Source organism: Crocuta crocuta, unplaced genomic scaffold, assembly GCF_008692635.1.
Source record: "Crocuta crocuta isolate KB4526 unplaced genomic scaffold, BGI_CrCroc_1.0 scaffold374, whole genome shotgun sequence".
Classification (NCBI taxonomy): domain Eukaryota; kingdom Metazoa; phylum Chordata; class Mammalia; order Carnivora; family Hyaenidae; genus Crocuta; species Crocuta crocuta.
The window spans coordinates 2,329,176-2,400,113 of record NW_027532613.1 but is presented as its reverse complement, the minus strand read 5'-3'; the positions used below and the strand labels follow the sequence as shown (position 1 = coordinate 2,400,113).

The 70,938-nt window shown below is 46.0% G+C and overlaps 3 protein-coding genes and 1 non-coding gene across 4 annotated transcripts in view; 1 reads left to right on the top strand and 3 right to left on the bottom strand.

Annotated features, from left to right (window-relative positions):
• The window catches only part of TMPRSS5 (transmembrane serine protease 5), a 19,772-nt gene extending 13,165 nt beyond the window's left edge, over nt 1–6,607 (bottom strand). The window contains exons 1-8 of the mRNA XM_077780510.1: nt 6,529–6,607; nt 3,097–3,365; nt 2,849–2,947; nt 2,248–2,370; nt 1,749–1,884; nt 1,329–1,442; nt 624–667; nt 1–3 (exon numbers count right to left, since the gene is read on the bottom strand). The exon at nt 1–3 is cut by the window's left edge and continues 160 nt beyond it. Of these exons, the coding sequence (XP_077636636.1) occupies nt 1–3; nt 624–667; nt 1,329–1,442; nt 1,749–1,884; nt 2,248–2,370; nt 2,849–2,947; nt 3,097–3,352 (775 nt within the window). The 5' untranslated portion in view covers nt 3,353–3,365; nt 6,529–6,607. The remainder of the gene's footprint in view (nt 4–623; nt 668–1,328; nt 1,443–1,748; nt 1,885–2,247; nt 2,371–2,848; nt 2,948–3,096; nt 3,366–6,528) is intronic.
• A 19,139-nt stretch (nt 6,608–25,746) lies between these two features.
• On the bottom strand, nt 25,747–55,776 carry ZW10 (zw10 kinetochore protein). Its single transcript, XM_077780513.1, has 16 exons — nt 55,589–55,776; nt 53,897–54,031; nt 49,057–49,158; nt 48,784–48,861; nt 48,470–48,629; nt 46,769–46,921; nt 45,888–46,079; nt 38,553–38,716; nt 37,808–37,990; nt 33,507–33,745; nt 32,389–32,460; nt 31,560–31,729; nt 30,583–30,713; nt 29,766–29,897; nt 28,774–28,976; nt 25,747–26,355 (listed from the first exon to the last, which is right to left on the bottom strand). The coding sequence occupies exons 1-16, from the start codon at nt 55,691–55,693 to the stop codon at nt 26,235–26,237; spliced, it is 2,340 nt and encodes a 779-aa protein (XP_077636639.1). The 5' UTR covers nt 55,694–55,776; the 3' UTR covers nt 25,747–26,234.
• Nucleotides 55,777–60,696: 4,920 nt separating this feature from the next.
• On the top strand, nt 60,697–61,383 carry CLDN25 (claudin 25). The gene has a single exon (XM_077780592.1). The coding sequence runs from the start codon at nt 60,697–60,699 to the stop codon at nt 61,381–61,383; it is 687 nt and encodes a 228-aa protein (XP_077636718.1).
• An 8,182-nt stretch (nt 61,384–69,565) lies between these two features.
• Nucleotides 69,566–69,669, bottom strand: LOC144245156 (U6 spliceosomal RNA). The gene has a single exon (XR_013339176.1). It is a non-coding gene; the product is annotated as a U6 spliceosomal RNA (small nuclear RNA).
• Between the last annotated feature and the right edge of the window lie 1,269 nt (nt 69,670–70,938).

Sequence of the window (70,938 nt, the reverse complement as noted above, 5' to 3'; positions counted from 1 at the left end):
ACTCTGCAAACAGGAAAGCACGGGAAGAGAGGCGGGTGTCAGGCTGGTCCTAACTCTCGGGCAGCGCGGCCCAGTGTGGACAGCTCTCATTTGTTACTCCTGACCCTGAGCTGGGGGAGATGGGAAGGCTGTCCCGCAGGAGGGGTCCAAATGTTGCCGTGTGGATGGATGCAGGCGCCAGGAGAGGCGAAGACACACACGGATGACTGGGGGTCACAAGGAGGGGGCTCCGCAGCCTGTCTCCCACGCAGCCCCTGGTTTACCCCCCTTCCCTCGTCTCCTGAGGCTGTTAACTGGTTAAGGGCCCAGGGTGATCCCCCTGCGGGCTCTCCAGAGGACGGCGGGAAGGGGCCTCAGAAGTCAGGACAGGTAGTGCCAGGAAGGGAAGCAAGGAGATCATCTGCCCAGGTCGGTGGCTGGTGGGGGACACGACAGAGGCGTAGACAGGGCTCTATTGGGACAGAACCGTGTCTGCAGGGAGGTGACTGGCAGGCAGAGGGGCAGGCGGGCAAGGAAGCCCACCCCGGAGCCAGCTGAGCCTCTCTGTGCGGCTCGCCACACTCAGGACAGCGGGGAGACCGCCTCCTCCCACAGCCGCCTCCATGGACCCGACGCATGCTCACCAGAGCATCTGAGCGAAACGATCTGGCCAGAAGCACAGCTGTCCCTGCAAAACAGAGGTGGCAGCAAGCAGCTGGGTGTGGAAGCCAGGGGCACTCATCAGGTGGGGACAAAGGAGGACTCTGGAGCAGCCCCTTCTGTTTCCCACCCCCAGGCCCCTCCTCATTCACAGGCCCTCAGGACAGCACTGCTGCCCTGTCCCGTTGCCCCGCCACCACCCACCCTGGGGTACCAGCGTGGCCGTGGTCCTTCAGGGCTGTCCTAGGCAGGGCCCCAAGTTACAGACAAGAAAGTCCATCTGTGCCCATTAAGGGCCCCCGGATGGGCGTGTTTTCGGTGGACGAGTGGATGAGGGAGTGAGCAAAGAACAGGGCGCTTTGCCCCACGCCCCACCTGGGGTTACTCTCTTCTCTATCCCCAGCCCTTTGCTCTCCACTCTCCCCTCCTCCTTCCTAGCAAAATCTCGATTCCTGCTGGACCAATGCCCTCTTCTCTCAGCTGCTCTTCTCCGTCCCCAGCGGCCCAGGGCCTCGCTCCACCCAGTGTTCCAAACCCCCAGCACCCCGGCTCTCCTGGCAGAGGGAATCCCCGCTCATGGGGACTGGGAAATGTTCCTCAGTGTCCTATCTCACACGGCCGACGTCTCCACCACCAGGCTCCCACGCCAGAAAGTAAGGGATCCCACTCAACCTCCTCAGGAGCCCTACCTGGGCTGCCACACCTCATCCAGGAAGCCTCCCAGTCCTGGAGCGAGCTGAGCAAACCCCTGGGAGCTGTTGAGCTGGAAGTCAGACAGGTTCACTCCCTTGTGGTGAGTGAGTCTTGGCAGAAGAGGGAAACAGAACAGGAGATGGCACTTGATCGTGACTGGGATGCGCGGGAGACACAATCCACCCAGCAGCACGGTCACTGAGCAAGACTTTGACAGTGACCTCTTCCAGGATTTATATTTGTTAAAAAGCAGTGTTGCTCAAAGGAGAGAAGCAGGCTGGAGCACCATCATGTCCAGAGGCCAGGAGATGGCCCAAATGACGTCTCACCAGTTCCTGAGCACTTTGATGGGGAATCCAACTCCCCCTTTCCCACCGCCAGCCTGCCCCCCAGGCCCCTAGCCTGGCCCCAGTCACCTGAGATGCCCCAGGCTCTGGCAGATCCGCACCCCCAGGGTAGAGCTCCAGCCCTCGTGACACACCAGGAGCCAGTCCGGCAGTGCCCTCACCTGTACCGCCAGCAGGAAGCCCTCAGGGTTTATTCTGAAAGATACTGAAGGCTCAGCATGAAAGTCACATCCTACCTGTGGAGGGGTGGAAGGGCCGGGTGGCCAGGGGGAGCGGGACCTGGCCATGCAGGGACCCGAAGAGGCCTTAGTGACTCCTGGCGGTGCCCTAGCTAGAGACCAAGACGGTCCCCAGGGTGTGCTGAAGGCTCCAAACCAGAGATCCCCTTTTCGAGGCTGGACCATGTCACTCCCTTCCCACCAGAGGAGGAGACCCGGATGCTGGCTGTGAGTTCATGGCCCTCTATTGCGGGCCTCTTTGCTCCTGGCCGGAAGTGGGGGTTCCAGAGCTGTGAAGGGGCTCTGGGCTGGGGGTAGGGCAGCCTTGCAGCCTTGGGGGTGTGGCCTACCTGTTCTGGGAAGCGAGGGGGGTGGGGCTTCCTCATCGCTGGCCTCTGGGCAGCCCAAAGGCATCTCCTCATCCTGCAGGTTCCTGGGAGCCGGCTGAGAGGCTGCTGGCCACAGATACAGCACTTCAGGGGACAAGGACGGGAGAGGGTCTCAGAGAAGAGGCTAGGAGAAGGGAGGGATTCCCAAGGAGAGAGCCAACGGGCAGAACGAGACCCCTGCAGCAGCGGGAGACAAAAGCGGCTCCTGGGACTCAGCACTACCCAGCCTTAGGCGGGTCCCCACCTAACACCCCGCGGAGAGACACAGCACACTCTCTCTGTCCCTGTCTCTGTCTCTGACTGGGAATGATTTCCAGAAAACGTGTGTCCTGGGTCTTCCCATGTCATCCATCCAAGTACCTTACACTTCTCACTGCAGGACTAAAACATTCTCTATCCCTCGGCTGCAATTCCATCCCTTCTCTCCTGCTGCCAGCTGAGATGAGAAAGACCCTCGTCCTGACTGCCTTTTACACGCCTTGTCTCCTGCAGCAAGGATCCCCCAGATCCTGTTCTCTGGCCCTCCCCAGAGCACCGAAGGGCCCCAGCGCTGACCACTGACCGAGAAGCCACGAGCCGATGCTCATACCAGCCAGCAGTGCCAGGGCGCCCAGCCCCACGCAGCCGCGCCGCCCTGAGCACCAGCGCCCCGCCCAGGAGCCTGTGGGAGAGGGCAGAGGCGTCTGGGTGGCCTGCTCCCGCCTGCCAGCCCCGCCCCACCCTGAGGCACCTCTGGGGGGGGTGTGGCAGCCACTGGCCCCTGCCCACCTCCCCCTGCCCCATCACCACAGAGCCCACCCAGTCTCCAACCTGGGAAACAGCAAAAGCAGTTCTGGGAGGCCACCTCTCGCATTGGGGAGACCGGTTTGGGACCATGAAGGGTCTGGGGGATGTGGACAGCGCATCCACTCCCTGTCCCCACCCTATCACTCCCCTGTAGCCCAGTCTCGCCTACTGGGCTGCCGCTGAGACTCGGGCCTCCGCAGTGGGTCTTCCGCCTCTGCTCTGAAGACCCCAGGTCCTGGACCCTCCTCTCCATACTGAGGCTCCGTGTGGGCTTGGACATCCGGCTTCAGGCTCTGGGGAAATGATGTAGGTGGCTCAGGATCCCCGCGCCAGGGGGAGAAGTCACAGCCTACTCCCAGCACCCCCACCCCCCGATCTCTAACCTTGGCTGTGACCTCACTGCCTTTTTTTCATCTTGGTGACTCTCTGTGTGTTTCCACCGATGGCCCCCAAGCCCCCTGTACTCCCCTGGAGCCCCTAACCCCACCCACCTTATTCTCACGCGGCCAGTAGGCATCAGAGCAGGCATTCAAACCCAGACTGGGCTGAGTCCGAAACCCACACTCCTCACCACCCCCTCCCCCTGCACCCCACAGCCATCAAGGGCATCCCTCCTCAGGCCTCAAGACCCCAGCCTTCTCCGTCCCCTCCAGTGTCAGAGTGGGAGGCGCTCCTGCACAAGGCACCATATCTAGCCCCAGTGGATAGGCCACAGTGGGGGTCCTGGAGGGAATTCTAGCTAAATCCACATGGAACAGTCCTCAACTGCCCCAAAGAATCTGCAGTGGAGTCCTGACTCCAGGTCATGTAAAAACAAAAACAAAAACAAAAACAAAACAAAACAAAAAGCAGAACATGTTTAAGTGACAGAAGAGCAGCAGAGAAGTTCAGTTTTACCCCTGCTGGCATTCAGAAGGAGAGCTTACTTCTTACCGGGGAGATCAAAAAAGGCTTCCCAGAAAAGGCCAGCCTGGGACAGCCCCTCAGAGACACACGGGGCTTAGGGTGACATATATGGGCACTGGGTGTTCCAGGCGACTGAAGAGGCAAAAGCATGGGGGTGGGAAGCACAGAGCAGAGTAAGTTGTATGTGTGCCTGAAGTGCATGTGCCGGGAAGAAGAGGGATGGAAAATAAGACCTTAGGGGAAATACCGGAGCAGCAGCTCAAAGCTGGGTCTGCAGCCTAACACCTCTCCAAACCGCCGTTTTCTCACCTCTAACAGGTAATCTCCCTCCTCTGTATCTCGTCTCCATTCACTCTCCATGTCTGATCAGTCCTCTCAAAATTCGAACGTGAGCAAGTTAACCCCGTATTGAAAGTACCTAATGAGGGGGGCGTGGGTGGCTCAGTTGACTTCAGCGCAGGTCATGATCCCAGGGTCATGGGATCGATCCCTGCTCAGTCATGGGCTCCTCCCTGAGCGTGGAGCCTGCTTAAGATTCTCTCTCTCTCTCTGCCCCTCTTCCCCCACCCTCTGAAATAATAATAATGATAATAATAATAATAATAAAGTACCAAATGAATCTTTGTAGTCTGATAAATCCAAAGTCCTATGGCATGGCTCACAAAATCCCCTGTGGTCGCACCCTTCCGCACCTCTCCATCCCCAGCTGCCAGCATGACTCCCTCCACCGTGGAGTTCAAGGTCAGTCCTCCAGGCCCTCCCATGCTCTCATGCCACAGACACTTTGCACCTGCTGTCCTTTCTCCCACGTAGCTGACTCAGCTAGACGTCACCTCTCTAAGAAGGTTTCTTCAACCCATAAGGCACCTGTTGTGGCCCTATATTGTACTCATTTACTTCTCTCTCTCTCTCTCTCTCTCTCTGTCCTTCCTCACTGGTCTAGGCATTCCAGAGCAGAGCTCAGGGGCTGCCACAAAGTGGGAATTCAGTTAATGCACATTGAGTGAAAAGAAGGAAGGCAGGCAGGGGGCCCACAAAAGATTATATGATTGAACGGGTTTTATAAATCACATAGTTTTTAATGTTTATTTAGTTTTGAGAAAGAGAGAGAGTGTAAGTGGGGGAAGGGCAGAGAGAGAGGGAAACACAGAATCTGAAGCAGGCTCCAGGCTCTGAGCTGTCAGCACAGAGCCTGACACAGGGCTTGAACTCCTGAACTGAGAGATCATGACCTCGAGCCAAAACTGGACGCTTCACCAACTGAGCCACCCAGGCACCCCTAGGTTTTACAAATTATACAGTACAATGCAAATGCTAGGTATAATAGCAATATTGATAAGAAACATGTAAAAACTATGATCCTTTCTTCAAGGAACTTAGGATCTGGTAAAATTGACGACTCCCTAAAAGTTAAAATGACTCCTGTTTCCTCCAAGGACCAGCAGCTTTCCCTGCTAACACCTAGAGCTGTTCCCAGTGATCATAAAAACCTGAAACACTGACTCCAAAACAATGTTGGCTTAGGTGGGGTTTCCATATGTCACATGGAATGTTCTTGTCATGCTCCTCAGTCCTGTTTTTGTGTTCCATTGAACTTCGGGTTCCTGACCCTCTGGCTGGGAGGGAAAAAAGGCCTTAGACAACTCGTCTAGGTCAGTCACTTCTGAATCACCCTGGAAATCATCCCGTTGCACCCATGAGCACCCTTGCCAGTTCAGCTTACGAGGAGGACAGCAGCCCTAACTTCCATATGAAGCAGGACACCACCACGTCCCGTCAGCTACACCGCTTATGGCCCAGGATGTGGAGGGCTGGGCCTCCCACCACCCAGAGGGCTTGCTTCCCCATGAGAAACCTGGGTCTTGCTTTGCCCCTTACCATATACCCTCCTTCTTGTGTCTAGAGATGAGGCTCACAGGGCACCAGCAATGAAAGTGAAGAACCGCAGCCTTCAGAGAGTCAGTCAAGCACCCATAAGAAAGCAGAGAAGTAGCAACGGCATTTAGGGTTTGGGTTTCTTCTCTGGGAATAGGGCGTCTTTGGAGCTGGTGTCCTTCTGAACAAGGAGGCAGGGCTTGGTCTAGGAAGAAGCCCTGGCCAGGCTCTCCTCCTGTCTCAGCACAAGGCAGTGTGGCTTTTAGGTCAGCTTCTAGACGAACCGGCCTCACCCCAGAAGGTGCTCTACCTCCAAACCCACGTGTCTGAGCTCATGGTGGGTAGCCTGGAACCATGGTCTGTAATGGTTCGGGACCCCCTGGTCCTCCTTTAGAGCAGGAGTTCAGCGTTGCAGTGATTTGTTAAGCACTGCCTATGAATGTGCAAAGCACCTGGCTAGGCCTATGGTGGAAAGAGAGAATAAGTCAGTCCCTGGAGAAAAAAATAAGAGGTTAGCCACCCAGGGTCCCCTACATCAGACCTGCCTGCCAGAGGAAGCTCTTGTTACCTGCCTAGAATCCCAAGGGCGGGGCCAGGGAGAGAGAGAGAGAGAGAGAGAGAGAGACGGAGAGAGAGGACAGGTCAGGGGTGGAACAGACGCATGTACAGCCTTACCATTTGGGTCAGTGGCACCGATGCAAAGCCCCAGGGTCTGCTCCTGTTCTGGGACCAGCACTGATTAGCTAGCCCAGCCAGCTTGGTTAGAGGGTGAGGTTTCCCTAGTTCACATAGAGCCCCTCCCTCTATCCTCCCCCTCCACGCACGCACGCGCACACACACACACACACACACCCATGCCCGCGTGCGCACATGCACGTGCCAAACGGACAATAAATCTGCTCAGAAATCATGAATAGACCCCTTGTTGCAGGGAAGGGGGCCAAGGGCTGGGCTGGGCTGGGCAGCCTCAGGCCCTCCCATCTGCTAACTAGAAGCTTGGAAACAGAGGAAAAGGTTATAGGGAGGAGGGGAGGCCAGCTACTGTTGCTTAGCAACCAGGTCCCTTGTGCCCAACAGTGTGCCCCATGCATGCTGGCACATTCCCCCTTCCTGCTGACAGGGCTGCACTGGGAAGACTGATATGAGCATTTGGTGAAATGTTTCTGAGCCCTCTGGATTAGCCTCATCTCTGTGTGGGTTGGCTCCCCCAGCAGTCTGGGGCTGTCACCTTGCTGGCGTTGGGATGATAATGAGGAATCTTTGTCATTTCTCTCCTCAGGGCTACACCTGTCACCCCAGTGCTGAGGAAGGGGGGCCTCCTCACCCAGCTTCCCTGGGGACCAGTTACTACAGGAGGCCTCAGTGCTATCTTGCTTCAAAGCACAGGGTGGCCCAGTTGGGCCCGGGGTGAGCTGAACACACCGGGGAACCCCAGCTCTTCAGAGGCAGAACTGGTTCCCAGGGAAGAAAAGGGCTCGGTGGCTTCCCCTGTCTCAAACGCTTCCCACGGACCCCTCAGATGGAACAGTTGAGAATATGGGCATCATCTAACCCCAGACCTGCCACTTCCCTTACCCAGTCTCACCTGTGAAATGGGGATAATCGTACCCACCTCATAGGACTGACGTTGGAAATGAAGGAGACATTGAATATAACGCTCCTAGCCTGGCATCTAGCATAGAATCTACTCAGTAACTATTAGCTGCTATCATTATTATTATTGTTCCTGTTGAACCTCATGGACACAGCCTTTATTTTTGCTATTTTCCTCTCACTTCCAGAGTGTCAACTCTGAGCTTATGGTAATCACACAGAGTGCCCCCCCACACACGTCTAATACAATGAAGAGACAGAGGTCAGCTATGCATCACAGAAAGAGGAGGAGAGAACTGGTGGCTGCAGCTGAGAATTTCCTGGCTAGGCTCTGAGATCTCCTAAAACAAATAGCGCTCAGCCTACACATATGAACAGTTACTGTGTGTTTGGAACTAGTCTGGGCATGGAGAAGGAATAAGTCATAAACTAGGAAACTGCAGGCTAAGAGAAGACATAGGAACAGATAGAAATAATTGTGATCTGTGAGAAGTGCAATAACAGGGGCATGAACATAGATGTATAGGAAGATAAAGAAATAACGGACTCCTTTGCCCAGATGATGCAGGAAAGGCTTTAGAGTAGAGGAGGCGTTTGAGCTGTACTTTGAGAAATGAGAAGGCAATCACAAAGAAGGGCGTTTCAGGTATGTTACAGGTGATGTCAGTGAAAATGCCAGAGTAAAGTCCTCTGAAAATTCTCTTCTTCACAAAAACAAGGAGAAAACGGAGAAAAAAATGATCAGAATCAACTTTCTCAAAAGTCTGGAAATTAACCAAGGGCTTATAGCAATATGGAAAGTGTTTATTCAAGAAAAATGACATAATCTTGGTAAGAACAGTGAGTTTTATGGCATTTTAATGTTTTATTTACTTTTGAGAGACAGACAGAGCATGAGCAGAGAAGGGGCAGAGAGAGAGGGAGACACAGAATCCAAAGCAGGTTCCAGGCTCTGAGCTGTCAGCAAAGAGCCAGACACGGGGCTTGAATTCAAGAACCATGAGATCATGACCTGAGCCAAGGTGGGACGTTTAAGTGACTGAGCCACCCAGGGGCCCCGCTTTACAGTATTTTAATTTGCTGTAATTCCATCACCTTCTTTCCAGCTCTGAAGTATCCTTAGAAACCAAAGTCCCACAATCACAGGGAAAATCAGCAGCCTGGCAGCCATGGGTGGAAGAGAGTTGGAGCTCCTTCAAAGCCTCATTTCCAGAGAGTTGTCATTATCTGAACTATCTGGAAGATCCCTTTTGCAAGGCCCTCTTATTTTGACTGGACTCTGAGCTTGACCAGGATGAAGAGCTTTTTCCCTAAGGAGGTTTGGTGAAAACAAAGATGACTGTGGGACTTTACGGCTGTCTGAGGTGACAGATAACAGTTGGGGCAAACAATAAGCTAATCAAAACCCTTAAAATAAAAAGCTGGGGAATGAGGTGTCCATAAGGGGCTTTTGAAATATTCCAGAGAATCTAGAAAGCATGCACACGCACAGGAATGTGCACATACCCAGGGCTGTGTACTTATTTGGGAAAGGCTTCAGGAAGGTCCTATGCTCTCTTCTGTGGCCAACCTTGATGCTCTGAAAAAGCAGGAAGCGAAGGCTAAGGCAGAGCTGTAAACTTCCTGATCAAGTGTTGAAGGCCTGTCGCAACATGTCCCTAGAAGCCTCTGGAAAGACTGAGAGGCTTACTGATTCTAGGCACCCAAAGCAAATCTCTGTCTGATCTTTAGCTGACCACCAAGTGACTGAGCAGAGACTTCCATGGCCACGCACGACAAAGAATATACAGACATTACAGAATTCGTTCAGAAAAGTCACTAAACAAACAACATCAACAATAATAAACACTAGGGAACAGGGTGAATGCGATTTCCAGAGCTGATGTATTATATTATTTAAAATCCAGTTTTCAACAACAAATGGTCACACACACACACACACACACACACACACACACACACACACACACACACAAGAAAATATGGCCCATATGCAAGGCAGGAGTGGGGGGAAACAATCAATAAAGGGGTTCTGGTTCAAGATGATGATATACAAGAAGTTTCTGGACTCCCTTCTGTCCACACACACACACCAAACCTCCACCGACACTCAGAGTAACGGAGCTTGCTTCCATTGATACCCACGGAAGGTATGACCACCTTGTTCATCTTATAACTCATGTAAGTTATAATATGGCGACTGTAGTTTATAACACAGCAGTGTACAATTCGATTTTGCTAAGAGTATATAACTTAGGTGTGCTCACCAAAAGTAAGTAAATAAATACGTGAGGTGACAGAGGTGTGAATGAACCGGACGAGAGGAACCCTTTCACAATGCACATAGACACCAAACCATTAAGATGTACACTTTAATTTTACAATCACAGTTCTATCGACCAAAAACTCCATAAAACTGAAAAAACACGAAGAGAGAGGGTTTTAGATTACACCAAGACTGGCCTCTTTCTGGCCGTCGTTCTCTGCTTTGCTCTCTTCTCTTTCTCCTGGCTACTCCTTCGGTCGCAGGGGCGCTATTCTGAGTGCCCTGGCTGTTTCTCTGGTTTGGACAGAGAAATTTGGACCACCACCAGGGAAAGGCAGCAGGGGCCCGCAGTGTAGACTTTAAGGAGACAGTCACTAGCAAGTGTAGTGTCAGTACCTGCGTACCCTAAGAGTGACGCCACCTTAAATTTTGTGCCGTGGGGCGCCCCGTCTGAAACCAACTGAAGCGCGACCCCTCTGCAGGAAGGCCCTGGGAGCTCAATTTTTACCATGGTGGTTCATTTATAGCCTCATCCTCCTCCTGTCCCCGCCCCTCGACTTTCTTCTCCCTGACAACTTCCTGGCTCCCAGGACCATGTCTATGTAAGCCTCGACTTATGAACCTTGAAATTTTGCTTTCTCTCCTCCTTTACTCACTATTCTCAAAAATATCAGCTGGGGTGCCCGGGTGGCTCAGTCAGTTAAGCATCCGACTTCGGCTCAGGTCATGATCTCACGGTTCATGGGTTCAAGCCCCGCATCGGGCTCTGTGCTGACTGGTAGCTCACAGCCTGTAGCCTGCTTTGGATTCTGTGTCTCCCTCTCTCTCTGACCCTCCCTTGCTCATGCTCTCTCTCTCTCTCTCAGAAATTAAAAAAAAAAAAAAAACTTGAAAAAAAATATCAGCTGTCTTTCCGATAGGCCCTGGCACTTTCAGACGGATTAAAAAAAATACTGAAGTTCAAGTTACACAGAATTCTCGGATTATAAATTTTGTTGAAAGAATCTACCACTGAATCTACCATGAATGGGACAGGACACTGGAGGCCATGTAGCCCAGGTCTCCTGACATCTGGTCCAGGGTTTCCCCCACTCCTACCACCCATGCAGACCCCACAAGTCATGTATTCACAGAACACGCAGGCTCAGAGAGTTCTACCTACGGACACAGCTCTGGCCAGCGCCCATGGCGTTCCATCCTGCTCCTGATGTTCTCTTCTGTCTGTCTCTGGGTGACAGCCTCAGCTCTTGTTTGTGGATTTGAGCCTGCCCATGATCTTCCTTCCTGTCTGCCCTACAGATTCTGGATTGCTTAGATGGCCTCCATAACCACTCTCTCTCTTGCAGAGAAAGAAAGTGGAGGTCATGAGAGCATCCGTGGCGGGAGACGCAGGGTCAAGATTCTGAGAAGCTCTGTACATTCCCTTCAGTGTCGTCTCATTCCCTTCTTTAGCTCCTCTGTGCCAAGAATGCCTCTCCCACTCTCTTCCAGCCTCTATCTGCTGCGTGGTCCATGTGTATCTACAATATCCCCAGGTCCCCTCAAACAAGTCCCACCCCTCCCAGCTCGGTCGGCTCATCCCACTGGGGTTAATTCAAGCCACCAGACCCTCTAATGCCATCCCACAGCCTAATGAGGCCCAACCGCATCCCTCATTCCATCCAGCCCTCTGGAGAGTAATTTTCTCAATGAAGGAATTAATGATACCTAAGTCTAATAAAAGAAAGCTTTAGTGAGTGAAAATTGAGAAAATGCGAGATCCAGTTAACTTATTCCAGACCATTACTGCGTATTAATAGGCAGTGAAGAAACCCTGTCTGTTGCCATTTTGCTTGCACTGAACACAAAGAAATGGATAAAAGTGTATTTAGAAGAAAAAGAAGAGCTGTGTGGTCTCAAGTGGTAATCAGCTGCTTGTTCATTAGCATACCGCTTTCTGAGTCCTCACTTCTGCCTTGTCACTCTGACCAAAATCTAAAATAGGGGATGCCTGGGGCGCCTGGGTGGCTCAGTCTGTTAAGCGTCCGACTTCGGCTCAGGTCATGATCTCATGGTTCATGGGTTCGAGCCCCGCGTTGGGCTCTGGGCTGACAGTTCAGAGCCTGGAGCCTGCTTCGGATCTGTGTCTCCTTCTCTCTCTGTCCCTCCCCTGCTTGCCTGCCTGCGCTCTATCTCTCGCTCAAAAATAAATATTTTTAAAAAATAGAAAAAATAAAGTAGGGGACGCCTAAGCAAATGTGGAGGGCGGCGGCCTCAGAAGAGACCTCAAGGGCCTGGAGGAGGCCCCCACCCCTGTCTTCTCCCCAGCGAGACCCCCCTGGCAGGAAGTCTGACTCCTCCTTGGCAAATAGAAATCTTGGATATCTGGGGGTCATCTCTGCCTGCTCTCAACTGTTGACCTTCCACCTAGTCATTCAAACTGGACATCCCTCAGATCCACCTCTTCTTCCGGCAACACAGCCACCACCCTGAGTGACCACCAGCATCCTCCCCAGAGTTACTGTGATGACCTCCTGTCTCCAGTCTCGTCCGTTCTAATCAGCCTGTACCTTCCCTCCTTCGAGCAAATCCAGATGCTCAACCATTGATATGAAAGGATAAAATCAGTGCAAATGGACCCTCCTCTTTTCTACCCTGCTGCCAAAGTAAATTTCCTAGAGAAAATCTAAAAACAGATTTTTAAAAAAACTTCCATAGCTCCCATGGTAAAAGTGTTGATTCATCTGGCCATTCCTTCATCCCTTCATTCAACAAGTATTCATGGGTTCTTACCGGGAGCCAGGCACTCTTCTAGATTCTGGAGTTACATTCGTGAATGAGTTGGGAACAGCCCCTATCCTCGAAGAGCTTAGAGCCTTGTTCTGTCCAGCCAACCATCAGGTCACCATCTCCGGTGAGGGAAGGGCAGTGTGTGATGGGAGCATCTAACTGGCACCCGGAGTATGCTCAGCATGATACAGAAGGCTTCCCCCCGCCCCCAAGTTTACTCAACATACTTTTCTAGCCTCATTGTTTTTTCTCCCCTTTAACCTGCCTCCCATAAGCCAGTCATCAGCTGTTCCTAGAATATTCTCAGAATAAAGCATTGCACCTTTGTTCATGCTGCCCTCATTCCTGAAATGCCCTTCCTGCTTTAACAAACTAATGATTTTAGTCCACCAATCAGCCGGTATGCATTCACTGAGCACATACTATGCGCCAGGCACGGTGCAAACACTGAAGACGGCAACACTGAGCAACATCAGACACAATCTCTGCCCTAAGGAGCTTACCGTTCAGTGGGAGGAGACACACGTGAATCAAAGCACCACATGACGTGCACACGCATAGCTCTGAAAAAGTGCCAAGGGGGAGGGGTACAAAGTAGCAAGGACAGCGTGTGACGGAGACATGATTGAGTCTGAAGACTCAGGAAAGACCTCTCCAAAGAAAAGACGATTCAGCTGGGATCCGGGAGGGGTGAGCCTGCTCCCGACAAAGACAAGAGGCAAATTCCCTACGGCAAGAGTCTGGTGGCACCAGGAGACTAAAGAAAAGTGGAAGCCAGAGAGCAGAGAGGAGACGTGAGCGGAAGCTGGAGCAGGGCAGACCGGGTGAGGCTGAGCCGTTAGAACTAAGGTAAGATCAGTCCTTATCCTAGGAACCGTTTTTAAAAAGCAGCCTGGGGACACAATCAGCCTGCCACCATCCTTTAAGACTGACGTTAGGGGCGCCTGGGTGGCTCAGCCAGTTAAACATCTGACTCTTGATTCTGGCTTAGGTGAGAGCCTCAGTTCGTGAGTTCAAGCCCCATGTCGGGCTCTGCACTGACAGTCCAGAGTCCGCTTTGGATTCTCTCTTCTCTCTGTCTCTCTCACCATCTCTCTCCTGCTCTCTCTCTCTCTCTCTCAAGATAAATAAATAAACTTAAAAAACAAAAAGACCTAAGTTAAATGTCCCCCCGCCGCCTCCAACAGCCTCCGCACTGGATAGCCCCTTCTAGCAGCTCATGCATCCCGTGCCTGTGGGAGCCGGGTGAGGGCTGACTGGCGATGGGCCCGCAAGACCCGGGACACCGGCGCTTCATCTTTGTTCTTTCAGTTGCACACAGTGACTGGCATGCGGCAAGTGCTCGGTGAAGTCTGCTGAAGCAGCCAGTCGACGTGTGCACTTGCCAGTTCGAGGTATTTCCTCCCTTCCACCATCCCGTCCGGTCAGGGAGGGGCCCCTGCCTTGGTGCAGACTATCACCTCTAGCTCTCTAATGATCTCCCGGACTTTCTTCTCAGCCCCACACAGCGCATCCTCCGTGTGGCTGGCAGGATTCCTCCTCTTCGTGGCCCCAGGTTTCCTTGCATCCCCCCACCACACACCCCATAAACTACATTCCGACTTCAAAGTTCTAGAATATTCCTCAAGTGGACATCACTCCCACTCCTCACTGAGGCTGTGCTCTCAGCCTAGAATGTCCTTCCCCCATGTTTTCATATCTAGAAAGTGTCTGGGGCTTCAAGATAGGGCTCAGCTGTCAACCCATCACAAAACTTCCCGCCGAGTCCCCTAAATCCAGAGTTAGTGGCTTCTTTTTGCACAGGCGCACCCTGGAGACAGCGCTGGTTCAGTCGTAGGCCGCGGCGATAAAGCACACACTGCAACGAAGTGAGTCAGAGGAATCTTCCAGCTTCCCAGAAGCATATAAAAGTTAGGTTCACACTATACTATAGTCCAGTCAGTGTGCAACACGGCATCATATGTAACAAGACAAGGTATGCGCCTTCCTTTCAAAATGCTTTATTGCTCAGGGTGCCTGGGTGGCTCCATCAGTTAAGCGTCTGACTTCGGCTCAGGTCCTGATCTCACTGCTCTTGGATTCGAGCCCCACGTCAGGCTCTGTGCTGACAGCTCACAGCCTGGAGCCTGCTTCCGATTCTGTGTCTCCCTCTCTCTCTGCCCCTCCCCTGCTCCTGCTCTGTCTCTCTGTCTCTCTCTCTAAAATAAATAAACTTAAAAAAAACACTTTATTGCTAAAATATGCTAACCATCAACTGAGCTTTCAGCAAGCTGTAATCACTGATCACAGGACCCCCTAGCAAATACAATCATAATGAAAAAGTTAGAAATATTGCAAGAATTACCAAAATGTGACAAACAGGAAGTGAGCAAGTGCTGTTGGAAAAATGGCGTCACAGACTTGCTTAATGCAAGGTTGCCACAAATCTTTAATTTGTAAAAAAACAAAAGGAAACCAAAAAAACAGTTTCTGCAAATCACAATAAAGTGCAATAAAACACAGTATGCCTGCACAGTTATTCCTAGCACTCTGCCCAGTAACCAGCACCTCATAGTCCCAAAATTAAAAAACAATAACAAAAACAAAATTAGCCCCATTCTGTCTGGCCCTGCACTCCTGCTGCATCAGCCCCTGAGGCAGCCATAAACAGTGAGAGGGACAGAGAAAAAAACACCTCTCTGGTCCCCATGCAGGAGCACACATTCCCCGGAGGATAGGGGGACAAGGCCTCTCTTGTTCAAATATTCAGACCAAAAATTACCCAAGTTGTATTCTAGGAAATGATTTCTAAGCCTACAATGATTGCTAAACATCCGTGGCTTCTGGACGACTTCCCAAGCTCAGAGATAAACTATGAAGTTTATAATTTACATACTATAAATAAAAATATCCCCCCCAAATTGTTCATTTTGTTAAGCAACTACTTATTTTTCACTTTGTTTAAAAGCCATTTACTCTGGGGGCGCCTGGGTGGCTCAGTAGGGTAAGCGTCTGACTTCGGCTCAGATCATGTTCTCACGGTTCACTTGTTCAAGCCCAGAGTCAAGCTCTGTGCTGACAGCTCGGAGCCTGGAGCCTGCTTCCGACTCTGTGTCTCCCTCTCTCTCTGCCCCTCCTCTGCTCGCGCTCTGTCTTTCTGTCTCAAAAATAAAAACACTAACAACATCAACAACAACAAAAGCGTTTACTTTGGGAGTCATTTAAATTTCTGATTTAAATTCAAGACGTAAGCTTGTGGAATACTCAGCCAAACATGGACTGTGAGATTTCCCCACATGGTGAGTCAGGGGTGTCTTCATTGGACACAAAGGGCATTTTTCATCTGCTTTCATTAAGACAAAAAGGAGTAGCAAAAGATATCAATCATGTGGTTGATTAAAAACTTCCCAAACATCTGTTCTAGTTCAGCAATAGTCACCTGACATTTTAAATCAGTGTCTAACGACTGATATGACTGTAAAACCTTCATGACTCAGAAAATAAGTCACTCTTTCTATGTGCAACCTTCTTGGATACCCACTTTGTCACCTACTGGTCTTTCCTTTCTTCTCCAAGACTGGCTGTCATCAATCATCCAAAGCCCATTCATGCCTGCCAGTTATACGGTTGCAGTGTTGGGCACTGCACAAGGTGCTCTGCTTTCTGGGAACTCAGTCCAGCTCAGACACACACATACAGAACACGGAGACCACACCATGACCCCAGTAATATGGCGGACGGTAAAATCCACGTAAGCAAAATGAGAGTTTTCTCCGTTTTCACATGGGCTTGTGTAGGGCAGCATCTTTGACATTTATTCTGTCTTCACGACCATCCTGGAAGGTGAGCGACACAAGGATTTCTGTCTCCACTTGGTAGGTGACCACACATAGGGAGCAGAGCAGCTGAACGGTTGGCCCAAGTTCACACGGCTAGGCCAAGTGACAGGAGCAAGAAGAAAATCGTGTCATCTGATTTTACATCAGCGCCCTCTGCCCCCCATGGGTCTGGGAAGACCAGTGAGGGCCTGCCACGGTCAGTGCCCCCGGAGCGAGAGGCAATCAGAAGGCTGGAGTTGAGGTGGGGGAGACAGGGAGAGGTCTGAGGAAGCATGCCGGCTTGCAGGGGTGGGCTGGAGCAGCTGGCAAATCCAGCACCAGCCTGGGAAGCTTCCGCAGCAAAGGAGATTTTCGGGAACCCTCCACATCATGGGAGAGCTGACCTGGCATGTGGCAGGCTGAGGAAAGAGGGGAACGAAACTGCATGGTCTTGCCTTTTATCCTGGTTCCCATTTAATTTTAGAAGATATACCTAGGCTAGAAAAACACAAATGCCACTTGAGCTTCCCTCTCTTTCCCTGCCAGAACAGGAGCATGGTTCCGAGGGCCCCGGGGCCACATCAGGGATGCCCGGAATCAACGATGAGCTCTGCCAGTCTCGTCTCCGTCCTCTGCCGGTCTGTGAACGGGGTCACAAAGCAGCTGTCACAGTAACGTGACTAATTAAATTAGAGCCCACTGAATGCTTTGTTGACCTGAGACTCACTCCAGTGAGCAGGCTCACTTCAAAGGTAACTATGTGCATGGCTGTCAGCTAACAGAGCAAATAAAACAGACAATGATGGGCACTAGGAAAAGTCCTCTTCCCATAAACAGTGTCTAAGCACAGCTGCGAGAGAGTGTGACCTACTATGGGGTGAGTCGCACGTCCCCTCCACCCAGATACATACGTTGAAGCCTTAACTCAGAATGTGACTGTATTTATGGGGGCGCCTGCATGGCTCAATCGGTTAAGCATCTCACTTGGTTTCGGCTCAGGTCATGGTCTCATGTTTTGTGAGTTTGAGCCCCGCACTGGGCTTCGTGCTGACAGTGCAGAGTCTGTTTGGGATTCTCTCTCTCTCTCTCTCTCTCTCTCTCCCTCTCTCTGTCCCTCCCCCGCTTGCTCTGTCTCTCTTGAAATGAATAAACTTAAAAAAATTTTTCAAAATAATAAAAGAAAAGCAAAGAATGTGACCGTATTTAGAGACAGGGTCTTCACGGAGGCATTCACATTAAAAGAAGGTCATTAGGATGGGCCCTAATCCAATATGACCAGTGTCCTTGAAAACAGGGGAAATTTGGACAGAGGCGCAGAGAGGGAAGATGACACAAAGAGACATGCAGAGAGAGGAGACGGCCGTCTACAAGTCAAGGACAGAGGGCTGGCACAGGCCCTGCCCTCACGGCCCGCAGGGGGAACTGGGCCTACCAACACCTTGACCTTGACCTTGACCTCCCAGCCTCCAGCATGGAGACAACACATCTCTGCTGGTGAAGGCCCCCCAGCTTGGGGTACTCTGTGTTAGCAGCTCTGGCTACAGAATACCTCTAGAGACACATGGGAGACAGGAAGACCCCTGGGGGGAAGGACTTTTCATGACAACAGTCAAAAGAGCACCAGCTCTGGATGCAAAACAAGCCTAGGTGGGGGCCCTGACTTCACATTACCCACTGTGGGTCTGTAGACAGGACACTGAATCTGTCTGTGCCTTGATTCCCCGTCTATAAAGGAGGGACACGAGTCTTCCTCAAAGGAGTGGTTTTAGGAGTAAATGTGGAAGCACAGTCTTTGGCTTATCTAGGTCCAGCCAGCCCCTCAGCAAGTGGGCAGAGCTGCCAACATGACTTCTAACCACCCAGCAAATCCTGACGGTGATGATCACGAGTCGCTTTTGTAAAGTAACTAGGAAATGCACGTTAACCTGATTATCACCATGGGTTCTGTGAGCGTTACGATGAATGGTTGCCTTCACTCAGGTCCCTTGGCCCCACTGAATTCATTGCACACTTGCCCTTTCTCTCTGTGTCTCCAACTAGAGACTTCAGCTTTCTGCTTGGAAGTCCCCTCCCCCTTCATCTCTCCTGCCTCTGGAACAGAAGGGGAGCATGTCCGGCAGCCCACAAAGCCTCTCTCTCATTGCCTCCCTCTTGTGCTCACTCCCAGAGACAACCATATAGACTAGGAAAAAAAATTAAAAAAAAAAAAAAAGCTTCTTCCTTAAATCCTCCCACCTCCACCCAAAAATAATCATCATCATAATGAAACCAAATGGAAAACCACTTCAAATAGCAATAATAATAATAATAAGGTCATAAAATAAAGCCCTATCTGTGCAGAATTATTGGCAAATTGGTTGTTTTGGCTAACTGCCTATTCTATCTAAAGGTCACCCTACGAAGAATTAGATGTCAATCACATAGGCTGAAGTCCAAGTGCACTGAGACAGTTTGATCCTCACCAGTTCGGAAGCCTTGCAGACAGAACTGGGCAGTGTTTCAGGGACCCTGTCCAGCTACACTGGTGCTGAAGACTGCTGATAACAAGAACTGAAGGCAGTTTGTGTCTCTGGCTGATATAAACTGTAAACAGGTTTTTAAACATATACATAAATACAAATATCCACACACAGCCAAGGCAACAAGGTCCCCTGGTCCCCAGATCAATTCCTTCCCATGTTTGAGGCCTCATAGGTTACCTAGAAGGATGTTCCAGAGGGATGCCTGGGGGGCTCAGTCGGTTAAGCGTCCGACTTCGGCTCAGGTCATGATCTTGACATTCGTGGGATGGAGCCCTGATTGGACTCTGCCTGACAGCTTGGAGCCTGGAGTCTTCTTTGAATTCTGTGTCTTCCTCTCGCTCTCTGCCCCTCCCTTGCTGTTCTCTCTCTCTCAAAAACAAAATACTTAAAAAAAAAAAGGACACTGCAGCCCACACACCAAAGGTGGCCCCCTTGTCTCTTTAGGTGGCTTGCAATGTCACACATTGTGCGGAGCTGACTGCAAACCACTCCGTGATTATGCATGACGCTTACTCTGCCCAGCTCCGTATCCAGAAAAGCATCAGACACCCTTCCTGCCTTCAAAGAAGTTCCAGTTTAGTTGGGGAACTACCTATAGAACTGAATTCTAAATTGGGTGCATTGAGATCGAAGCATTGAACACAGGCGTTGGCAGGTCTATGATCACTATTCTGGTTCAGGTCCTATGCCGTGTATGTTACATAGATTATGTTACTTAATCTTCGCAAGCCTGTGAGCTCAGGCACACGATTGTCCTCACTTTACAAAGGAAGATTCTGAGTCACAGAAAATAAACAATTCGCGCAAGGTCACAGAGCTGAGGAAGTACAGCCTTGGGTCGCTGGGACCCCGCAGGCCGCACTAGCCTTCCACCCTCCAGCTTGGCCTCTTCCGCCCTTTCTTCCTCCCAAGGCCAACCAGATCGCCTGGCCACCGAGAAGATCCTCCAAAGGACCAGAGCACAGGCCCTTTCAGTCTCTCTTCCCTGCCCTTTCGGTCCCCATGTACTCACCTCAGATGAAACCAAAACCAGAAAACTCTGCCTGGAGGCTTTCTCAGGTGCCCCTTTCTTTTTTGCTCTAAAGCAAACTCTAAGGCAAAATACATTCAAGTGCAAATTTTCAAAGGTGTTTACCTTTGCTTCCTGTTAGGATAACATTGCTTTCCTAATGAGACTGTGACTTTGTCAGTAGGAAAAGAAAAGCTGTCATAGAGGTCGGCTTCCCCTCTAGCTGAACTGCTCTTCCCTTCTTACTGCTTTGCTGGAGAAATCAGTTAAGAGACCAACAAAAGCCAGGAAATGAAGATTCCGTTGAGTTCTCAGGGACCCCAAGTTAAATGATCACAGGTGGATAAAGAGAACGTTAAGCAATGAGACACATGAGGTAAAGGGAAACAGAAAGAATCAGAGGTAACACTGCCACCCCCTGTAGATGGAAGAGGTGGCTGGTGTTTTTCTAAAATGAACAAGAGGTTGACACAGGCGCTCCCATAAGCCAGCCAGAAGCCCACTGCTAAAACCCAGAAGGCCCAGTGTTTTTTCTGGACTATTAGCCTTGCTAATAATTACTTTTCGGAAAGTCAAAGAAGCAAACGGGGGCACTTTTTATTCAAAACAACAGTTAAAGGACAACTGGAAATTTCACAACAGGCAAGGAAGAAACAACACAGCCTAGGCACAGGCCCTGGCTTTACGAAAGCATATTCCAGAAAGGAAGGATGCCAGAAAGCATCTCAAGGCCGTAGACTTCAAAAGAAAAATGCCACACTATGAATGAAAGGGGAGGGGGAGGGAGTTTAAAACTGAAAACCTGGCAATATAATAAAATATGATATCATAAAAAAAAAAAAAGCAGCAGTTTGGCTGTAGGTGGAAGCCATAAATGAGTTCTATGTAACAACAAGAAGCAGGCCCTTCATAAGAGACAGTGTCAGGATGGCCTGGACACAGAAAAATACCACTGGGAAGCCCAGGATGTACTGAAGTTTATAAGGAACATTATTTCAAGGAGCTTGGGGGATGGGGGGAGGCAGGGAGGGAGTAGAGTTAGTGAAAGGAAAGGACCAGAAAGAGCTCAGCTCCATAGGGAGTGGACAGTGTGACGTTAAAAACCAAGAGAAAGCTGGATGGACTGCTCCGACCCTGCTTCCGTATCCGCTATCAAGAAGAACAATCTTCAGCCTGGAGAGGATGGAACAGACATAGTCGAAGGGAAAATGAAGCCAAAGATAGGTGAAAAGACAGAAGAAGAAAACCTGGCTTTCAGAAGCCGAGTCAAAAGACTCAGATGACTTCTACTGCACGGGACTTGAAAACAAAAGTAGCTGCACATGTAATCACAGACCCATGCTCTTCGTGAGCAAGAGCAAGGGCCCCAGCTCCAAAAGAAGAGGCGAAAGATCTACTGCTACTTCAGACCGGTGTGATCCAGGTTAACTTTACCAAAGATCCCAGGATACATTATTAAATAGAGCGTTGCTGAGCAAGAAGTGCTAATTTTCTCATTCTAAGTAATAATAATGCAGATGCAGGTTGTGGCAAACTCTTTATAGACTTTGCATTGAGGAGCACAGCTTGGTGTTGAAATGAAAGGAAATTTGTAACAGAGGTAATCTGACATACTTCATGTCACGCATAATTTTTATCATGCTGCATGTTAATCAAGCACAGACGGAGCCCTTGGTGCAAATGAAAACAATTACTGTTGCTTTAAAGTCAGAGAATGGGAGTGGGAGACAGAAACGCGGCAGTGGCTGCTCCACACCCCACACTCTGCCGGACAGACCTTTGCGTAGGGGCTTCCCCTGCCTTAAACCAAACTAGTCGCACACCCCAGCCCTTGGACCCAATAGCTGGGAGCTGGGTCACCAGGTCTGTGAAGACGATCTCTATGGAAGAAACTGGGGAAAATCTGGTACTAAGAGGGCAGAGGATATCCACTCGGATGAAACCATCAAGATGAAGGTCTTGTTGCCCAGTGAGGGGCACCTTTAGAACACCCAGAAACCACTGGATAGGGTAGCCGGAGCAAGCGGCCGGGGCAGGGAGGAGGCTCCGAAGGGACATAACGGCATGAGTCAGCTCAGGCTGGTAGGTGTTCATCTCACAGCCAGGGTTCAGGGAACAGGAGGGGGTGAGCGGAGAAGTAAGGCTGGGGAAACGGGGAGGGTAGCGGGTGGGTGGAGGACCCGCTTGCCGGCAGAGGAGAGGGGGGAATGGCAAGGGCCGAAAGGATGCAAAAGGAAAAAGCTTCAAAGGAAACGAGTCAGGCGTTACACAGGAATGAGCCCTGGGTTTGAAATGATCGGCCATCTGGCATTTGCTTCTATGCTCAGTGTGTTTGTGGGAGCAAGAAGGACGGAGGGGCACAGATGATCAGAGCTGCTGTACTGTCTGTGTGATCATAATTGTTGAAGATGGGTGATGGGTACCTAGGGCTTTACCATATTTTCTATACTTTTATATATGCTCCCCTCCCCATTTTTTTTTTTTTTTTTTTTAAGCTACTAAACTTTTCCATTTACTCAACTAAAAAGAGGGGGATAGGGTGCCCGGGTGGCTCAGTGGGTTAAGCATCCAACTTCGGCTCAGCTCATGATCTCACAGCTTGTGAGTTCGAGCCCTGCGTTGGGCTCTGTGCTAACAGCTCAGAACCTGGAGCCTGCTCCAGTGTCTCCTTTTCTCTCTGTCCCTCCCCTGCTTGCACTTTGTCTCTCAAAAATAAATAAGCATTAAAAAAGGGGGGGGGAACCACCCAAATCCTTATAATGGCCTACACAATCTTACCTTCTCCTGTTACTTTGCTAACCTCCCTGCCTCCTACTCTCCCCTGACCCCTCCTATTCCTTGAGTTCACCAGGCACCAGGCACACTTCTCCCACTTGAGGGCTCTGCAAGGGCTGGTCTCTGCTTAGAACTACTGCATCCTGTAGCCACCCAGCTTACTTACTCATCATCTCAGAAGATGTACTCTGCCCACTCCGTTTGGAAAGGTAGCTCCCTCCCCCTTTCCCCTTCCTCTGGGACTCTGGTGGAGTTCACTCTACATTTATTTTTTCCACAGCATTTAAAATCTTCAGACACACTACCTAATCTACTTAATGTTTATTACCTGTCTTCATCACTAGAATTTAAATCGCCAGAGAGACAGGACATTTTTGTTTGGAGGGGGGCTTGTTCAGTGACTGGGGCGACCCCTGGCACCCAGTAAACATAAGTGGAATGAAGGGGGGAATGAACGCAGCAAGTTTTAAAACTGCACAGGAGGCTGAGAGGGGGCCAGGGGTACTAGGTCCCCCCACCCACGGCGCTCTTTCACACCAAACAAGAAATCTAGGGCACCTGATTTCTGAGGAGGTGTGAAGAACTCAAACATAGCTCATCAAGTTTATTGCCCTCCTCCCAACCTCCAGGCAGAGGTTTCATAACTTGGCGTTGAGGCATCTAGGGCCAGTCCCTGGTTACATCGCGTGCCATCGCAAAATTCTTCACCAAGCTCATGACAAAGTGAGGAATTCGGTCTAAACCATATGGTAATTGAACAACTCAAAACTGGGGCTTCGTAGCTTTCAGGAGATTTCAGGCTTTTACCACACTGTTATTTTTAGGAGGAAGTCATCACAAAACAAGTGTTCAAAAATCAAGTCTATGATTAGGAAGAATTTGGGCACCAAAACCCAGTTTTAAGAGTGCTTGGATCATCTCCAATAGCATTCTCCACTTCCTGCCTTTAGAGTTATCTCCCTTCACAAGACTACTCCTATACACACCTTCGTGTATCCAGGGCACAAAGCAGCTGCGGTGCTGGGGGAGGCTTCCTGGGGCTGGTTTCCTTATGACAAAACTATAGTGTGTATGTGTGTGTGTGCATACACGTCAGAACTTTCAGATGGGCAAAATCTTGGGAAATCAAATAGACCACAGAATGAAAGCCTGGGAGTCATGGCCTTAACTGATGGTGTACGGATCTGCCAGTGTGGGAAGATCTTCTTTAACAATGGCATTGATCAAAAGAAATACCATTCGATCTATTCATAAGTGATCGCTCCGGCCCATCTTGCAGCCTCCGGTACAGATGCTGCTCGGGGTCTGGGTGACCGTCGTGGGCTGACCCAGGGCAGCATATAAGCCTAGAGCAAAATGTCCACAGACCAGACCAGCTGCCTCGTGGTGCTCACAGCTTGAGGCAAGGGTGCCGTCTGGAGGGTCTCCCTTTTAGAGAGAGGTCTTCGCGCAAAACTGACCGTGGACCAGGTCCCCAATGATCCACACGGGGACAGAAGCCACAGTTGAGCGGATTCAAGTTGTCTGCAGTCTTGCCTTTTTAACAAAAACTCTCCTTCCTCCTTAAAGCTTGGGCAACCTTCCTTGAGTCTCATTCTTAGGAGCCATTCGTATAGTTCTGTTATTCGGGAAGAGGTTCCTTCTGGGTGGCCCACGGAGCCCGCGAAACGCGGCCTCAAGTTCCCTTCCTCCCATCACCTGCATGCTCTCTCGAGAAGAAGGTTCAACTCTCTTCCAGCTCCGGTTCCCAATCAGACCCCGTACTTTCAAGGTCCCTGCAGGAGCTGCCAAAAAACACAACTCCCACGCCCTCGATCAGACGGCTCTGCTCTTACCAAAACGGACACGCACTTAATCGCTTGCCATCCACGGCCCTGGCCCAGGAGGAAGATGCGGTGTGCCTGCTCTGTGGGCCGCCGCATTCAAACATCCATGAGGGGACATAGTCGACACCGCCAGCCTCTATAAGGAGAACTATAGTGCAATTTTCTGTGCTATTGAGAGGAGGGAAAGAGAAGCGCTTTTCAGTTACAAGAGATCCCACCCCCAAATTGCCGTACCTGTCAAGCAACCGGAATAGCTTCTACGAACAAAAGAAACCTGCTATTCTGTGATCGTCCTGGGATGCATTTATTTCAGCTCTGTCCTCAGTTCCCCATTCTCTCGGCTGCTGAGAAAAGACTGCTCCGTGAAATTGTGCCAAGTTTCCAAAGCAGGTATTTTTTTCACCTGTGAAAATGGCTGCCTTCTTGCTCAGCAGACACCATGCCTTTGTTCTCAAAAAACTGAAGCGGGGTCAGGCCTTGTTTCTGTGAGCTCCCATAGCAGGACCTGCTCAGCATAGACAAATAGCTTACCGTTAACCACCCAGTTTCTCTTATTAAGAACAGAAATGGGCTTCTTTCTTATTCATCATCCTGTGACTCCTCTAGTAGGTAAAAGAAACACTACGTCACCAGAATGACAAGGGGCGGAGCCAGAAGTGAGGGGGTGAAGGCACGACACTGGAAGCCAAGGGGGGAAAAATAATTGTTCTTGTGTGCCAGGAATCAAGGGGTCAGGTCTTGGGAAGCACGCCCACTGGACTGAAAACTTCCCCCAGGCAGCCAACTACCCCAACGGCACCTAAAAATCACACCCTTCGCCTTCTTTTCATGAGGAAACTGTATTTCAGTACGAAGAATATCAAGGACTCCAGAGTCCTGCAGAGGCCGAGGGTGACTTTGACAGGAAACATTCGTCCAGTGGCTGAAAAGAGCTAGAAACAGATTAAGTTGAGCTGAAGAATTATCTACGTCCGGCAAATAACGGCCGGGGCTCCAGAGCCCAGAGTTAGGTCGCAGGGCGTATATACACGCCGACGGAACGTCATCCATTGAAAACCTCTGCCATCTGATAGGACACAGAAACAGGGGAGCTTAAGGAGGTGGAAACGAAAAAAGCCAACCAAGAAAACAGAATTTAGTTGAAATAGCAAAAAGTGTCAAAGTGTACACTGAAAGGAAGTCCTAGGAATCCCAGGACTTCAGAGAAGGAAGAAGATGACACGTCAGTGAGTCCTCTGTGAGGATCATACGTGTCAATAAGAAGAAGGGCATGGAAGACAAGAAACCTCGCTGGTGTCTTTTGTCAAAGCTCACCGTGTTATTAAAGGCAATCATCCTGACTCTGAAATGCATTATTTATTGGAAAGAAATATTAAAGGAAATCTCCTCAATTCCTACAAGGACAAATAGAGTTCCCCTGTCCCCCAAAATACATCTAGCATTTGCTCACAGGTTCTTTGCCCTGACCCTTAGAATCCCCTGGATTCCCTGACCAGAGGCCAGGCCATACATTCACAAAGGACACAGTCCCCAGAAGGCCCAGCAGCAACATGGAGCAGTGCGGCCCTACAGTGTCTTATTAAGGGCGGACGGCTAGGAAGTCAACCAGTTGAGGTGCTTCACTTGACAGCTCATCTTAACATCCAGTTCTTCAACAGAGCCTCATTCAAGCCAGGAGGTAAGGCGGTCTTAGGTGAAATCAGACTTCCACAGTGTACTTGGTTCACCAAAACTAACGGATGATCCCCAGAAGTCTTTAAAGGATTACGTATGCCAAGAGAGGAATCCAAATAGTCAAGACATGGCTTTCCTGGGAGGATATAGCTACTTAATCTTAGCGAGGGCAGCTGCTCTTCTTTCTGTGTTCTGGAACAAGGCACGGATTAAAGCTTTTACTTCAGTGGAAGAGAATGCAGCTGCCAGGGGCCCTTTTCCATCTGCCCACCTGCAAAATAAAAGATACAATTCTATTTCCTGCCATGTCTCTGGAAAAGCAAGAGTTTAAAACTGTGGACTGGATCCCCAAATGCTGATTGGTTTTAAATGGAAGTAAAACAAATGCTGGCATCCTTCTCCTTCTTTATGAATCCTCTACTCAATCTCTTTAAGTTCTTCTGCTTCATGGCTGCATTTTGGTATCGGCGCAGTCAGATGAAGAGATCAGGTTAGGAAGGTAAGACTGTTCCCCCTTATTCTATACTTAGTAAGTCTAGTTTGAACTTGAGAAGTATGGCCGCATCCTCACACGTTCTACACTCAGTAAGTCCAGTTTGAACTTGAGAACTATGGCTGCATCCTCACATGTTCTACACTCAGTAAGTCCAGTTTGAACTTGAGAACTATGGCTGCATCCTCACATGTTCTATACTAAGTCCAGTTTGAACTTGAAAACTATGGCCACATCCTCACATGGTTATATGGAGTCTGGGGATCAGTGCATGTTTTAAAAAATGAGCCACAGGCAACAAATTTTAACCAACAAAGGACTGGCATAAAAAATACATAGGGAACTCCCATGAATCAATAATGAAATCACAAACAACCTCATAGAATAAAGGGCAAAATGTGAACAGGTAATTTACTACAAAAGAAGAAGAACAAATGATCCATAAAAAGATGCTCAATGTCCTTAGAGTTTAGGGAAATGTAAACTACAATGACGACGAACTATCATTTCATACTAACTACGTTAGCACAAACTGTGAAGTCTGACAATACCAAATACTGGTGAAACTATGAAGCGACCGGGCTGAATAATGAAGTACCTGTAAAACAGAATGCGCTACGGCTCTGAAGACAAACACGCACGCAGCCCTGCACATGGTCATGAGTCCACTTCAGAAACACAGCATTGACCAAAAGAAGCAAGTTATAGAAACTTCCGTTTACACAAAGTTCAAACATGAGCAGGCCTAAACTTTACATTGTTCAGAAACACGCGCAAATGTGGCAAAACTATGAAGGAAAGGAAAGGAAACAGGGAACACAAAATTCGAGACAGTGGCTGTCTGCAGGGACAAGTATGTGGAGAGGGGAACCACAGGGGTCGTCGCAGGATCGGCAATATTTTTCTTACGTTAGGTCATAGGTACGGGAACCTTTTACTTGTTTTCTTCTAACTGTAAATATGTTATATACTGTATTCCTTCATATATATATTTTATGCTTTTAAAGCACTTAAACTACACCACTGGAGATAAGTTTCTTCAGTAAAAAATGTTCCCAATTAGTTACTATCCTTGTATTTACTGAAACCTCTAAGAGAAAAATTCTTCCCAGGCAGAAAAAAAAGAAGCCAAGATACACCAGTATTATAACTGTTCTCATCACAAAGAATGATTTTTAGGCTGCAGCAGCAGAAAGAAAATTTCTTACCTGCTGCCCTCTAGAGTCTTACCTGATTACCCCCGAAGGACTTGTAAATAGCAAATACATTAGATCTCGTACTAACGTGGTTGGAAGTATTTTGATGTGACTTTTTCCAGGCAGCACTCTCACTTTCTGTGTTTTAGAATGGACAACATTTGCCGAGAACAGCTCAGACCCATCTGGGGTGAGTGATCTAACACAAGGGATCCCTGTAATACACCAATGAACTAAGCTAACCCAGGCGGACAAGCAGCTATAAGGATGAAGATGGACCTGACGGTCTATGCTGGGATTCCCTATGCAGGTATGGATACCCTGATTATTAATATCTACCAAGACAATAATAAAAGCATCCATGAATGTGTACCTCACCCATATCGATCTTTTTGTACAGCATCAATGACCTCTGCATACTGAGTATGATACAATAAAGCACACAGTTACCGCACATAGCAATGTCAACCGATGGGAAAAACATCAACCGTCACGTTTAAGACAAGACGAATCCTCTCTATGTGTACGATGCTTCATCTCTAAAACCACTGTACTCCCTGCAGAAAAACTGCTGGTCCATCAAACGGTGGTTGATGCTGAATATCCCATACACGGAAAAGTCACTTCTCTGTTAACAAATCAAAGCCAATCTTAGAATGTATCTCCACTGTTGGTTAAAACAGGCAATGATTTCCATCCAGGTGTCAGGAGGCTGTACTTCTTACAAATGAAAGACCATCTGTACGGCATGCCAAACACTACGTTCAAGACCAAAATGATATGAAACAAGAAGCCTTTCTTGTCATCAAACAGGGGAAAGTGGTAACGGGAGCCACATATTACCGCCCATGCAAAGGCCCCAACTACTGCCACTGGATATGGAACTCTTTCCTGAGCAGCAACTGGTTAAGAAACAGAGAAAAAGCTCTGCTCTCAGTGCGCTCACACTCTGTAGCTATCTCTGGAGAGATACCTGCCTCCATAAAAGGGTAATACCTACCGATCCCCAATTTCTTGCAGGCTGGCTTGTAACATCATCATCAACTCTTTGAACGGCATCCATTTGGGCACATAGACCGGAACCTCCTGTTGGTATTTCTTGTTCTTGCTTTCTTCTGAGAGAGGTGCAAATACTTGGGGCCCTTCATCCACCACCATTTTGCATAAGGAATACAATCTATCACCATCTTCAGTAGAGATGTCCTGGATTTGCACAGAGGGAACACAAAGTAGAATTGGGCCACTGAAGTCGTAAGAAAAGGGCAAATTTGGAGTGCATGCTGCTCAAGCGGTCAGCTACAGCAAGATGTTTTCCAGCCAATTTAGCCCACCTTATTAGACATGAGATTTCATCAGCTCTGACAACACTCCTGAAGCTAGAATGACACAAAATATGTTTCAACAGATTGTCAATAATTTAGCGTGCCTGCCTGACAGAGCCCATTTATCCAGGAGAATGTTGCACCGCTTGCTGTAAAGCAGGGAATATTTTTATAAACAAGGATTCAGTCAATCAATGCTTTAGAGACACCAGCTGGCGGAGCCCAGGCACCTTGCCTGTAAGCTCACGTATATAATCCCAACGACAACCGCATGCCAGAAAAGGGGTACCTGCGGAAGGCTGCATTTCTCTTTACTCAATTATCTGGTTCAATTGCAAATTAAATAAATACGTGATTCATGCTTTACAACACATCTAAGGACTACCCAGTTTCCGGCCTCCTCATTCATAATTTACACAGATGGAGATGGAGAAGAAGGGATCGTCCTACTTTCTTGTATAGTATAAAGGAGAGAAACTAGCAAGTTGCCAGCAAAACAGAATGAAGACAAAAAAAAAAAAAATAACCCTACAATGAGTTAGACAGAAAACACAATTTCTTCTACCACCTACGTTGAAAATGAGATTTCGACATCATTTTCTTAGTAAAGTGACAATCGGAGATAGGAATTGGCCATCGCAAGCCTGGCGGGGCACCTAACGGCCCTTACCTCGAGAGCAGTGATTCTGCCAATGATCTCGGAAACCGCTGTATTGAGTAAAGTCCCTATAGCCTTGCAATATATATTCACTGGGAGGACATCCTGCCACACAATCCCAAGTCTCTTCAGCTGGTGCAGAACCTGTCAGGAGAATACAGCTATGGACACGGAAGAGACACTTGCAACTCCTGTTTCCTACGTTCACGCGGATCACCTGTGTGTGCTCGGGAGCAGAGGCATTATAAGAAGGGGAGGGAAAGTGATCACAAATATGAGCTTCTTGACTATTTATCCTTAGTGGAGGTCCCTGCTTGAGGAAAAGCAGAATGTACGCTGAGGATGGGAAAACCACTGTGAGAAGCTAAACCAGAAGCACTGAGAAACGCACAGAACTGGGAATTATAATGTATCGTAATCTGAAACAGATGTAACACTGCATGTTAGTTCTAACTTCAATAAGTCAATAAATAAAAACCATTTGCTCATTAAAAAAAAAATAAAAGATAAATCATGTAAGAGAGAGGGGCACTGAGGTAAAAGCTAATGTTTCAAATTTCCCAAACTCAAGTTCATGGGTCAAAACCTTGCTCTGACGGACTTATTAATAACTGGCCACCTTACCGGGCAGATGGAAAGATAGCCTGCTGTTGGCTTGGGGGAAAAGGAAAGGGGAAGGCTGTAGACGTGCCCACAGAAGGTACCCGTATTTCCCATGGGGGGCGTGGGGGTTACCTGAGCTACCTGCTGCACGTCCTTTGCTGCTTAAAGACCGGGGGGCTCACCTACAGAAGGGGTACAAGCGTCAGGGCTGGGAGCTGCTGCCCACCTGCCGGACCGCTTTGCATGCTGCAGAGTAATTCTCCTCATCGTCCACGTTGGAAAAATTTCTAGCACTTGATAATCTTTCCAGAAGTTCTCCTTTCTGCGCCCGCATCTGGGCCAGAAAACACTCTGTCCCTGTGGTGGAGAAACAGAACACAGAACCACCACCGCTGTTCAGTGACACAGTACACAGCCAGGGCGGCAGGAGAGGGACGAGCGTGAATCATGTATCGGCCCACTTATTTGAAAACTATCACTTGCAAGAGAACATCATAAAGCTGCCGTGAGCTTCCTAGACGTGATCGCCTCTAATACGTCAGCCAGTGCCCACAAACCCATGCTCAGGATAGGAAGTCTTTCCGGATAGTGTGTCCAGGGTCAGAGAAGAAATGCTACTTATTCAAAAGAAGCAGCTACTTATTTTTCGGCGACATCAACACCACCTAAGGGGCAAGTCAGGAAGTAGAAAGCTAAGTGAATCATATGGTTCCTCCGCTTTTCTTAGGCTATCTTTATAGTAAACATATTGACGTCTTCCACATTTCATTTCTTTGAGTTTTAATAATCCCAAGTAAAGCTGAGTGGCAGGGGGGAGCTATCTTGAGGTTTTGTAAGGAACACGCACTCACGTTAGTAAGCTCCTACCGACAATACTGGCGGAATTATCACAATACAAGTCTCATTATGTGTCACTCTACTGACGTGACTCTAATTTGGTAAATTCACTGCACACCAGCAAGGCAGTATGGAACTCTGGCGTACCATGAAGTCGTGTCATGGAAAAGTAACACTTCCACGGAGACTGCATTCACTTCGGCAAATTAAATGACTGGGAACCGTGCAAACGAAACACTCTCCCACTCCCCAGTACAGCTCAGGACCACCACCCAATTTCTAGCCGCCTCTGTCACAAATTACAAAGGGACTAGGCCGAGGGGCTGCATCATCAGTACGGCTTCCTGAAGTGAAGCATCCTGTTACCAAGTCTCCTGAAGCCGGGGACCAGATCCACGAAGGTGGCGGTGCCATCACAAAGAACGGGCGCCAGGCGCTGTCTGAACTGATGCCCGAGGGTCAGTAGGTGGTGAGCAATGTACATACAGTTGTTGTGGTGAATGGCAGCCAGCTGTGGCAGCTTCTGCAGGTTCTCCCTAGGCCAGCAGGAGGGGCAGAAAAAGAATCACCAGTTACTGAAGCTGAGGTGGAGGAAAAGTTACTTCCCTTTGAAGGCACTTCCAGGCTTTAAGAACCGTCTCCCGCACAAGTGGGGAGACGTCACTATGTGACGAGATGCGGCCTCAACACCCCCACCCCCTTCACGGGGACAGCATCCCGCCTGAGTGCGGCCTGATCCCCTAAGACTGGCCCGGGGACAAACACAAAAAAGCGAGCCAGGGAATCCAGTGGTGACCTGAGTCGCCTCTGTATGTCAGCCTAGCAGAGCTGAGTATACTAATGCCCTTGAAGTCTGACAATGACAAGTGTGTGGAAGTGGGGACTTCCTGCCCTTCCTCCAAATTCCTTTTACATGTATGTAACGAACCACTAAATTCTCTTCTAATTCTCCAGTTTTCAAACTGGCTACAGTTTAGAGTCAGCTGGGAAATTTTAAAACATATAGACGTTTAGACTTTTACTAACAAATGACTAATATTCCTTAAACATGTTTTTTAATGGCTTATTGCATTTAATTGTGAATTTTAGGAACCAAAATGTTTTTGGTGGGAATATAAAACGACCGATTTTAGTCCAACTTACAAACACTTTAGACCTACACTATCACACACAAGTCAGACACGGGGGCACTTACTTGTGATATGTTGGCACGACATCGTGGAACAAATGGAAGATATTCCTCACCGAGTAGAAAAGTTGAACGGCACTAATGAAAAACAGTTTCAACAGAAATGCATGAGGGTATTGGCAATGGGAAAAAAAACTCAAACCAAGTACACATTAGTCATCTCCTCAGCACCTGCCTTGGTCATTACTGAAAACGCCATTCATCTACATGGGAATAGATCTTCAACCAGTGTTTACTAACTAGACTGCAGTTCTAAAAACGTGGACCTGGTAATAATTTCAAGAAGAGCAGCATTAACCCAAAGCCTCTTTCCCATTATCAATCTGCCGGTACCCAGATCATCCCTTCAGTAACAAATGGAGCTAAGCCTCTAGCAAATGTCACCTACTCAGGGCCGCTCTCTGCAAAGGGCAAGGTGTCCATAAAGGCATTCATTTGGTTCTTTTTGAGTCGGTCTGACTGTCAGCTTTCACCTTTTCTCCTTCTTACTCCAATGCTAGGAGTTGAATCAACATTTCTAGGATAGACTCTAACCTCAATTTTTTTTTGCCCTTTAAATCTGGCCTTAGAATACCTAAAGATTATTATTAAAATGCACTTGAGCAAATATAAGGTCTGTACAGCTTACTTCCATATAAGAACATCTTAAACTACGTACCTTGAATACAAAGGAATTCCACAAAGATTTAGAAAAACAAGTCAGGGTTACTACACCCCAAAACAGTGTTACTACTACTCGATTACTACGATAACCTCATGTTGCCATTCAGGGTTTGGTGATGGAGAAGTGAGTTGTCATGTAATGGTGTTTCTGTACGTCCTGTTCAAAACTATTTCTTTTAGAGGAAAGAATGAGTACAGATACGTGACATACAAACTATTGTTTACTGTTCTGTGTTATCAAAAGACGTAGGAGACACTGCCTTGCAGCTTTAACTTCTGGTCTAGTATATTTCCTTCACATGATGGCCATGCGAAGGCCAAGTGGCAAAACAGTTACTCCTAAATGTATTTTGCCAAAGGAGTATATAAAGAAAACCCAAAGAATTCCAGCTAATTTTCTTAATAAATGTCTAGTTTAGACACACATTTAACCAAGTCACTGCCATTTTTAGGACTCTTACCACTGATCACTGCTGGTTGTGGCCTCTAGTAAAGTCTGATAGGCAAGTTCCATTAACTGCTTCACTGACTCGCTAATGCGGCACGTGGGCAAAGAAAAGGAATGTCGATCCAATGTATTTTCAGGCTCTAAATTCACCACCTCGTTGTACTGAGTGGTGGACATTTTCTGTACTTCTGACTTGTCATCCTTCTGAGGACTGGGTAGGTCCGGCACACTTATCTTAGAATCAGGAGTAATCTAAGATTGAAACATAAAACACAGAAAAAGCACCTTCCTCAGAACAATTCAAACAAAAGCATCAGATGGTTGCTTGCACGATGATAAAGTTGTAGCTCGACAGGAGTTCCTGGGTGGCTCCGTCGGTTAGGCATCTGACTCTTGGTTTCCACTCAGGACAAGGTTTGTGGGATCAAGCCCTGCATCGGGCTCTGCGCTGACGCTGCAGAGCCAGCTTGGGATTCTGTCTCCCCTTCTCTCTGTCTCTGCCCCTCCCCTGCTTGGGCACGCTCTCTCTCTCTCAAAATAAATAAACACTTAAAAAATAATAATAATAAAGTTGTGGCTCTACAGTAATCAAAGGATTTGAGTTGACACAGCAGTATTTTAATGGCTGCTCAATCTTGGGTGAGAGCATGTCACAAGAAATAAAGAATCTCCTTTCCTGTGCAATTCTTCCATTTCTTCTGCATACTCTTAATCTTACTGGAAAGAAAAAAGCTCTGAAACTGGCCCAAGATTTCATTCAGGTAAATGAAAGGACTTTCAAAAATCATCTTTCTCAGAGGCACCAGCGTGGCTCAGGCAGTTAAGCATCCGACCTGGCTCAGGTCATGATTCTGCAGTTCGTTGAGTCCAAGCCCCACTGCGGGCTCGCTGCTGTCAGCACAGAGCCTGCTTTGGATCTTCTGTCCCCCCCTCTCTCTCGCTCCTCCCTCACTCTCCCTCTCTCTTTCCCCAAAATAAAAATATTAAAAAAAAATTATTGCAGACCGTATAATTTTGTGTTCTGTTGTCTTAAATTATTTCCCACTGAAAACATGTGTCGGTTTAGTCAAAGAAGTAACCCCTGCAGGCTAGCATATCCTCCGCTACACAAAAGGAAACAAAGCTTCAAACCAAAACCAAAAAAGCTTCTCTAACATTTATATAGAATCAAAATTCCTAGTCTCATCAAGACTAAACGAAAGAACATGAGGCTGCTAGTCTGGAAACATCTGTAGTATTTTTTACCCTAACTTTTAACAAAGTCATTTAACCTCCCAAGACCTCAATTTCCTCACTGTAAAGTGAAGGAATTATACAATAATGGTCTTCACACCTTGCTTCCCAAAGATGCCACAGGGACCAAACAGTAAGGAGCCCCTGGCAAGAGCAGCCCTGCTACGCCCACGGGCCTTCCCCACGACGCTGCTCCTGGGAAAAGCTCCGAGTCTCAGACGAATGTTTAAACACCAGAGCTGCCCTCCTAATGTATAAAATGGTATATGATAATATCTCCCTCAGATAGAGGTTTAAATGAGAATACAAATGTCAGGGAACTGGCAGTCAAATTTATGAGTCAGATTAGAAAGGAGACGAAAAATATAATCAGAAAGATGATTAAAAGATGCTGATGTTTGTCTGAACAATAATGGGCCCAAAATACAGACGACTCAAAACAGGTGCCTTCTTGAGAAGAGTGAGAGAGCCCCAGATGGAAGAGCGGGAGATCTAACCTGGTATCGGGCAGGCAAAAATGTTCACACAGAACGGGCATCAGCAACGAAACGCATCTCTGGGGAAGACAGCGGGTACACAGCAGCGGCTGTGTGGGGACACTTTAGATGAAGGCCATGAAAGGCAATTAAGCTGAAAACAGTTTGTAGAAAAAGGCAGAGGGCCTCTTTAAAGCTGCGCAGTTTAGGAGATCTAATCCCATGGCCCAGATGCCCAGGGGAAGAACCAGGATGGAGGCAAGCAGTGGTTCACTGGGAGGGACAATTGTGCCCTCTGGGGAACATCTGGCAACGTCTGGAGACATTTTTGGAGTCACAACTGGGAGACGGGCGAGTGGCATCTAGTGGGCAGAGGCCGGGGACACTATTAAGCATCCTACAAAAGAGCCCCCACAGCAAAGAATGGCCTGGTCCCGAGAGTCAACAGTGCCACTACTGAGAAACCCTGACCTAGAGGAAGCCACCAGTAGGATCTGGGTTCCTAAAGATAATGCAGGTTGTTTTTTTTGTTTTTGTTTTTTTTTAATGTTTTAAATGTTTACTTATTTTTGAGAGAGAGAGAGAATGAGTGGTGGAGGGGCAGAGAGAGAGAGGGAGGCACAGAATCCGAAGCAGGCTCCGGGCTCCCAGTGTGGGACCCGAACTCACGAACCATGAGATCATGACCTGAGGCGAAGTCAGACGATTAACCGAGTGAGCCACCCCAGCGCCCTGAAGATAATGCAGTCGTACAGAATGTCAGAACGAGCTGAGTAGGGAGCTCAGAGACCAGCTGCTTCAATTCTGTCACATGACAGAAGAGGAAAATGAGGTCCAACAAGGTTAAAAGATTCAGCCCGGAGTCACAGAGCAATCCAGTAACAATCGTATTTATAGCAAGGAGTTAGGAGACAGGAGAGTGGGACATATATTAACTCAGTTGCCAAATATTTACTCAGCACTAAGTACACAGTACCATGCACTGGTATTTTGGTGGTGGTGGAGATACAGCAGTAGTCAAAACAGTGGGGAAGGAAAAAAGAAAAAGTCCACACGGAGCTAATTTTCTACTAGAGACCAAAAAAACCAAATAATTCCTATGGAACGTTTGTAGATAATAAGAGATAATGAAGAAAAACAAAGAAGGAAAGGGTGCAGGAAAAGGAGGAGGTCACACTTTTAATAAGAGTTACCAGGAAGAGCAGTAAGTCACTTAGGTAACTGTGGGAACAATGTTCCCAGAGGCACCTGGGACGCTCAGTGGCTCAGTCGGTTACTTCAGCTCAGGTCATGATCCCGCAGTCCAGGAGTTCGAGCCCTGCATCAGGCTGCGAGCTCAGAGCCTGGAGCCTGCTTCAGATTCTTTGTCTCCCTCTCTCTCTGCCCCTCGCTCTCTCTCTGTCTCTTTCTCTCAAAAATAAATAAACATTAAAAAAAGAGAGAGAGATTTAAAAAAATGTCCCCAGCAGAGGGAACAAGAGACTCGAGGGCTCTGCCACCAACTAGACGCAGCACATCAGGGCACAGCAAGGAGTCCGGGTGCGTGCCGCGGGGTCAGAACATGTCACAGGAGATGGGGCCAGAGGGGCAGTGGCGGCGCAGACTGCACGACTGTGGAGGCGGCTGTAAGGCTCCTGGGTCTTGTTCTACAGGGGATGGGCAGCCACTGGGTTTTGTGCCAAAGAGTTATGTAATCAAGTGATATTCATGTAAAAAAATAAATAAGACCCCACAGTACAGTTCCTGGTACGGAGCAGATCGCAGCTCCTTAACAATCCCAAATACCTCGAAGTGTGTTAAAATGTGTGCCCCTCAAGTGGCTAATTAACGGTTTTGCTGAGGGGACACAGTAGCAGGCTACCCTCACGGAAAAGGGAGGATGTGGTAAAAGCAGGGACGGAGGGAAGAAGAGCCTAGTCCCCATCACCGTGACAGGGGAAAACCGGCTGAGAATTTTCTATTAAGGGACTACTTGAGTTTATGTTTTACTTTAATCTAAGTAATACCTTACAATTACCAAATATTATTTTATATGTGTAAAATATGAAAAAAAAAAACAGAAAAGAAACTACACAGAATTATCTAAGGTCAAAGGGGTAAATTACTCTTAATGCCAATTAAAGAGTCCAATAATTGCGGGTAACTGTTGATACAATAGATTTTTTTTTTTTTTTTATCATTTTGACTTCAAAACTAGTGCCTCTCATAGCCTCAGAGATGAAGTCAACATGTTCACAATAGGGTATAATCTCTGGACTTCATGAAGCCCAATCACATGTGTTACAAAATTGTGTGCTGAAAACTCAAGTAATAACGCTGAGGGAAAAATCTACATAGGTTGATATATTGTCTAATTTCAACAACAGTAATTAATCCACATGGGCTTCTCAAGCGCACAGTGCTTTCGGGTGCACTACCCTCTCTGGGCCCCACAGTATTCCACGAAAGGGGCAGGGAGCAGGGCCACCTGAACGAGAGAACTCATCTTACAAGATGAGTAACTTCTCCCAGTGAGCTCAGCGTTCGTGGCTCTTCCATTCTGCCGGATTTCTCTCAGAAAGGAGCGGCTTCCTAAACACGATGTAACGCACAACAGCCCCAGTACCTTCAGAGTGTTGTGAATCTCAGAGGTCATTAGGGTTCTAGCTGCCACGATCACATCCTGACACTTCTTGTTAGCAAAGTGCGAATTGATGTTACGGGCATATTTCAGCAAATCAGTAGTATCTCCTTTTAAAAACCTCATCTCCTTTAGGGCATTTTCAAATTCTTCAGTGGACTGTATGATCTGAGAAAGAAAAGGGAAAAAAAAGAATTATATACAGGGAAAAAAAAGAATTATATACCCATACTCCATTCTGATATCAAAACTTCAAATCCAATGTACAAAAAATAACAAGGACCAGCTGGTCATTTAAGTTTTAGAACAGACCAGCAGTTAGCAGGTATACACATATTATATAGTTTTCCAGCCTTAAATTCACTAATAGTACCTTCAACATAAATTTCTAACTCTACCTAGTAAAAGAGCAAAGATCTCTAAAATGAAGACATTTCTCTTAGCGTTCGTGGAAATGCTAAAAAGAAGCAAAAAAGTACAGTGGCACACAGTAGCTACTATAGCTATTGACACAAGTATAAAAGAACAATTGTTTTTCAAAGTATATAAAACATACTTAAAATGAAAACCTACTTCCCAATCAAAGGTAGAAAGCCTGGAGAGAAATGAAGTAGTAGGAAAACCTGCTTCCACTTCCTGTTAATCATCTGTTTAAAGAGGTCTCTAAAGAGCAAAAGGTCTCCCAAGAAACACGAGAGACACCGAAAGGCACCCAGGTGTCCGCACTCACCTCTTCGTACTGCTGTAACTTGCTGCTGTTGGTCGGGATGGAATACACCAAACAGTGTTTAATGAGGCACTCAGACAAGTCCTCCCAGATCACGTCACCGAGCAGCTCAGCCAAAATGATCTCAGTCATCTTTTCATCTTCTAGGTCAGTATCAAGAGGTAAATCTGAAGCAAAAGGAAAAGTTTCAAACAAGCGGCCAGTCACAGTCTGGATTGTTTTCTAGAATTCTTTCACTTTAGGATGGTGGGGAAGAAAACAGCACAGATAATCCTACAGCTATCTCAACTGCCTGCGTGGGACAAAGCATGGCGTACAGCTATTACGTTACTCATTGCTCAGCTGAAGGGTCTGCACTGCTTTACCGCCCGTATTCCACAACAACACCCTACTCAGCCGTCTACACTGTACAGTAATCGTCATTCGCTCATCTACCAATCTGTTTATGTGACAAGCACTCACAAGCTCTGTGTATCGAGTTGAAACTCACTTAAGACAAAATCCCAGTGCTTTAATAATGAATAAACACCCTCTGTCACCTCTGCCTAGGATCTGTGTGTTTATCCTAAGTAAAATCTCAGTAAACACCTAACATTATGGCGTAGTATCCAGTCTAGCAAACAGAATACCTCAACACCTCTCTAAAGTATGTCGTGTGGGTTTTTTCCAACATGTTTTAATGGGGTTACATTTAAAATATACTATTAATTAATTAAATAATAGTTACGAATAAAGGACCAATGTAGAGAGAAGAGGAACCATAAATGAGACCAGCGATTTGTAACCTAGTTCTGATTCACCAAGGAAGACCTTAGGGAAGAAGAACCTTAAAAGGAAAGTGGGCACATTACCCCAGAGCCTTGAGAACCTTACAGTGTCTATAGTCTAGGCCTGCCCTGCCCCGTATGACAGCCACCAGCCACATTTTGCTGCTGAGCACCTGAAATGTGGAGGGACTGAGGAACGCAATTTTTTTTTAATTTAGTTGATTTCAATTTCAGTTTAAAAATGGAAGCAAGGGTGTGTGACTATAAAGGGGTAGCATGGCGCCGCCAGTGGCAAGAGCAGATTGTGGGGGTGGCTGCGTGGATGGATCTACACGTGATAAGACTGCACAGAACCACACACACACACGCACACACGAACGAGTGCAGGTTACACCGGTAAAATGTGAACATGCTCTGTGAATGGGACCACGGGCAGCGTGCTGGTTCTGACAGTGTACCACAGGCACACGGGACGCACCACAGGCACACGGGACCCACCACAGGCACACGGGATGCACCACAGCCACACGGGACGCACCAGAGCCACACGGGACGTACCACAGGCACAAGGGATGTTAACACCGGGGAAAACGTTGGCAAGGGACACAGGACCTCTGTACGTTATTTGAGTAACATTTTAAGGTAAAAAAAAAAAAAGGAAGGAGTGTACTGTCTGTTAAACACAACTTCGTGGTTCTACTGAGATGTCACTTTACTGGAACCACCACACACGTCAGCTACTGTCACCTGCTGTGCCCATGGCGGGCACGCCTACCACCTCCAGCACTGCACATGCACACCGCCAAGCCACTCGGTGTAAACAGACTCGTTCCAGTACAATCGTTTTTTGTCTATGCACCAATGTAACACTGTGGTGTTTGTCTGATATTTATGCATACGGCACAAGTTACAGTGATACCTATATAAACTGTAAACGGCAATTAAATCGAAAGAACTATTTTAATTACAATATAATTATCTAAGAAAAATAACTATGGACAAGGCATACTACCGATGCAGGATTAAGTGAAGGTGCAAAGGCTAGTAGAATCATTGAAACAATAAAGGGAAAAAAAAGAGAGACTGGAGAAAAATACATCACAAATTTCACAATAAATGGTAACTGCACTCTACTAACACAAAGCAAAACAAAAAAATCTGCTTTCTTTTAAAGGTAATAAAATAGACAATATTAAGAGATGTTTTCAGCAAATATCGTAAATATTTCACACTATTAAAAGTACTCTATTCTTATTTTACTTAGTTTTTTATTAGGAAAGGGTACTGAATTTTATAATATTTTCCATATCTAATGATATAATCCCTTTTAGTATGCTGACATAATAAACTAGTTGATAGATTTCTTATGCTAAACATCTTTGCACTCCTGGAATAAACTTTTTAATGGTATTGTTGGCTTTAACTTAATATACTTTGCAAATGTTTGCATTTATAATCCAAAAATAAAATCATTTTCTAGTGTTTTCTCTATGTGTAAACTATCATTATTACATTTTAGTATTAGTTTATGCTGGCTTTTAAAAAATTAAGTAGGACATATTCATCTTTTTCTACTGACCAAAAAGGCTTGATTAACATAAGGATTATCTATAATTTGAAGCATACACAGAATTTTTAGCCATAAACTTTCTGTGCCTGACAGTAGCCTTTTCAGAGGCAAGTCTTTAACAGCCTTTCAAACTTCTTCTACAGTTATTTGTATGTTCAGAGTTTCTGCTCCTTGGTAAAAATCTGTAACTGACATTTTCTAGAAAATCCTCATGGCAAAAGCATAACTTGCTTATTCTGCCAAGCTTAAAACCACTAAGGTTTATAAAGAAAAAGCCAAATTTTCCCTCTCCATACCCACAAGCTTCTCTCTCCACACCCAAGTTGACCAATGTTAAGTTTGGCTTGTCTTCTTCCTCCCTTACATTCTTACTATATATATTTATATATGAATTGCCAAATAAACACATGTATATGTGAATCATATATACACACACACACACATATACGTCAATTGCCAAATGCACACACACTTGAAATGGACTGAACTATATAGAATTGTTTACTCCCCCTCACCCCACAATTCGTACGTTGAAGCCTTAACCCCCAACATGACTGGCTTTGGAAACAGGGCCTGGCCTTAAAGAGGTAACTGGGGTTAAATGAGGTCATAAGGGAGGGGCCCTTACCCAATATGACCAGTGAGTGGCCTTATAAGAAAGAAACACCAGGGATGTGCACTTAACAGAGGACAGACAAGTGAGAAGAACGTCTGCAAGGCAAGGGGAGAGGGCTCAGGAGAAACCAAATCTGCTAATACCTGATCTTGGCACTTAGAGCCTCTAAAACTGGGAAAAAATTAATTTCTGTTGCTTAAGCCACACAGACTGTGACACTTTGTTAGCAAACTAACACAATCCTCATATAAGGGGCTGCTTTCTTTTTTATAAATAGGATTCATGCCAACAACAAAAAGGGTTCATGTCACAGATTTTACACTTAACTTTTTTATGACTTCAAAGTAGATCATGGCCATCTCCCCAGTCAACAGATCTAGTTCTCCTTCACTTCTTTTTCATGGTGGCATAATGCACCATAGTATGGCTCAAATACTTTCCAGTATTTCAGTAATATAGGTAATATTAAATATCCTTATACATAATTTTATATATTTAAGATTATTTTTGCATCTATTGAGAGGATCATGTGGTTCTTATCCTTTCTTTTATCGAAGTGATGAATCACATTGATTGATTTGCAGATATTGAACCAGCCCTACAGCCCAGGAATAAATCCCACTTGATCATGGTGAGTAATTATTTCAAGGTATTGTTGGATTTGATTTGCTAGTATCTTGAGAATTTTTGCATCCCTGTTCATCAAGGAAATTGGTCTGTAATTCTCCTTTTTAGTGGGGTCTTTGGTTGTGGAATTAAAGTAATGCTGGCCTCATAGAATGAGTTAGGAAGTTTTCCTTCCATTTCTGTTGTTTGGAACACCTTCAAAAGAATAGGTATTAATTCTTCTTTAAATGTTTGGCAGATTTCCCCTTGGGAAGCCATCTGGCCCTGGATTCTTGTTTGTTGGGAGACTTTTGATTACTGATTCAATTTCTTTTCTGGCTATAGGTCTGTTCAAATTTTCTATTTCTTCTTGTTTCAGTTTTGGTAGTTTATATATTTCTAGGAATTTATCCATTTCTTCCAGATTGCCCTACTTGTTGGCACATGATTGCTCATAATATTCTCTTTTATAGTTTGTTTTCTGTGGTGTTGACTGTGATCTCTCCTTTTTCATTCATGACTTTATTTGGGTCCTTTCTTTTTTCTTTTTGATAAATTGAACAGAATACAGAACCCCAGAAATAGACCCACAAAAGCATACCCAACTAATCTTTGATAAAGCATATCCAAGAATATCCAAGGGGAAAAAAGACAGTCTCTTCAGCAAATGATGCTGGGAAAACTGGACAGCAACATGCCAGAGAATGAACCTGGACCACTTTCTTACACCGTACACAAAAATAAATTCAAAATGATGAAAAGACCTAAATATAAAATAGGAAACCTCTGAAATTCTAAAGAAGAAAACAAACAACAACACTCTGACCTCAGCTGCAGCGACTTCTTACTAGACACATCTCCGGAGGCAAGGGAAACAAAAGCAAAAATGAACTACTGGAACCTCATAAAGATAAAAAGCTTCTGCACAGCAAAGGAAAAAATCAACAAAACTAAAAGGCAACCGACGGGATGAGAAAAGATATTTGCAAATGACATACCAGATAAAAGGTTAGTATCCAAAATCTATAAAGAACTAATCAAAATCAACACCCAAAATACAAATAATCCAGTGAAAAAAGGGGCAGAAGACATGAACAGATATTTCCAAAGAAGACATTCAGATGGCTAACTGACACATGAAAAAATGCTCAACACCACTCCTCATCAGGAAAATACAAATCAAAACCACACTGAGGTACCACCTCACACCTGTCAGAATGGCTAACATTAACAACTCAGGAAAAGATGTTGGCGAGGATGTGCAGAAAAAGGGGAACCCTCTTGCACTGTTGGTGGGAATGCAAACTGGTACAGCTGGTCTGGAAAACAGTATGGAGGTTCCTCAAAAAGTTAAAAATAGAACTATCCTAAAACCCAGCAATTGCACTACTAAGTATTTACCCAAAGGATACAAAAATACAGATTCAAAGGGATACATACACTCTGATGTTTATACGAGCATATCAGCAAAAGCCAAACTACGGTGAGAGCCCAGATATCCACCCACTGATGAATGGATAAAGAAGATGTGGTGTATACATACACTGGAATATTACTCAGCCATCAAAAAGAATGCAATCTTGCCGTTTGCAAAAAAGTGGATGGAAGTGGAGGTATTACGCTAAGTGAAATAAGTCAGTCAAAGAAAGACAAATATACGATTTTGCTCATATGTAGAGTTTAAGAAACAAAACAGATGAACATATGGCAGGGTGGGAAGAGACAGGAAACAAACCATAAGAGACTCTTAAAGAGAGAGAACAATCTGAGGGTTGATGGATGGAGTTGGGTGGGGATGGGCTAGACGGGTGATGGGTACTAAGGAGGGCACTTGTTAGGATGAGCACTGGGTGCTGTATGTAAGTGACGAATCACTGACTTCTACTCCTGAAACCAACATTACACTGTATCTTAACNGAGGTATTACGCTAAGTGAAATAAGTCAGTCAAAGAAAGACAAATATACGATTTTGCTCATATGTAGAGTTTAAGAAACAAAACAGATGAACATATGGCAGGGTGGGAAGAGACAGGAAACAAACCATAAGAGACTCTTAAAGAGAGAGAACAATCTGAGGGTTGATGGATGGAGTTGGGTGGGGATGGGCTAGACGGGTGATGGGTACTAAGGAGGGCACTTGTTAGGATGAGCACTGGGTGCTGTATGTAAGTGACGAATCACTGACTTCTACTCCTGAAACCAACATTGCACTGTATCTTAACTAGAATGTAAATAAAAATTTAAAATATTTTTTTAAAAAAGCCTTTGGCTATATTCACAGAAGCATGGAACTGAGCATTAGAACACGAATGCTCGCAAACTAGTCTGAAGTGGCTTACGCTATACCTACAATACTTTGTTCTGTTTTGAATACCATACTTTAGTGAGACTACCGAAGAAATGGAATATATTCACAGAAGAGCAATGAAAACAAGAAGAACCTGAAACTATGTCATTCAAAAAACCCAAGGATGTTTATATTGGTGGTAAGAAACAGGGGAAACAACAGCTACCGTAAGGAATTTAGAAGTCCATCATGTGTAAGAGGAGTTAGACGTGTTCTATCCACACGGTGGAAACAGCATCGGTGAAGCGGACATTACAGAGTGATGTATTTTGAACCATTTTTTAAACAACTACCTTACAGATTTAATTTGCAAAATGGAGGTTTTGCCAGTAGCATTTACTATAGATATTGAAGATGTGATTTTTAAGACATCAACAAAAATTCCATAAAACTCCAGAGTTGCCAGACACAGAACAGAATGCATCAAGAGGAAGCGACCTTGCTCTCACGACCAGCGCTCAGGCTGGTGACGTGATCCACAGATGGGAGCGTTAGAGAGGAGATTCAAGCATCAGAGATCTCTGGTTCTTCCTAATCCCTGGATAGTTTACAACCTTGTTTATTGCTATGCGTTAGTTCCCTAAGTGTAGGAACAAGAGATCGACCTTGGACTTCTGTTATACAAGTCTTAAGACTTTTTCTTCTTCTCTGCTACTGTTGAAGCTAGAACCAAATCCTTCCTTGCTTTATGTAGAAATTATTTTATGTAAATAAAGAAAAGGACTGCCAGGAAGGCATATAAACAATACCAGCATTTTTTTTTTTTGTATTTTGTCCACATCCAGATTGTTTGATTTGACTATTCAGCAAGACAACTGAGAAAAGCAAAAAGAAGGTAAGGCAAATAACTAAAAAACAACAGTATTAACACACCAGAAGAACATTTTATTTTTAACAGTATGACAACTAAAAATAATTGTTCAGAACAATACAGATACTGGCTATCTCGATTGTGACTATATAAAGATCTACCCAACCGGCTGAGATGGAATGTAATTTATTTCTCACGTTAAATCTAGTTTGCGTCTATCAGATGAATGGAGATTTTCCCACCGAAATATGTAAAGCAGTACGCGGTTCATCTCTGCTCCGCCGATAATTAAAGCAAGAGTCCCAAAATGTGATGTTACAAGTCTAGTGGGAGAAGCATATCCCAGAATTTAAGTAACTATACCGTACTGCTTACAAGTACAGAATCTGGGGTACCCCTGGTGACCCTACTCTCCATATGGCGAGGAACACAGCCGTAAAGCAGAGCAGGAAATAAGAAGGTAATAACTTTACTCCTATGGCATAATTTACTTACCTCCAATCCTCTACACATTCACCTTGGCACATGTTTGTCTCCCTTAAAATAGTATTTACTTTTAAAACCAATACTGACTTTTCCCAAACATAAAAATGTGAGCGCGCTGCCATGTGGGCACATACCGAGAAGGTGTTTCTGGAACACTTCCAGTACTAGTCTGATCTTTGCAAAAACTTCAGAAGGTGACGGATGTTCCAAGTCAGTCATCACAGACTCAAAACGAATAACAATGATGTGAGGCTGGCTTTCCACCACAGCATCAAGGGATGGGCAAGACGCCAGCGGCCTGAGGATATACTTCAGCAGCATCTGACCTGAAAAATTGTATGAACGCTCATCAGAAATCACTGGAAGAAACTTTTATTTTTTTATTTTTTTATTTTTTTTTAAATGTTTTATTTATTTCTGAAAGAGAGACAGAGACAGCGTGAGCAGGGGAGGGTCAGAGAGAGGGAGACACAGAATCCGAAGCAGCTCCAGGCTCCAAGCTGGCAGTCAGCACAGAGCCCGACACGGGGCTCGAACCCACGAACCGCGAGATCATGACCTAAGCGAAAGTCGGATGCTTAACCAACTAAGCCACCCAGGCGCCCCTGGAAGAAACTTTTAAAAAGCAAGCATGTCACACCACCAAAAAAGCTCTTTGAACCTAGCAATAAAAATACACATGCTGTGAAATCACACACCACTTGTTACGTACTGCAGGTTTTACCGCGGAAGGTTCCCAGACTGTCCTCGGGTTCTTATTTATTCAAAAAAGTCCAGTAAAATAAAGAGCCAAGAGCTTGTTTACAAAAAAGGAAGAAAGGAAAGACAAGAAAGGAGCCAAGCCTTTAAGGAAAAGGGTAATTTTTATGAGAATTCCATTTGATGAACCATGAGGCCAAACCCTAGATCCATCATCAATATTATGGAGAGACTATTTTGTGGACTTCTCTGCCAGTCCTTGAACGCTTGAGCCTTCCGAGATCTCATGGAAACGAAACAAAGTAGTATGCCTTACCAAATGATTTAAGCTTCGTTTGTAGCTCCCCAAGAATAGAAAATGCCAAGAGCACCGAACTGATTGGCGGCCCAGGGGTCTTCTCTTCTTTCTGAGATTGTTCAATGCATAAATGAAGTTCTGTCTGTAGACAAGATTCCACGTTGCTGGTATCTAAGAGAAAGGGGGAAAACATCAGCTGTCTCAGTAATACAAGACATTCCCACTTCCACTCCTCAGAGCTCATTCTCTACTGAGATCCCTCAGTGTGTGGTTTTATGAGAATACACTTCTAATGTAACCAAATTTTATTTTTTTTAATGTTTATTTTTGAGGGAGAGAGAGAGACAGAGCATGAGCGGGGGAGGGGCAGAGAGAGGGGGGTAGACAGAACTCGAAGCGGGCTCCAGGCTCCATGACGGCAGCATAGAGCCTGATGTGGGGCTCGAACTCATGAACTGTGAGATCAGGACCTGAGCCGAAGTCGGACGCTTAACCGACTGAGAGCCACCCAGGCGCCCCTGTGACCAAATTTTAATTATGACACTCCATGTCCTTGGCATCACTTTAAAACAGGAAATGACTGTTTTTGATATATTCAAACTAAGTGCATAAGCAACATGATGTGCCTAATAAATGCTTATTAAAAATGAATTGAATGAAGGTAAGGAATGAAAAATGAGGTCCTGGTCACACTTAAGATCTCCTCTTTAATGTTCTTTCTTACTGAGTACAGAGAACAGCCTAACAAGTTTAACAAGAAGGGTGTATTCTAACAGAGTATTAACACGCCTGCTATTTCCTCTTAATTTTACAGTCTTCTGGGAAATAGAACCCCACATTTTCTAGATTGCTTCCTTCAAAATATGAAATATTCTGTTTGTATGAAATACATACCTGTATGTTTGTGTGTGTCTATGTACACACATACATATATAATAAAGTTAGAGGCCCCACGTGGATATGGGACAGGGGGTGGGAGGGACTGTGAAGCTTCCCTTGAAACAAACTAAAATTTTCAAGATTCAGTACTAGAAAAATATACTAGGTGTAATGGCATGTCCTTTACATCTCCTCTCAGAGGTTTTACTTTGTGTAAACAAGACTTCCAAGAAGGCTCCCAGCTAGAAGTGAGCAGAGAGGCCAAAAGCCAAACAGCCGAAATCAAAGCCAGGGCCAAAGTCATCCTATTTCTTCATCTTATAAAGCACCCCCTATCTCATGGTTTTGCCCCTATTTTTTCGCCATGGACTGAAAAAAATTGAGCCAAACCCCTGTCCCACTGACCCCCTGTCTTCCTTCCTCACCAAGAAAGAAAACAGTGGAACGGCCTTTCAAAGCTTCCTAGCCAAGGTAAACTGTGGGGATGAGGGCTGCTGGGAGTGGGCGCGCCTACAACAGGGGACACTCTGTGAGGTCTTAGACCGCTGGGACCCCCTGTACCACACCGTCATCACGGGAGTGCCACCCACCCAATCTTCTCTGCTCCCTCCTCATGATGGGGACAGCGAGAGGGATGTAAGGGAAGTGAAGTGAGGACACTTGAGGAACCCGGAGGAGTGGGTCCTAACAAGCAATCTGCTTGATAGGAGAATGCAGTGCCGACTCGGGAGACCGATAAATGAAACCTCCTCATCCACCGACATAAGATATTTAGAAGGCATTCAGGCCACACGGGTTCAGGCAGATGAAGCAAAGCAGTCCACCTGAGGTCAGCAGCACCTTTTGACGGCGGGAACTTCCAGACAATCAGCTTCTGCCACTCTTCTCCTAGGTGATAGAGGATGTTCTGCTTCTGTATCGTGAGCTCCATGCTGAGAGATTTCAACATTCTTAAGTCAAAGCATTTTCTGGATTTTAGTAACTTCAAGCATTTCTGTGCCTGGCAGTGAAATGGAATCATCGTTAGACATTCCATCTGGACTCGGGGCAATCAGAATGTATTTGTATAATGATAAAGCACACACGGAACACAAAATTTACTAAAAACAAGAAGAGAACTAATCGCTTAAACTGTGGAGAAAGTGTGTAATTACCTCTTCCAGACACCGAGCAGCAGTGACATACTTTTTCTCTGTTAATGCACAATTAGAGTCTTCAATAGCAGAAGAAAACTGAAAAGATAAGCACAGTTATTAGCTATTTCATTTTACACCTCCTATTATTTCAAGTCTATGTGCTTTTGTTTCTAAAATATGAAAAAAATACCTTAGAACCAGGGGATGATACACGTTTAACAATGAGACTATCTGGAGAGAAGTAATCTTCTCACCCCTGAAACCCTAAAGTGTGAGTTGAGTTTTACTGACCTGTTGCAGCTGTTTAAGCAAATTCAGAACTAATGAGTCTCTCTCCAGCTGTTGCTTCAAATCTGTAAATTCAGCAGTTGACACATGAAGATCCCGGCGGACCTAATCCACATCAAAGAGAAGTACTTTTAGGCTGCACGTTCTCTAAGAAATAAAACGTTTGTAGCTAATCAATAAGCTTTCTTAGGTGAACATAATTTGTGTTGACATTTAAATGCTGGTTAAGAGGGGAATAAAAATAAAAATCACAGAATGTATTAGGAAGAGATCTTAAGTGGTCCGCTTAGTCCAAACCATGATCCTCTGCAGCAATACCAGGAAGCTATCCTTAAGTTAAGCAGTATTTTTCATCAGAGAGCTCATCCACNAGGGGGGGGCCCCCCCCCCCTGCTGCCAGGTGACGACTCATTCCACAGCTGACGGCTCTAGTGGAAGGATTTTGTGTTAAATCAGAATCCGCCCCTCACCCTGTCCCGCCTTTTCAGGGCCTTTGCACTATCAATGATTTCCTCCCTTCGGTACCTTTACCTCTTCCTAGTTCATTCTTCATTTATGAAATATACATTGGCTGAATACCCATAAGTGCAAGCCTCCTTCCTTCAGGTTGAAATATGCTGAAATTTCCCCCATCTTTGAGAAAAATTTCCTCCACCTCGGCAACCACCTACATTTCTCAGTAGCTGCCTTATTTGTCTTCTCCCTCTCATAAAACCAAACTTCTTTCAAGAGTGAGCCATACGCATGGCCTCTACTTTCCCGCCTCTCATTCATTCTGTAACGCACTGAGATCTGGTTTCCATCCAGATCTATTCGAAACTATTCCAAAATAGTGTCCCAAACACCAGTCAACTCCTTGTTGCTAAATCCAAAGCACACATCATCAGTGTTTAACTATCTGTCAGTACAGTTACTTCTTTCCCTTAATTCCCTGAAATTACTCTCCACTGACTTTTCTCTTGAGTTCTCTGGCCATTCATTTTCTTTGGGGAACTTCATTTTCCCTCTGACTACTTCACACATATTGATACTCCTCTCTCCCTGGCCTTCTTCCTACTCTGAACCAATGGTTCTCAAATAATAATCTTTTTTTTTTTTTTTTTCCCCCACTCCCATTCAGGGACATTTGACAATGTCTAGAGACATTTTGGGTTGTCACAATTGAGGGAGTTCTACTGATCTGGTGAGTAGAGGCCGGGGATACTGCCAAATACCCCACAATGCACAGGACAGCCTGCCACACCAAAGAACTATCCAGCCCCACATATCAACTGGGCTGAGGGTGAGAAACCGTGCTCTCTGCTCTCTCTCTGGGCAATCTCATGCCTTCCCATGGCTTCAATGTCTAAGGACTCCTACCTCAAGTCCACATCACCTTCCTAACCTCCGAACTTGTATACGGACGGGTGGCATCTAAAATTCACTTCCCCACTCTCCCACAGCAAGAGCACCTGGCTACTCCATGAGACTACACATTCTAGCTTCTCGCAACGGAGTGTGACCCCATGTCTGAGATCTCACCAATGAAACTGAGGCAGAAGTGATGTGCACCATTTCCAAGTCTGAGTCAAGAAAACACATGTGCCTCCTCTGTGCCCTCTCTTGGCTCTTAACAATCGGCCTGCTGCTCTGAGTAATACACTGTCTTTCACCTCTCACCCAAGGAGCCTCACGTCTTCTAACAACATCCATGAAAACTTGTGGGGGGCCGGCCAGCTAGTGTGCATGTAGATTAAAATCTAAGCCCCCCTCACAGTTCTTGACTGTATAGCCTAAACTCCTACAATTAAAGAGCCATTGGAGCCACTGCATTTCAAGGTCTGTCTCTCTCTTTTCATTTCTTTTAGAAGTCAAGCCTTCGCCTTAATACGCTCTAACTGTGCAGCTCTGTCTGGATGTCCCGCAGGCTGCCACAAAACCCGCTCCGTCTCTAGATCCTCTACTGCAGTGAAGGACACGTCAATGACCTCCACTATCGTTGACTCCTCCCTCTTTCACTCCTCACGTCACGTCCCAAATGTCCTATCTGTTAAATGTCACCAAGATTCATCCTCATCCTCTTCTCCTTCACTGCCACCACTGACCTTTCTCCCTGATTAGCTTAACTCCCCCTAATGCTTTAACAGCCTTCTCATTTGTCACTCTCATTTTCCTCAAGTCCTTTCTTCAAACTGCAAGCAGAATGGGATTCCTAAAATCCAAACCCGATGNGACCTCCACTATCGTTGACTCCTCCCTCTTTCACTCCTCACGTCACGTCCCAAATGTCCTATCTGTTAAATGTCACCAAGATTCATCCTCATCCTCTTCTCCTTCACTGCCACCACTGACCTTTCTCTCTGATTAGCTTAACTCCCCCTAATGCTTTAACAGCCTTCTCATTTGTCACTCTCATTTTCCTCAAGTCCTTTCTTCAAACTGCAAGCAGAATGGGATTCCTAAAATCCAAACCTGATATCACTACTCTGCTTAAAATCCTCCATGGCTTCCACAGTGCCATCAAGATAATGTCCATAGCGCTTAACCTGATATACAACGTCCTTGCTTACCTTGCTTTTCTCATCTTGTGTCCCTTCCCACCACACTGTCTAGACATGGGCCATGTGGAATCGCCACAGCCCTCCCAAAGCGACACCTCTCCGTGACATCCATGCTTCTGCAACGCTGCTTCCTGTGTCCACCTCAAACACTCCTTCCCTCTGTCTCACTACCAAGCACTGCAAGTTTGGGTCTGATACTATTTCCTACGAGAAGCCAAGATGGGCTGTATTTCCCTAAGTGAATTATTTCTACTTAACGTGTATCATACTACTTTAGTCATCTACATTAGCCAGGAGATTCGCGTACTGAAATAAAAAACTGTCTTGTTCAGCAGCGGCCACAGTATTTCACACCTTGCAGATGGCTCAATAAATATACCAATGACTGAATAAATCTCTGTTCATATCTACCTAGTCAACGTAATTCCACTTCTCCAGCCATAAATTTGCATCTTACTAAGGATAAGCAAACACCCTTAGTTTCTTTCAATGTCCTTCTGACGATACAATGTTTAAGCATGGACCTTCTCATGCAGACTGAGCACCTTTCAAAATACAATAACCAGAACTGAATAAATCCCACCAACCACAATCTGGCCGGCCAAGCATACGGACAGTCCATGACCCTCCTGTTCCAGACACTGCATCCGTAAGAGTGCAGTCTAAGACCGCGCCATTGACTCACTGATCAATCAACTAATTACAAATACACCTTGAAACTATTACTTGAACTGCGACAGAGTTGTAGAGTAACAGATTTATGCTTACTAAAACTTCTAATCATCATGATCGATGAAGTGGCTGTAAAACAGAGTTTCTAGGTAACCAGCAGTTTTCCCGTTTGTGATTAAAATTTTCTACAGAACTTCTGAAAAACACTTCTGCTCACTCTCCCTCTTCAGTAACTATCATATCGAGAATAGACCTGGGTGTCTTTCCTTGATACCTTGAAAACACTTCACCAGCTTAATCTGGGGGTATCGACAAGCCCTGCCCAACAATTTGGCAATAGATGTAGAAGGCCTCTAACTCACACCTGTTAAAACCTCTAGGGACAGCTTTCCTTCCCTCAAATGACTATGTTTCCTAAAACTAAAAGACAGGGGAAAAAATTCTGGTGAAATAATATACGTGGACAAATGCTTTTAAAATTATAAAGTGGCTATTTTTGTTTGCAGACCGGCTTTCCTCTTTTGGGATGACAGCATTCCGGCAAACATGGTGAGCATTCCTAAACCCCACCAGACCTTCCAGAAGCAGCACAGCAAGCACTGGCCCTACAGTAACCCATTATGAGACAGGCAAGGATTCTCTCTGCATCCAGATAAAGTGGCTTTATGACAGGAAGCAGAGTGTTTGTAATTGGCAAATTGAGCCAATTCTACAGGGTAAAGCTAAGTGACCAAGATCATGCCGAGGCCGGAAAAGTGTGGCTGCTAGCTACAGATGTAAGAGAACACTGGCCATTAACAGGTTTGAGCATTCTGGGATGCCTCCGTGGCTCAGTCGGTTGAGCGCCAGACCCTTGACTATGACCTGAGGGCCGTGGGACTGTGTAGGTCATGGGATTGAGCCCCGTGTTGGGCTCCACACTGTGTGTGGCGCCTGCTTGGGATTCTCTCTCTCTCCCTCTGACCCTCTCCCCCACTGACATGTGCGTGCACTCTCTACAAGAAAAATTTTGGGGGAGCCTGGGTGGCTCGGTTGAGCGTCCGACTTCAGCTCAGGTCATGATCTCACGATTCGTGGGTTCGAGCCCCATGTTGGGCTCTGTGCTGATAGCCAGCTCAGAGCCTGGAGCCTGTTTCAGATTCTATCTCTCCCTCTCTCTCTGTCCCTCCCCTCCTTGCACTGTCTCTCTCAAAAAATAAATAAAAAGCATTAAAAAATAAAATTAAATTAAAAATGTTCAATTAAAAGAGAGCGAGATGATTAACATTTTAAACTAAAAGGAGACAAAAGAAAAGGCCAAATGACCCAGTTTTAAGCTTTATCTGTTTTTATTTCATTCTGAAGACTATAAAATTCTGAGATTATTTTTTTAATTTATAAAATGCTATTCAAATGCAAGACATTATTATTATAGCTTTAAATTTTTACTATGAAAATTGTTTAAATGATAGTTTTAGAAAATATTTCTATTTTAAAATTGGCAGTTACCCTCAAATTATCTACAGCAATTTCCGTTTACCAATAAGGAAAGTGAGGTCTTAAAAATTTATCCACAGAACTGAATTGTCTTAGGAACCAGGACGCTGAACTACCATCCTACAAACCTAACCAATATAACAAACTATGCTTACCTCACTCTCTATTCTGGATTTCAGCTGGTCAATGTCCTCAGACAGCTTATCCACTTGGGTCACCAGGTCCTGTGCACTCTGCATGCTAGGCAGGAATTCGCTGTACTTCTTGCTGATCAGAGTGCACACCTCACCCTATAAAATAAGACAGAAAAAGTACAGTGAGAGGAGTGGAGAACGCTATTAAAAATACACAGCTCGTCTTCCATAAGGAATCCTCCATGTTGGAACCTTCCTGCCAGTTACTCACACGCCCTCACTATTCCTCTGAGCCAATGGGTTTCTTTGAAAAACACATTTCTCTCACCCTTAAGGATCCTATAACATTATTAGACCCAAGAAGACAGCAATCACCAAATTCCCCAGTGCCCAAAAGCTGTACAAATGCTAGAAAAAGGGGAGCCTTAAGTTTTCATATTGAACTAGATTAGCTCAGACTATAGACGCCAACTTTAATCATATACCTAACAGAAAAGCAAATGGACAAATTAAATTCATAATCTGTACACTTCAATTTACAAATTTCTAACTTCTTGCTTATAAAGCTTTAAGGCCTGATCTTAAAGGTCTAATTTAATTTGAGGTTCATCAATCAACAAATCACTGAATGCTTTGGAAGATACCAGGATAAGTTATGCCTGCTTACAAATAACTTATTTTTAAGTAGGAAAGATACTATACACTTAGGTCACCAGAACAGAAAAATGTAATTAAAGAACAGAGTTAACGTCCTCCGGAAACACAAATGAGAAAGAGATCGCCGCTGCTGGAGGAAAATGGGGATGTTTTTCACGCAGGAAACTACATTTGAGATGGAAGGTGAAAAATGGATGGAAATACTACAGGCAAAGATGGAGAAATGACAAACAAAATCTGGGAACCAGGAATAATAGTGGGTCTGCTTGGAGCACAAGAAGTAATTGTCAGTTGGCGGAAGATGCACGTTGGTAAAGGAAACCTAGTAAAAGGACAGTGAGATCCAGAGCGGTGGGAGCCCTAGGCGCCGTGCTAAGGCAGCTTCATAGTCTTTCCACCATATAAAAAGGGGTGAAAAACCCTAGAGCCGTGTAAAAGAAGAGATGTGAATAACATGAATGCTTCTTGAATTCAGGAAGCCATTTTAATGAAATCAAGGGTTCTTAGGGAAACCAATTCTTGTGCCTTTATGACAGGGTGCCAAACTTGCTCCCTTAAATCCAGACTTAACACGGGCGGGCACACATAATTTTAAGTGATTCCAACAGAGATGTGCGTAAATACTGGAAAGGTAAGGACAGCAATACCAAGCCAAAACTGTGGATGGAGGGCTGTTGCTTTTTGTGTCTGTATCAATGTCAAGGCAGCAGGCGCCACTGAAGTGCTCTTTACAAGTTCTATAACACTCAACAGCCTCAAAGCTCTTGGGGGTAAAGAACAGAGTTTAATAAACACGTTGATAGATCTGAACAACAAAAATTTCAGAGAGGAGAATGGTACCATTCTCCCAAGGAATTTATANTGGGCTCCCCCTGGAGCTCCCTCCTCAACACAAACACACCCAGCTCTCTCACTTCGCATCCTTCCCACTCGGCACCCCCGCCCGACTCTGCTCGTACCCACTCTGTCTGCCCTTCAGCCCCGACTCCTTTCCGGGTCCCTCCACAAATGGACCCGGGTCCCTTTTCAGTCGGTCCCCGGCCGCCGGGCCTTCACCTTGATCTCCTCCACCTGCCGGGTCAGGCGGCTGATCCGAGTGCCCAGATCCTCCTTTTCCAGCCTCCCCGAGTGTGCCAGAACCTCTGTCACGAACGAAGCCATCGCCACTTCTGCAACCAACGAGGACAGGGTGACTCCTCTCCCAGGGCCAGCGAGGCAGTTCTGGTCCCGCGGCCGCCGGCGGCGTTGGCGCGCGGCCTGCCGGGAAACTGAGTCCCGCGCGGCCCAGACCGCCGCTCGGAAGGCGAGGCCGCACTACAACTCCCAGCAGGCACAGCGACAGTCCTAGCGTGGAAGTTCCACGGTGTCCCGTAGCTGGCAAACCAGGGGAGACGCGTTTCTCTCCCCAGCTGTTTTCAAACTGCTTGTCTTTTCCCGCCTGTTTCTCGATAGACGAAATGAAGTATTTTTACTTAAAAAAATCAGTCCTAAATGAACCTTTCTCAACTTCAAAACGCTCACCTGTGACACTTAACGAGCTGGAATATCGGACGAACCCAGCCCCATCTTTTTTCGTTGAATATCCACTTTCAAGGACTGCAGCGGCCGTCAGAGTCTATGTGAGTAGTGCCCTCTGGAGTTGTGCAAACGAAGTGGCGTCATCTCATAACTAAAAGTCTGGCTAAGTTGCACTCTTTTTATGTTGCAGTTTACAATGCAATCTATGTACATATATTACATCATATATATCTATGTGCATATATTACATATATACTACGTCATGTAACAAATATGTATTATACCTACGTAATAATACACTACATATTTATATGGTTTATATTATTTATATTACCTAAGTATAAATGACATTAGTACTGTGTGGACTAGAACAATATACTTAACCTTTTTTTTTAATGTTTATTTATTTTGAGAGAGAAGGAGAGGAGAGGCAGAGAGAGACAGAGAGAGAGAATCAAGCAGCCTCTGCACTGTCAGCATGCAGCCCCGATGCAGGGCTCAAATTTATGAACCATAAGATCATGACCTGAGCTAAAGTCAGATGCTTAAAGGACAGAGCCAGCCAGACGCCACTAACACTTTGTATCAGAGGTTAATAAATCAACTTTATCAGAAGTTTTAAAAAGTTGTTTCATTATTTAAAAGTGTTATATACAGAAAGATGTCCACAATATACTTGTGATTGTTTTTTAAAATAAATAGATACAGATAATATACAGAGATAAAAGATGTATACCAAATTAGTGGCAGACTTGTGGGATTTATTATCTTGCTATGTTTTCCTATTTTTCTGTAATAAACATGTACTGCTTTGATTAAAATGTCATCTTTAGGGATACCTGGGTGGCTCCATTAGTTAAGCATCCAACTTTGCCTCAGGTCATGATCTCGGGCTTCGTGAATTTGAGCCCTGCATCAGGCTCTGTGCTGACAGCTTGGAGCCTGGACCGTACTTAGGATTCTGTGTCTCTTCTCTCTGTCCCTCCCCTGCTTGTGCTCTGCCTCACTCTGTCTCTTAAACATAAATAAACATTAAAAACATTTTTAATGTCATATTTAATTTTTTAAAATAGTTCCTTGCGAAGGCTGACCCCAAGTAGATGCTGATGTTAAGGTCCTGGTCAATTTTAAGTGTCTATAAGACAACCCGCTTATCCCAGCGAGGCAAGGGCAGCTTCCTGTGACGTGAGCAAAGGAAATGAAACAGGCTGAACAGAGAGCACAAAAGTCAGCCTAACATACTCGGAAGGCATCTTTCTGTACAAAACCAACTCAACTTCTGTTAGGTAGACCTGTGAGCCTCACTTTGAATTCGAAAGGCTATTACTACGAAATGTCCTGTGAGAAAGAAGGACCTGCACATGACCTTCCTGAAAACTTGTATTATATATTTACTGAGCAACTACTGTATGACAGACATTGGGCTAGGCTGGGAATCCAAAATGCGTAAATGAAGAACCCCAGGAAATATTATCATTGCCATCTTGAAGGTAAATGAGGGATTGATCCAGATTTTGTGGGGCCTGGATCTTATCAGTTGCTGAGATGGAGAGGGCCGTTTAAGGAAAAGAATATAGAATAAATACAAAATTCGGGGTACAGGCCTTAGAAGGGGCGTGGGCAAGTAACAGGCCCTGACGCTAAAGCCACCTCTGAGGAAGGTACAGAGTAGAGGAAATGTTGGAGGAGAAGCACCCCGGCTCTACCCGAACCAGGAAAGGTTCACAGTAAGGAGGAATCTGAACTGAGAATGGAAGCAGGTGCCACTTTGAGGTTGAGCTTCTGGGGTCTTCTCCAGGAAACGAATCCCTGGGTCATACCCACAAATGCCACTGCAGAGCTCCACCTCGACCTGGGTCGAGAGGCCACCAGACAAGTGGCACACCGTTTCTCAAGTTTTCAGGGGAGAGCCAGAGTTAGGCTGAGGAAGGAGAAGAAAGAACGTAGGGAATGGAGCGGGATTGCTTTATACAGTCGATGCATGCAGGCATGAGTGAATATTTGCATAAGTAAAAAGAAATGAATAACACGAATGGTGTTTTGCCTCACCAACCTGACCTCCTACCTGGTTCAGGCCTACCATGGTTTACGTGTCTCCCAAGTCGCAGATTTTTTTTTTAATTTTTATTTTATTTCTAGGAGAGAGAGAGAGAGAGAGACAGCGTGAGCAGGGGAGGGTCAGAGAGAGAGGGAGACACAGACTCTGAAATAGGCTCCAGGCTCTGAGCTGGCAGTCAGCACAGAGCCCGACGCGGGGCTCGAACCCATGAACCGCGAGATCATGACCTAAGCGAAAGTCGGACGCTTAACCGACTAAGCCACCCAGGCGCCCCTCCCAAGTCGCAGATTTTCACAAATCATCACGCAAGGGCTCCGAGGAAAAGGCAAAGAAAGAAGGAGCAGCGTCCGAGAGAATCCCTCCTGTGCCGTCAGAGCTTATACAACGTGGGGCAGGCCTGTGGTCAAGAAGCGAAACATCAGACACAAATCTGGATGAACGTAGCACAAGCAGGCAGCGTTTCCTGGGATGCATAATATTTTGCCATTGTGTTGATGAGAACATGCGGTCGTTACCAAAGCAGCAGAAGGAGCCTGCGACTTGAAACAGCACCCCATTGGCTTCAAAACGGTGAAGGGAGGGATGTGGATGGTGCACGCGGGTATGGATAGAATAAGATTGGCGTGTAGGCACCGTTTCTGAAGCCGGGTGGCAGGACATGAAATCTCTTACCCATCTGCTCTACTTTCGTATGTGTTTGACATTTTCTATAACAAACCATGAAAGAAAAAGAGCCTTCAGGATGGTTCTGCTCACCTCCCTCCGCCCCCACGCCGCTGGTAATCCGGTCAGACTGTACTGAGACATCTTTCAGGTAAAGTCAAGGAGGTGCTTCCTTAGGTCCTCACCCCTGCTCCCCCCGCACCCAGGCAACACCTCTGCTTCCTAGTGCACCACAGGGCGATCAGTGGGTTAAAATATGAATAGGGAAATACATTGGTCAACACTTATGTCTTCATTATAAGAAATCCCAATTTTCGGGGCACCTGGGTGGCTCAGTTGGTTAAGCATCCGACTCTTGGTTTGGGCTCAGGTCATGATCTCAGTTTGTGGGTTCAAGCCCTGTGCCAGGCTCTGCACTGACAGCACGGAGCCTGCTTGGGATTTTCTCTCTCTCCCTCTCTGCCCCTCCCCCACTCACTCTGTCTCTGTCTCTCTCAAAATAAATAAGTAAACTTAAAAAAAAAAAAAGAAATCCCAATTTTTTTCTGGGTGTTGCCATACAGATTAACCCCCCACCCCACAGGCTGTGTCACCAGTGTATCACAGCGCAGGAGTCACACTTGCAGCCTGGAGACGGGAACCTGAAGTGTCACCCTCTGAGCCCCCTGGCTCAGGAGCTGGGTCCGTTGCTTACCAGCTGGGGGGCCTTGGCAAGTTACCCACCATGTATCTCTCCGTGGTGGTGTGAAAATTAAATAAGGATAAAGTATCTCGTCAACAGACTGGCACGTAGCCATCCTCAGTAAATGCAAATTACCTCCTTTTCTGTCAGAACTGGCCTCTTCGCAGCAGCAAATAGGACCATGGACGCTGCCAAGACCACCACCCATTCTAGCTGGTGCCGTTCAGCAGTAGACTGGGAAGAGAGCGCTTCCCTCTCAGTATGTTCTGCGTCTGCACAGACTCCTTGGATGGGGCATTTTCCATTTTTTTCTGCTTACAAAAATATTACAGGGGAAACTTATCAAATGCATAAAACACACAGACAAGCACAAACAGGAAACTAAAAACTGGTCACGTGCTGGCCTTTCTTAACAATGAATCAAAAATATTCTCCATGTCATTGACATTTCTTCTACATCACTTTCTAACCGCTACCTAGTGCTAACCAAAGCGTGCAATCATTAATGATGTGTCAGTGGACGTTTTTATAAATCTTTGTATATATTCACAATAATTTGGGGTAAGTTCCTGGAGGTAAGGTGCTGGGTCAAAGTATGTGTGTATTTAAAAGCATGAGATTCCAGGGGCCTGGGTGTCTCATTCTTTAAGCATCTGACTTCGGTTCAGGTCATGATCTCACGGGTAACGATCTCACGGTTCATGAGTTCGAGTCCTATTTAGGGTGAACTTGAGCTCTGCTTTGGGTGAGCCCCACTTCTCTCTCTCTCTCTCACTCACTCACTCTTTATGTCTCACTCACTCTGCCCTCTCTCTCACTTGCTCTCTCTCACTCTCAAAAAAAAAAAAGTATGGAATGTGAAGTCATGTTGCCCTCCAGAAAGATCTTCTCAGTGTATATTGCCAAAACACCATTCTCATCCTCTCGGACCTGGGGAGTGATTTTAACTTCAAGTTTGTGAACTTACTGGTCAAATCGATCCTGATGGCTTACTCTCTAGCTTTCTTTTGCCTCTCATGGGACCCTCCCCCAGAACCCACGCCCACACCCGATCTTGGACACACCCCCTAAACCCAATGTTGCCAAGCTCCTGGCACCTGCCTCAGCTGCTGCCTACAAACTGAAACAAGAGCCCCCTCCGAATGTCAGAGACCTTCCACTGGGTCTCCCCCAGAGTGCTGCCTGCTAACCAGTCACCCAGCCACCTGTCCTTCACTTTCTGCCTCCGAGGTGGGAGCAGCTATGGCCTGGAGCTTGCACGGGAAAGCCCAGCTTGGGGGACTGCTCCTCTCTCTCCTTGGCTGGGTCTGCTCCTGTGTCACCACCATCCTGCCCCAGTGGAAGACTCTCAATCTGGAACTGAACGAAATGGAGACCTGGGTCATGGGGCTTTGGGAGGTCTGCGTGAATCAGGAGGAAGTTGCCGTATGCAAGGCCTTGGAGTCCTTCTTGACTCTGCCCCGGGAGCTGCAGGCATCCCGCATCCTCATGGTAGCCTCCCATGGGCTGGGCTTCCTGGGGCTCCTGCTCTCTGGCTGTGGGTCCGAATGCTTCCAGTTTCACAGGATCAGATGGGTATTTAAGAGGCGGCTTTGCCTCCTGGGAGGGACTTTGGAAGTATCAGCTTCAGCCGCTACCCTCTTTCCAGTCTCCTGGGTCGCCCACGCCACGATCCAAGACTTCTGGGATAACAGCGTCCCTGAGATCGTGCCTCGCTGGGAGTTTGGAGATGCCCTCTACCTGGGCTGGGCTGCTGGTGTTTTCCTGGCCCTTGGTGGGTTACTCCTCATCTTCTCAGCCTGTCTGGGAAAAGAAGATGTGCCCTCTCTCCGGATGGCTGGCACCACAGCCCCACCATTCTGTGCCCCAGCGGATGAATCCAATGACTCCTTGTATCTAACACCAAGACCTAGGAACCTGTTCGTCTAGGACCTGCTTCTGCCAAGGAATCTCCGGAATAAAGGAATGTCAGTAGAATCTTTTCCCTTCCTTATTCTTTACCACCCTCTCAATATTTGCCTCATTTGGGGGTGTTAGTCACCGTCCCACTTGGTAAGGATTTGACCATCATGGTGATATGGCGACCCTCATCTGAGAATGAAAAATCAAAGCAGAGTTTCTAGCAAGCATGTTTCTGATTTAGACTTTACTTGTATAATAGGCTTTTAAACTCATAATATTAATTATGTACTTGATTCATTACTAAGGAAAATATATTGCAAAATTGCCTCCATCATAGAAAATCTAGTGTCAATAGCCACCGTAGATATAAACAGAAATGCTGGAGAATATGCCCTGGCAAATGGAAAGGAATTATTGGCCCAGGAGAGCCCCTTAAAGTAGGAAGCTCCCTTGTGCTCATTTTCTGCCTCCAGTACAGGATTTGAAGGGGAGCCTCACAATACATCTTTGTGGCTTTGTAGACTCTTTTTTTTTTTTTAAATTTATTTATTTTGAGAGAGAGAGAGAGTTCACGAGCTAGGGAGTGGCAGAGAGAGAATCCTAAGCAGGCTCCACACTGTCAGTGAAGAAGCCTGATGGCGGGGCTCAAACCCACGAACTATGAGATCATGACCTGAGCCAAAGTCGGACACTTAACCGACTGACACCCCAGTTTTATAGATTCTTAATACCCCAGAGAGAAGACATATTCTTGTTTCTGCTATATTTTGGGGGGTGTGAGTGGTCAGCTCTGTATTCCCAGCGTGAAGTTAAGAAATAGTGTGAATGAGTAGTTGGGTGAACAACCATTGTGGTTTGCCCAGAACTGGGCACTTTCAGTGCTAAAGCTAGGGAAGTCCCAGGCAAACCAGGGCAAACTGATTAGCCCCACAGTGGACGTGCCCAAGATCCACCCAATGTGGGCATGTACGTGGACAGAATTATCAGCTTCTCAGCAATGTCTTCTACTTCCACTATATGCAAAATCGTGTTATAAATCCTTTAAAATGGAACCCAAATATCAGCCGAGCTACCCAGGCTGTGGCTACAAATAAAGTCCCCTTCACAACAATGACCTGAGTTACTTTGCTTTTCCCACCTGCACTGGCAGGCCCTCAGCCTGATACCCCAGCCCAGGTCTTCCTCAGGCATTCGGGCAAGTCCTCAAGGAAGAGCCTCAGGCTTACCCATACACCTTTCTCTTGGTTGAAAGCACCCTTCAGCTGTTCCTCCCACTGCCATCTGCACCCCCACCCCACCCCTGCTCCCTTACTCAGTCAAAAGAATCCATGATTCCTGCAGGAGAATAAGCAAAGGTGCTTGTTCCCTATGTCCTCAAACAGGCCACTTCCCCAAGTACCCAGGCGTGCTGGGTTGCTTGCGGACCTGAGCCCCCTCTCCCCACCACACTGGTGCTGTGCTTTGCCTGCTCAGCTCTGAGGCTGCGCTGCTTGTGCTCAGATGCCTCTCATTCTCGTTAAAATGGCCCTGGACTCTTGATAGCCGCTGCTCAAGCAAGAACACACACATACACACCCCAACACAAGTATAAACAAGTTTGCTGGCATAGCCCAGGACAGCCCTCCTCAGAAAAATAACATGGGTTCGTTGGTTTGTTTTCCTGAGGAAATGAGTCTGCCCAGGTGCAACTTCATCTCCAGCAACTTTTTATTATTTTTTTAAAATTTATTTTCAAGTTAGTTAACATACAGTGTCGTCTTGTCTTTGGGAGTAGAACCCAGTGATTCCTCTCTAACACAGGACACCCACTGCTCACTCTGAAAAGGGCCCTCCTTAATGATTGTCAGCTTTTACCTTCTTACCCAGAGTGAGGTGCTCTCTGGGAGTCATGCTTTCTCCAGAAAGTTCCTTTCCCTTCTATGCATGTCCTTGTGTGAATGTCCACTTGTTGTCCACACATCCAAATGACTCCTCGGTAAATAAATGTCTGCACATAAAAGGGCAGTTTGCACCAGTTGCATTCTGGCTTCCTATGGTTCCGATGCCGATTTCATTAACTACTCCTTCTCAGGGGTGAGGCTCCAATATCCAGGAGTTAACTTTGGATCTTCACAGGGTGGACAAGATGGACCCATCTCTTCATTCGCCCATCTGGTCATTTATTCATTCATTTAACAAATATGCACGGAGCACCTACCGTATGCTCTGCATTGTGCTGGGAACCAGGGGTAAAATGGTAAAAGACAAAATTTATCCCTGCCCCTTGTACAGGCAAATTGGAGAGACAAATATTAATGTGAAATCACTTAAATAAAGGGAAATTGTAAGCAAGACAACCCTTACAAATTTGGAAAGGCACATGCTTCTATAAGATCATGCAATAGGAGAAATTGTAACCTAGTCACAGGGGAGTCCTAGATGGATACACCAAAGAAAGGATAATTGGGTAAAATCTGAGAATGGATAGCAGTTCTGGATGGAGAGAGAAAAATGTAGAAGGCAAGCCTAGTGAGGTAGGAAGGAGCCAGACCTTGCCGAGCCTACAGGTCATATAATGGACGCCGTCTCTGTCTTCAGGACCACAGGAAGCCAACCATGTGGCCAGGAGTCGGAACTCAACCCCCAGGTGACCGCAGCTGTATGTGCTCCCCCTCCTCTAACACCTCAGGCCCCCCCCCGCCCCCGGTTTCCCGATCACACGGTTGTGTAGGGATTAAGAGTTTACAAAACACTCCCACATATCTTAGTAGTATTATTAAACACACCTTGAGAGGGTTGGTTTTTTTTTTTTGGAGATTGGGAGAGCGGATATTATTTGGTTTGCTAATGAGGAACTGAGATCCAGAAAATTTAGGCAACCTGCCGTGGCGAGTAATAGCTGGTCAGGACTTTGACCTCAGGGCAGTCTTTCTTCGCCCCATCCTGTTGCTTCCTGAAGATGGGTTGCTGGGACAATCCATCAGACCAAAGGAAAAACTAGCAATGAAGCAGAAGGAAAAACCAAAGAACTACAAGGAAAAATCTTGTCCTTTGTACTTTTGTTGAGACCTAAACACGGGGTTTTTACTGCCAGGTGGTTCACCTGTCACTGCTGGTGACTCCCAGCCTTTGTCCTAATGCCATGTGTGCAGGTGCAATGGGAGATTTGTCACCAGCATGTGATCGTGGCTTCCATTGCAAAAAGAAAAAAAAAAGGAGAGAGAGAACACAAACTAAATATTTGTTAAGAAAATATTTTGTCTTCCTAACTTCCCCTATAAAGGACACAGCAGCATGTGTTTTAATGGGGATGAGGATTGTTGATTGATTTCCAAATAGTCAACAGCATGTCACTCCCAGACAGGAATGTGGTCCATTTTTAGAGGAAGAAGATGCTTTTCCCTTAAAACTGCCTCTGTTTTCATTTACCTGCTTTATCGGGGAAATAATGAGAAATAAAAATAGAACTAATTAAGTCTTGGCTTCAACTCAGCCCTTTCTCACGTAGACTTGCAGCAAATTATCCTAACATGAAAAACACTTCTTTATTGTGGTTACACATGGAGAGGTGTGTTGTCATGTGTATCAGAAACAGCAAAGAACATCAGTCAATCAGAATTTCAAGTCAAAAGCTTTTATTATGTGCACACACTGCAAGAAAGAAACCCAGGGACTCACCAAATGTGATGTCAGAATTCGATGTGCCTCAGCGCCATCTTCTCCACCAGCCTGCCTTTGGGTCTGAGAACCTCCCCGTTAGCAGATAAGGCATTCCAGAAGGTCCCTATTAAAATACTCATCTGTTACCCTTCTGAGCCTCCAAGACTAGATCTAGAGAAAAAGTCCTAAGGAAAGCCAATTGTGGGTTAGACACAATTGGGGATGGAAGAGAAGTCAGAAATAGTTTCATGAGCTTCTGCACAGGAGATGTGTCTTAGCAGCCAGGATTAGGACAAAAAGACACTCAGAGTTAGGAAAATGTTTGTAGTCACTGCCCTCAAACATAGAACCAAAGAAGCTGGAGGTCCCTTTCCACTCTACTGATTGATGGGTTTGTTTTTTAAGCCATTCTTGCTATTTCACCCACATTTGTAGAATGTAGGTTGGACGTCTCTGTCGCTCAGAAGTTTTAACAAAGCCTCAAAGTCAAGTCCCATGGGTGCTATGTGCCCCCTGTTCTAAAGAGAGGGGCTCAATACACTGCTTCTAAGAAGGGGGCAAGCTGGCCAGCGCCACACTCAACAGCCTACATAAGTGAAGCACAGATGGATTCTTGGATGGAAACTGCTAACAGTTGGGTGGTGATGTTCTCAACCCCTCCGTGTGAGAACAGGGTGGAGATGGACCTCAGGAGGACCGCGCAGAGATGGGAGTCTAGCAGGGCAGACAGAATCCGAAACACTCCCAACCCACTCCTGCTAAGCTCCCTGGGCCTACGCCTGCCGCCCTCAGCATGATGCCGAAGAAAGTTCTCGAGAAAACCAGACCTGTGTTGCAGAAGCACAGAGAAGGGTGCCTGGTCCCCAGTGAGGCGGTCTGAAACAGCAGCCTGGCTGGAGTGGGGCATGACGGCAGCAGCCGCACTTGGCCTTTGTGGGGTGGGGTGGTGAGCTTTCCACGGCCCAAGTGGACTCAGGGGAAGTAGTCTGGGTGACACTGTCCCAGAGCACTGCTGGGAGGGGTGAATGACTTAACCAAGAGCTTAAAAGTCTGTAAGAGAAAAGTCCAAAAGCCACATCAAAGGACAGTGCAGAGGTTTTCTACAGGGTTGTCTGGAGAACACATAAGATACCTCACACAAGAGCTAATAATTGCATTCCTGACCTAACAAAGGGCATTTGAGAACCGAGAGAGTATTACAAAGTCTCCCCCTGCCCCCAGGCTCTAGCAGAGCCAGGAGTTGACCACAGAGGAGAAGCGCTCAAAAAACGAATGACCGAACTGGTCTAGATTGGTCCAGACTCTGCAGTACATGCAAATCTTTGTTTTAATGCTTCCACGTGACAGTCCAGCTCTGCCATCTTCCTGGGATGCTGTCGGGGCAGGAAAAAGGGATCTGTAGTATCATACTGGATGCTGCCCTCAGAAACAAAAAGAAAACTATTGACTCCTTGTACCTTATCAAGCTCAAGCCTTTCGATAACACGATTAAAGAGGAAAATGTATCTAAAACAGGAGAAGCATCAGGTAAGAAGATGCTGTGATGTTTCTATCCGGCATGTGCTCTGATTCCTTCAGCATTTCTCTCTGCCAGTCAGACTGGCCAATATGAACACTTCCACTTGCCAGAGACCCACAGCCCTCTGGATATTTACCGGTGCTCCAGTTATTTAGAACCGAGCTGTGAACCCTGCACAGGTCAGGCCAGCCCTTGAAATTCTCATCCCACGACAAGTTTCCCCATGAAAACTGCACCGAGGGCTCTGCTCACGCTGAGTCATTGCTACATCTGTTTTGTCCTTGACTCTTAAAACACTAAGTACGAGGTAAGTATTTTCCTGTTTCACAGACCAGGAAAACATGTTCAGCCAGTATTTGAACTCAGGTGTGGCAGATTCCAGCGTCAGTATTCTTTCCATATCTTCTTAGAAGAGACACTGATTCAGCAATGATTTGTGAGTCAGGAAAGCTGGAGACCCGGTCAACCCATGGAGGAGATCGGGCTGTCCCTTACGCAGGGACAGTCAGGATGACGTAGTGGAATGACCATGCTACTTTCAGGTCATCACTGGGAATTCTGTCCTGACTATTGAAATCTGAATGCTAACTCACAAAGACCGACTTTGGCATGCAGAGACACGTCTAGCCCACCATCAGGACTCTAGACAGAAAACAGGCCACCCTTCCGTGTCTGTGCTTTAGCAATGGGGCTAGCATACGTTTAATCTTGAAGACTCACTACTGGTGGTTCCTGGGCACCACTTTCATGCCAACGCCTACATTCTTTGGGAGGTCTAGCCTCTGTTTCTACTTCCAAGTTAATATTCCTATTCATTGCTTATCATCAGTTTCTCATCCACCTGATGAAACAGGAGCAATCAGGCTTATGATCTTCTCTTTGAGAAGGGGAGCGGCCAGGTGTCTTCCCTGGAAGACCATTCCCCTGCCTATCAATGGTCCACGGGAGGTTGAGGGGTCACCATAAGCAGCCAACAAGCTGGTGGGCAGTACAGCAAGCCAGAGTGCTGAGATGACGAAGACATGGAAAAGGTCCCAAAAATCTCTCTTAAGCCAGTTCTGCTCTTGCCTTGCAGTATATTAATAGTTCGGTTTACTGTCCAACAACTTAGAAAGAATGTGGAAAACTTTTTCAAGGTTCAGAAAAAAGTACTGTAATGACCAAATAGCTGAGAAGTTGAGCCTATGAGCAAACTTTAGGGAACTGGTGTGTTTATGGGAATTAAAAGGAAGGTGAATTATAAGAAACGTATTTTTCGATATCTCTGTCAAAGTTGAGTTCAACCTGAGGAATGTGCAACATGAGGAATGCCAAAATACATTCATCCAGAAAACATGAAATCCTGTGAACTCTCACTGAAGGAGGTTCTAGAACCTAATTTTGTAAGGCCCAAGAATTTGGGGTGTGGGAGAGACCATAAAAGCCACTTCCTTAGCAGGCACAGATGTTCTCTGAAGGAGAGACTCTCAGGTGTGCCTGTACATCAGAATCACCTGTGATGCCCTTCTAAGCACGAGCAATGGGTACCAGCCCAAATCTCACAAGTCAGGATCTGCAGGGTTGAAGGTCAGCTGCTGTTGTTTTAATGTGACACGGCAGACCCTGGACTGGCAGCCAAGGTTAAGAATCACTGCTGAAGAGCTTTGCATTTANGCCCCATGAAAGAGAAACTTAAACCAAAGCAAAATACAGTTCCTTGAAAAAGACCTAATTAATAACCCCCTGAAAATACTAACCATCGAAAAGACCCAATAAACCCCTAAAAATACTAACCAGAAAAAAAATACATGTCACCCAGCTTCAGCATCACTAGAACATCAGAGATCCGAGGGAAGGAGGGAGGGAGGGAAGGAGGAAGGAAGGAAGTAAAGAAAGGAAGGAAGGGAAGGAAGGAAGGGAAGGAAGAAAGGAAGGAAAGAAAAAGGGAAAGAAAGGAAGGGAGGAAGGAAAATCATAAGGTATTACGAACTCTCTGCCAGTAAAATTTAAATTTTAGTTGAAATGGGACAAATTTCCAATAATTTTCCAAAATGCACACAAGAGGAAGTAACCCAAAAAATCCAAAATGCTGTATGAAACAGACTGCTTTACCATAATGAAAAGCACACCTAATAGAAACACATAATTCTAAGCTCAGATGATCTCAGATGAGAGAACATGTCCCAATTCATTCAATAAGGCCAGAATAATCTCGATACTAAAACCCTGACAAGAATGTAATAAGAAAAGTAAAGGCCAATCTCTCTATGAACATACATGCAAAAATCCTAAACAAAATATGACAAATTCCACATACACATAAAAATACGGTCCATGTCTTCTGGCAACACACGGTTTGTTGAACATTTAAAATGAGTCAAGGTAATTCACACATGAACAGAATAAAGGAAAAGACCCATGTAATCATTCCAATAGATGTAGGAAAAAAGCACTGGATACATTTCAACATCCATTCACAATTTTTTCTTAAAAACTCTTTGCAAAACAGGAATAGAGGACTCTTTCTTTATCTAATAAATGGAATTTGTAAAAAGCCTACAGCATACTTATTGATGAAATATTGCAAACTTTCTCCCCTGATATTGGGGACAAAGATGCCCATTATCACTTCTATTCAGCATTGTTTGTACCAAAGGTCTTAGTAAGTGTGATCAGGCAAGAAAAATAAATGTTGCAAGGATTTGAAATAAAGAAATAAAAGCCACCAGGGGCGCCTGGGTGGCTTAGTCGGTTAAGCATCCGACTTTCGCTTAGGTCATGATCTCGCGGTTCGTGGGTTCAAGCCCCGCGTCGGGCTCTGTGCTGACTGCCAGCTCAGAGCCTGGAGCCTGTTTCAGTCTGTGACTCCCTCTCTCTCTGACCCTCCCCTGCTCACGCTGTCTCTCTCTCCTAGAAATAAATTAAAAAAAAAAAAAACATTAAAAAAGAAATAAAAGCCACCATACACAGATAACATAATTGTGCGTAGAAAAAAAACTTAAAAAAAAAACTGATTAACTATTAGAATTAGTAAGTTAACTTATTAATGTCATTGGATACAGAGTTGATATAAAAACATCAATTTCTTTCTCAAATTTGAGTGTCATCCTTGTGCAGAGGCCGTGCTAATCTCTGTATCGTTCCAATTTTAGTATATGTGCTGCTGAAGCAAGCACAAAAACATGAATTTGTTTCTAGATACCAGCAACAAAACAATTAAAATGTAATTCCAAAAATGACAACACTTAAAATAGCTTGAAAAACATCAAAGATCTAGGAATCAATTTACAGAAGTTATGGAAGAAGTTTATTCAGATATTAAAGAAAACCTACATAATCAGGAAATATACAATGTTCATAGATCAGAAGATGTCAATTCTCTCCAAATTATCTAAAGTCACTGTAAACCTAATCAAAATCCCTGGAAATATGCATGTGTGAAACTGATAAACTGATTCTAAAACGTATATGGCAATACAAAAGATTAAGAATAGATAAGATGATCTTGGGGATGTTCAAAACTGGATGATTTATTTTATTGGAAATCAAGATTCATAAAGCTGTATAATTAAGACAGTGTTATACTGGTATGAGTAATGGAACCAATGGAACAGGTAAAAAGAACCCAGAAACAGACCCCTACATAGACCTCTGATTTATGACAAAGGCACAGTACTGGGAAAAAGACAGTGAAAGGTGCTGGGGTCAGTCAGATAAATGCGAAAGGTCAAACAGCAAAACTTCTGGGAGATGACACAGAATGTCTTCATGACCTTGAGTAAAGATTTCCTCAACAGGGCACAATCAGCTTAACTCACTGTGAAGGGAAAGACCAGTAAATTGGACGATGTTAACATTATAAAAATTTGTTTTCATCAAGCCATCAGGAACGAAAAGCCAGAATGGCAGAAAATATATGCAATGCATATAAGAAGTTTCCATAACTAGGTATTTTTTACAACTCTTACAAATCAGTATGTAGCAAGACAGTAAATCCAACAAAAGAAGGAAGCAAAAGACTTAACTAGGTATTTCATAAAATAGCCAAAGGCCAATAAGCAGGTAGAGAGATGCTCCATGCCGTTAGTCTGCAAAGAGCAAATTAAAAAAGTATTATACATCTACCATAAGGTCTAAAATTAAAAATACCGACAAAACCAAATCTTGACAAGGATACGTGACAGCTGGAGCTCATCAAAGGCCGGTGGGAGTTTCAGTTGGCATAATGGCTTTGGAAAACTCTGGGGCAGTGCCTAATAAAGACGGAGCCATCCCTGTGACCCTTTGTGACCCATATGCCCTGTGGCCCAGTAATTCCACTCACAGTTCCATACCAACAGAAATGTATTCATGTGTGCGCTGAAATTACATGCACATGCATGCTCCTGGCAGTGTCACGGAGAGTAGCCAAAACTGGAAACAAAAATGACAGCAGAATAAATTGT

What these genes read in the sequence shown, in the direction of transcription:
- ZW10 (XM_077780513.1), bottom strand. Translation starts at nt 55,693, where the DNA reads ATGGCTTCGTTCGTGACAGAGGTTCTGGCACACTCGGGGAGGCTGGAA. An exon ending in AACGAAGCTTAAATCATTTG is followed by an intron (nt 46,080 to 46,768) that starts GTAAGGCATACT and finishes ACAATTTTTCAG; the next exon opens with GTCAGATGCTGCTGAAGTAT. An exon ending in GCAGAATCACTGCTCTCGAG is followed by an intron (nt 28,977 to 29,765) that starts GTAAGGGCCGTT and finishes GTGCAAATCCAG; the next exon opens with GACATCTCTACTGAAGATGG.
- CLDN25 (XM_077780592.1), top strand. Translation starts at nt 60,697, where the DNA reads ATGGCCTGGAGCTTGCACGGGAAAGCCCAGCTTGGGGGACTGCTCCTC.